At 33.5% G+C, this 72089-nt stretch overlaps 2 protein-coding genes across 2 annotated transcripts in view; both read right to left on the bottom strand.

Annotated features, from left to right (window-relative positions):
* Positions 1-11727: 11727 nt before the first annotated feature.
* On the bottom strand, positions 11728-47317 carry LOC129222583 (E3 ubiquitin-protein ligase RNF8-like). Its single transcript, XM_054857098.1, has 10 exons — positions 47149-47317; positions 46721-46879; positions 40088-40201; positions 39769-39930; positions 33684-34031; positions 27945-28220; positions 23280-23405; positions 20542-20773; positions 15249-15537; positions 11728-11792 (listed from the first exon to the last, which is right to left on the bottom strand). Exons 2-9 carry the CDS (start codon positions 46811-46813, stop codon positions 15254-15256), a joined length of 1635 nt encoding a protein of 544 aa, XP_054713073.1. The 5' UTR covers positions 46814-46879; positions 47149-47317; the 3' UTR covers positions 11728-11792; positions 15249-15253.
* Positions 47318-63090: 15773 nt separating this feature from the next.
* Positions 63091-72089, bottom strand: part of LOC129223380 (uncharacterized) — a 12060-nt gene continuing 3061 nt past the window's right edge. Inside the window, exon 4 of the mRNA XM_054857960.1 lies at positions 63091-63307. Coding sequence (XP_054713935.1) covers positions 63197-63307 — 111 coding nt within the window. The 3' untranslated portion in view covers positions 63091-63196. The remainder of the gene's footprint in view (positions 63308-72089) is intronic.

Below are 72089 nucleotides of genomic sequence, written 5' to 3'. Positions count from 1 at the left end.
TGATACATAATTGTTCGTTTTGTTCGAATATATCGCAATAAAAAGTCAAAGTTTAAATTTCCGGGAATAAAGTGTAAATATATACTTAAAAATGCAAAATCGTGCAAATGGATTGAGCAATGAACAACAATATCAGAAATATCAGTTTTGAAAAAGGTAGTCGTCAAGTTTCTTAATTATCTTCTCTTCATCTAATTTTCGCTCCCGAACCGAACCCAGTGAAATTTTAAGCACTTCAAGCGATTTTTGTCTCATGCTATATTAGGAATATACAGTCTGATCACCGGTGAGATGGAAAGGCAAACATCCGGTTTACAGGTGGAAATGGATAGATCTATTAGTTTTCAGAGAAGCCAGCTTTTGCAGATGTGTGTTAGCCTTTAAATTAAGCAAAATCACATAAAACGGACGAAGAAAGCGAATAAGATTTTTATTTTTCCTCCCTCATTAAGATAGACTTAACTGAACATCTGCCCACGCTAAGACTTCTATATATACGAGCCGACGTATCAGCTTAAGATTAGCCATTTTGGATCGGAACGCTTGTTTGAGTGGTTGTCTTTTCTGGCGAGTTATTGAGTTTGGTGATAGTTCACTGTGATCCATTATTAGCGGCACGTGAATTTTTTATTAAATAAAATATTATTTTCGGCAAATTTGGCGAAATCCGAAACTTTGCTGTGGTAACCCTAGCACGCGCAACAATGAAAAATCCGATCCAAAATGACTAAACTTAAGCTGATGCGTCGGCCTATCTATATAGTGGCTCTAGCCCACGCCATATTCGCAGCTCCAATGAACTATAGGGGGCGCTGCAGCCACTGTCTAATGGCGGATAAAAAAGGTAAAACAAACAAATGCCGTAACTTATAACTTGATTTGACGCTTTGTGAATGACTAATTTTTTATTGTGTTTGAGGGAAGCTTTCTTTTCTATTCTTCTGAAATTACATTACACCAAAATCTTTCCGAAGCCTGTAATTTACCCCTAAGAAAACAATAGAAATGGACTGTTTTACCTTTTTCAGTTGTATTGTTAAATACCGCAAGGTAGCGTATTCGAGCTCTGGAGTTGCGAATCGTTTGTGGCCAGGCTGTAATAATTTTTAATATTTTTTATATACTGCAATTACGGGCGAAATTGACTGTTTTAACTTTAAATAAAAAGACTGGGTGATGAAAAAACAATGATGGAATTTAGGTTAACATGATAGTTATATCTCTGTTACAACTCACCGTTACTGATTCGAGATATCTACCCAATGTCTTTTAGACTTTTGTTTCCGCGAACTAAAAAACTTAAGACCCAAATACTAGAAATGAACAGTTTTAAAAACAAGAACAAAATTCAATTCAAATATACTGAAACTTCCGCCGTAACAAGTTACATGCACTGCGAGCACACGAGCGAACATGCGAGCAGCCACACCTCCGGCAGTTTTATACATTGAGAATGGAACTGAAAGTTCACATTGAAATTAGTTGAAATACATGAACATGAGTAAACTAAGCAAAAACACAGATTTTACAACAGATGTACCGCTATGGACTTGACCCTTAGAGCAGGGATTAGTAAATGAAGGGGGGTAATCCAAACATTGGCCAAGCAAAATATTTGGCAAAGAGCTCAAGTCACGTGACCTAACAACGACGAATGGTTGACGCGTTTTGCGTGAAACTAGCGAAGAAACCTGATTTCTTCCAATGCTTTTCTTTTCAGGCTATCACGTGACATGGGGTCTTTCCTTCACGAATGAAAGTCCTCACTCCACCCATTTTATCTCTTCTCAATGATTTTACCGGGCACCTGCCGGCGGCCGCTGCGATGCAACGAAACCACCAGCTGTAAAATATTTTTAAGAACTAAATCATTTTTTAGATATTGTTCCAATAATCTTTATGAATAGTAGAACACTACATCACTTTGATTGTTCTTGCATCGAAAGTTCTCGGACATATTTCTATCATGAACTATATTTGGTCAATCGGGCATTGCCTGTTCAAATCAAGTCTGTTCCAAGGTTTGGTTGTTCTTGCATTGAAAGTTCTCGGACATATTTCTATCATGAACTAAATTTGGTCAATCGGCCATTGGTTGTTCAAATCAAGTCTGTTCCAAGGTTTGGTTGTTCTTGCATCGAAAGTTCTCGGACTATTTCTATCATGAACTAAATTTGTTCAATCGGCCATTGGTTGTTCAAATCAAGTCTGTTCCAAGGTACAGACTCATGAATGCTTCCTGGAGTACCGCCATCTATGTTGATGCCTTAAGTGAGAAGAGCCTACCGAAAAAAAAATTCACCTAATATTCAGGGAAAGAAGGACAATAAAAAAGGTGGTTACTCTGCAAATGAAATTCACACCAAATTACAATTTTACTGGATAGTTTTCCCCAAGCGCTATTTAAATTAGGACTTATGGGTTTTCACTTCACTCTTCACAGCCAGAATCAGTTGCCAATTACTGCAATTACTGTTGAATCATTTTATTTTCGTTTTCAAGATGTTCCGAGAGTCTATCGAATATTAACGATTAATACCTACCTGTTTCAAAAAAATATTTGAAGAAGCAAAATCATGAAAATTTGAACTCGGAAACAGTGGCAAATTATTTTACCATAGTAAATTTTTATTCCTTAAGGGCAAAATAACGGAAAGAATGAAAAGAACGAATGTAGTCAAGATACAGCTGTAACAGCAGTCATGCTCTAGCATGCTTTATTTGAAAATTTACTTTTTCTCACGTAGTTTTTTTAGCAATTTTTCATCAGGTCTGAAAAAATAAATGTTTTTATCTGCTGTGTCTTCTTTATCTAATTTGGTCAACCAATACACTAGTTTTTTTCTAATTTTCACGAAAATGTCTATTTGTTTTGAGAAATGTACCACCAAAAGGGGTCAACAAATAATGTCCCGCTTTGAGGGGGGGGGGGGGGTTCGTCAAATGTGTGAGTTTGTGAGACGAGAGGATGTGATAACAAGATGAGAAGTATGTCATCACAAATTCATATGTGTGTTTTGTACGCATGGCAATACGTTTATGTAATCCTGCAGGACTTGTGACAAGCAATTTATAATAAAAATTGATTGCTTTCGTTCTTGAAAACCAAAAACAGGATGCATTTTTCAGTACTATTTACAACACTTAGTTTTTTCGGTTTTTTTTTTTTTTTCAAAAAAGGCATCAATTTTCAAGTTTTAACACCAAAATAATACGACTACAATAAACTTTGTGTACGCATTTACTGGAGAAACCAACAAGAAGTTCCGTCTAGAACTAGACGAGCCTACTTTCCCGTATACCCATACTACTTTCTAGTACCTGATCAATATTCTCAAAAATAGCTAAAATCGCAAATTTTTTCAAACATATTTTTTTAATATTTTAAGCTGATTTCTAGGAATAAAATATTCCTTACTTTTCTTCAAAAAAACGAACAAATAAAATAGCAGCACCTTTTAAACAAAGCAGCTAATACACTTCTTTCCATTAAAAAATTTTTTTAACAGCTTTCAAAACGAAAAAATAATAATAAGTTCATTAAAATAAATACATCATATAAAAAAAATCGTTTCTTTTTCCCCTGTTGCCGAAAATAATTTTTTAAACGAATTAATGCACTTACCAAAATAAAAAAAAACAATAAAATGTCAACTTAAAGAAATAATTTTCATTGTCAAAAAAAAAAAAATCGTCTGCGCATATTTTTCGAGTTTATTCACCGAAAACTAAATACCTAAATTAAAACTTTAGCGTGAAAATAAAAACAAATCATATCAACAATAATTATTTCACAGTTAAAACCACAGCAGCGGAGTCGGAGTCGGAGTCAATCTCATTTTGGGATAAAAGAGTCGGAGTCGAATATCCAAGAATCGGAGTCAGTCATTTGTCCTCCGTGTATAAATGTTTGCCAAAGCTACGAAGTCAGAGTCGAAGTCGGGGAGTCGGAGTCCGATTAATTGTCGGGAACAGGAGTCAGAGTCGGTGTCAGGTCCCCCTAAATTCTCGGAGTCGGAGTCGGGAGTAGGTCGTCAAGAGCTATTTCCAACAAAGTTTGTTTGAAGTAAATCCGCCTTCAAGTACGGAATCTACATTGACTTTCAGTTTCCCCGTAGGCGCTAATGTTAAGGGATTTGAACTGTTCAAAATTGAACGGAAAATTGTTCAAATCAAAAAGATATCTTATATACAAGTTTTTTATCAAAAGCTTTTTCCTACAAAGTTTGTTTGAAGCAAATTCGCCTCACAGTTCGGAATTGCTTTGAATTTCCCCGTAGGCGCTAATGTTAAGTTTTTTTGAACTGTTCAAAATTGAACAAAAAATAGTTCAAATCAAAAAGTGAAATATGGGAATGAGGTGTCCTCGCCGAGATCTTTCGAACAAAAAAAAGTTTGTTCGAATCGGACTATTCATTCAAAAGTTATTAGGGGGGGGGGGGGGACAGACCGACAGACATTTTTCCCCATCTCAATATCCTACTTTCCAATTTTTAATTTTTCAATATTTATTTAATTATTTTATTTATTTTTGACTTTTTTTTGTTTTTCACGATATTTTTAAGATGCATTAAGCCTTCTTTCATGCTTTTTTCTTCTTTTTCTGACTTTTACTGGGAAAGTAGGCTAAAAAGGGACTTAAAAATGAAATTAAAATGTCAAATTAAAATATCATAACAATTTTCTTTTATTCGAAAATCAAAACATGTATAAAAACCTTACTTGGGATCCTGTCTCAAACAGAGCCGACGCGAAGGCGAAAAAACTGGTGTGTGTGTAAGGATGGGGGGGGAGGGGGGGGGGCATGGCTCTGATGCCCCTTAGTTTTTTTTTAAAGCAAAAATTAATATATAAAGATAATGAGTTCAACTTCTGGAGAAAAGAGTCACTACATGACCTAGTCGCAAGTAAAATATTCACATAGAAATAGGAGTCTGGGGCTTTCTCCCTTGGAAAAATTTCGAGACTGCAGTTTTAAAAACAAACAGTTTTAAACGATGTTTGGTTTCGTTGGGTGCTGAGAAAGTAGAGGTTTGGGGACCCTCCCGGACAATTTTTGTTTTAGACGGTATTTTGTAACGTTAGAGGAAGGGTGGAAAGCCCCTCTTTTTGGAAACTTGGCGAAATTGAAGCTGTGCAAATAGCATTACTGAAGAAAAAAATGGTACACGTTTTTAAGAGTCAATGAAAAAAAAACTTCTCTTTGTGTGGAAAGATAGGAGAATTTTCATATTATTATTTTTTTTTTTTTTTTAAAAAGTAATTTCTAAAGTCATCAAAATATGTGGCTCAAACTGGGTGTGAGAAAAGCATGTAATTAGATTATTCCGCAATTTCTTTACTAAAAACGCGTTGTTAAATTAATTTTTATCACTCGAATTAATTGCATCAGTATGTAATCCAGTAGTCGAAACAGTATGTTATTTGCGACGACAATTTAACAGTTTATTATATAAAAAAATATCATTTTTTACCGCAAAGCTCATAACGCACAGTTTAAAATCGCTTCTAGCTTCCGTTCTATGAGCTTTCATCTCTACATAGTATAAAATGAAGTCTCCAAAAAGCGTCTGCATGTTTGAACTCGCATAACTCGAGAACTACAGATTTTGCTGAAAATTTCAGTTTGTTCCTTTAAGTTCTGAGAAGGTTTGCAGAGCAGTTCGAAAACAATTCGATGAATAGTTCTTTTTTTATTCCAATTTAGGCCCAATTTTCACATAAATTCCCGAATATGGGGGTGACAAATTACTCGCAAATAGTAATATTATATATAGTTGGAAAGGGAAGAATTTTCCGCGTTCTAAGCAATTTGTTCCAATGCTCTAACTTAATTGCGGCGGGAATTTTTTACGTTTTTAGCTCGAATTGTTTCAAGCTTAACTGAAATTTAGGCACTATTTTCTTCATTAAATCCATCAATAAAAAGTGAAGGAATTGTCCCACAGTTTCCTTTTTGACAGCATTGGAAAGAGCTGCTTTTTTTACTCCAGATCTAACTCGACCTAAGGTCGAAAGTTTAACCCTCTATCTTCATTAGAAAAAAAGTTACAAACGAATTAAATGAAGTTCAAAAATTTGTTCTCTAATTCAAGTTTTTAACCATTTTATTTTGCGTTTCCACGGTAACGCTTTTTGAATCCATTGTTTATTTCCGTCTTTCTCATTTTCAATTCCTAAACTTATTTTATTTTGTATTTCCATGGTTACGCCTTTTAAATCCATCTTTCTCATTTTATTTAAATTTCTTGAAAGTATTTTAGTATCTGTTGTCATTGTTTGGCGAGAAAATGTTGCATGATTTTTTTCTTTCATTTAATACATTGGTTATTGAAGATACTTCACTTAACGCAATGTTTTTTTTTTTTTTTTTTTCCAAGGTAGATCGAGCAAAGCCGGGCAACGCAGCTAGTTTTTGAATTATTTTCAATGTGGTTTGCAGATAATCGAAACCAATATGATTCAAATGAGCATCAATTAACCTTTTTGAACACGCACACACACACACACACTTAAATATTTTTAAATTTTGCTCCTAGCTTCCGTCCACGTCCTTCATTTGTAAAGAGTATTTCAAACTAGCAAACATTTCAGAGAAGTCTTCTAATAATATGCTTTTAGTGGACATCTACAACAGAAACTACTAAAATCAGCGAGTTATTAAATATAATTAGACGAACTGGCAAGATAAAGAAGAAAATTTCAATAAAACTCGACTGAAGTTGATTTCACAAAATTTCAGCAATAAAATACGCTGTTTCCAGCCCTTGAAGAAATAAAGAACAGTCCCCAGAACACATTATTCGCGCCACTCTTAGTTTAAAATCATTTATGAATCTTGGGAAACAGCCAAGCTCCATATTTAAGAAGTAGATCATCAACCTAAGTTGATAAGGGTCATAAAGATATCCCGAAAATATATTTTGGCTTGGCAATGGAATTTTCAAATCTAAGGCCGTAAATCAGGCAGTCGGAAATGAAGAACATATATGGAAAACCGGAAGGAAGCAACCATACCTTTTTTTTTCAAAGCAAAGTTTAAAGCCTATGAATAAAAGTAGGCTTTTTGATGCAGTCGTAAAACAAGAAATGCTTAAAGTTGTCACATATACATTAAGTCCACAATTTTGTTTTATAATGATAGCGTTATACATACGTACAGTTATATTTCAGAATTTAAAATTTATTATTCTTTTTCCGTAGCAGTATGCAACTTCCCTTTAGAAGTGATTGAAAAGTTCGAATCTTTGACAATCACCATAAAAGGTCAGTCTCATGCCCCCCTCTCCCTCTTCAAATGGTTCACACCCCCCTTTGTTAATATTACAGAGCACCCCCCCCCCGAAAAAAAAAACCAAGAGTCCCTACTTAAGATACTAAACTACTTTTAAAATAAGTTTCCTGATAATTTCAATGGCGTAGTCAACTTCAAGAACTTCCTCCCCCCGAATGGGTACCCTGCTCTAGGCATTATTACTCGTCTAAATTGCTATAACATTTGCTTATCAAGATGTTCGATGACTTTTCTGTATTGCAGATCTTATAATGTATGTGATGTAGCTGGGATGCCAATCTCCCTCCCCAAGTGCGGTGGCTTCCTCAATTTTATCATCCCCCCCCCCAAGCAAAAGAGAAACGCCACCATCTTTTTAATGGATTAAAATCCTTCTGTAAAAAATTTAATGGCATTGTCTGCTTCATGACCTCCCCCCCCCCCCTGCAAGGGCTATTATTATTCGCATAAGTCCACCTCCCCCCTCAAATTAATCGTGCATCCTCCAAAACGCGACCTTTCATTGCAGAGACTAAACTCCTTTTAAAAGTTCTTCTCTGATAATTTCAATTGTACTATACCCAGCCAGTGGCGTAGCTAGGGAGAGGCGGAGGAGGCGGTCCGCACTTTTTATAGGGCGGCAATTTCACACTTTTGATGCGAAAAAAATTTAACGCACTTTCCCAAAAAGGAAATCATGATTTTGATCTATTACTGGAGGCAAAAAAAGAAAGGTCTTCGTATTGTAAGATTTCGGTACGACTATGATAATTAAATTACTGTAATACAAAACTCGTGTTTTTCTTGTGGACATCTCAGCACTATTGTTTGTTTTTCTCTTCCTTCGTCTGTAGCTACAAACTGAGACAGGTGGTATAAAGTCAAGGGTCCATGTTCTTTTCTTTTTCTTTTTACTGTTAAGGCTAACTGTTGCGGAGGTTACAATAAATTTCATAACCTTTCGTTAAATGATGAAGCTACCACTTGATTTTAAGAAAATATCTTGGAAATCACCTTATAAAAAAATAATAATAAAACTTTTTAAAAAGGAAAGTGACGTTTGGAAACTTTTGCCATCAAAGATAGCCTACAATTGCATTTTTAAAACTTCGGTATCTTAAAATTTCCACAGAGCTCCCGAACGTTTCCTATTCTCTGTAACCTCTTTAACGTCATCAAATATAGACTAAATTTGATTTCAAGTTTGAAAATATTTCGGAAGGAAAATGAAGTCTCTGTTGGAGTTAGGAGAGGAGGTCCTTACACTACTAGATACAGCCTGCATTTACGTATTTTTCAGTTTTCTTAAAAAGATTTCCGGACAGCGCCCCCGAACCTTCCCCAATATCTTCACGTATCCAAAGGTAGCCTAGTATTGCTTTTTTAACGCTTCAATTTCGGAAAATTTCCTTGAGAAATCTCGACCCCCTAACGTCACCAAAGAAAGCATAAAACTGAATTTAATTTTGAAAAAAAAAAAAAAAATCTGGAGGGAGTTCCAAGCCTTTTTTCTATTAGCGTTACTGAAAACTGCTTAAAATTCCGAATTTTGACATAAATTTTTCGGTAGGGCTTTGAATTCTTTTTTTTTCTTCTGCAAGAAAAATAAGAAGGAAAAAAAATATATTTATTTTCTTTTATTTACTAAAATTTTATTAAAGTACTTTTGACTCTTTAATGTGTTAACTATTTCCCATCCAGAGGGCGGCGAATTGAGGAACCGCCCTGGGCGGCAGAAAGTGTTGTTACGCCACTGTACCCAGCATCAAGACCCCCCCCCCCCCCAATGGGTACGCCTGCTTTAGCTATTATTATTCGAATAAACCGATGTAATATTTTCTTTTCAAGATATTCAATGGCCTCCCTCCTCTCCTCAAGTTGAGCAGCCGTGATAGAAAATTATAGTAAGCTGAAAAACAATTGTATAAAGCAGCGTTTCTTAAATTGTTTTCCACGGAACCCCAGGGTTCCACGGAGCACTCTCATGGGTTCCATGTAGCGGCGGATCTAAGGAGTGGGCTAAGGGTACTATAGCCCCCCCCCCTTGAGGTCTGAACTTGCACTAGATAAAATGGAAGTTTCAGAGATTTTCAGCACTGCAATACTTTTGCAAATTTAAATATGCATTATCTTAAAAAATCAATGTCCTGAGATAACATATATATATATATATATATATATATATATATATATATATATATCAACGCACAGCCAATACCGCTGAAGCCTCAGACTTGAAATTTGGCAGGCATGTACACATGATTACGAAAGTATCCACTAAGAAAGGATTTTTCGAAATATCAATTAGTTCAGGAGAAATTAATTAAAACCCCTTAATTTCTGTGAAATTAAAACCTGTCATTGAAATTTAAATCCCTTATTTTTGGAGGCTTTCCTCCATTCAAATCATTATTCAGTACTTCTCAACTTTTGCTCGATAGCGAATTTTAAATTTGATATTGTTTTTGTTTCTCACGTGGTTCTCGAGACTTTTCTCAAATTAAATAATAATGTTTCTGTCTTTTGTTTTCATTTCTTCAAAACTAGAAACGAAGTTTTTAAGAACATCATCACAGGTGGACTATCCTTTTGAATTTATAAGAGTGCAGTTTCCTGCAAAAGTTTGCTTTGCAATAACCGAGGACAGTCGTTAAATGTAGCAGGGATCGATTTAAGAGAAGACTGTTTTTCACACGACCAATCTTATGTAGAGTCAGTTCATCAAGCAGCTTAATACTTTTAGTAGCAGAAAAAAAAATATTGTTTACAAAGAAATTCTTGCTTCAACATAACAATAGAATGGGTATAACAATAAAATGTGGATGGCCTGCGTTTGCAAAGAAAATCAATATTTAAAAAGGATCGGTTAAGGACAAGGGCATTATATATAAGGAGTCCAGGGACCCCGGGACCCTCCCAAAATTAGAAAAAAAATTATAGGTAATAAGTAATTATTATAGGGGATTTTCGTAACTAGGTACACCAAGCCAGTTATCCCCGGCTAATTCTATTACCCGAGCAATGCCGGGTACGGGAATGCTAGTATTTAAATAAATATATACACTAATGTACATACTGTAATGACCTATTAAAGAAAGGGGTGGGAGGGAGAGGGCTAGGGGACTGTAACCCCTTCTCCCATTTGTTTCAACTTAAAAGTAGATTAAATTGTGATCTGCAATGGTATGGAAAGGCTTCGAGGAAATGGTTTCGTTCTGCAATCAAGAATTTTTAATCTGAAAATTTATTACTGTCAAATTAATCCAGTCACATATATTTTTACTTCATTTTCAGGATAAGGGAGCTATAGCCCCCCACCCCATGAGGCCAAAACTTACTTTAGACAAGACAGAAATTTCGAAGATTTTTAATTCATTATGTTTAAATATGCATTATATTTAAATAAATATATAAACTATGGATGGTGGCATATTAATGGTGGGGGGAGGGGGGGCTTAAGGTAACTGTAGTCCCTTCACCCCATTTTGTCAAAATTTTACAACATATTACGATGTGCTTTGCAATGACATGAAAAGGCTTGGAGGAAATAGCTTCGTCCTGCAATCAAGGTTTTTTCATCTGAAGTTATTAATTTTAAAATTAAAACAGTCATATACTTTACTTTGTTTCCAGGTAAGGGGGGCTATAGCCCTCCCTCCTTGTAAAGTCGGAACTTGCACTAGCTAAAAACCGAATTCTGGAGATTTTAACTACTGGAATACTTTTACAAAGAGAGTCCCAAAACTTTTTAGGCCTCTAATTTAGGAAAATTTTCACGGGAGAGCTCGGCTTCCCCCTTAATGTCCTCAAAAATAAACTGAAAATTGTATTTTTAGTTCTCTAATTTCGATAATTTCTGGAGGAAATTCTCTAGCTTTGTTATTAATTTACTTAAACGCTCGCCTCTAACTTGGACAAGTTGAGAATAAAATGGTATTTTGGCGCCTCAATTTCAAACTTACTTCTGATGTGGAACTTCTTTCCCCTATCTATTTTTATCGTCGTTTAAGTGAGATTTAAAATATGTTTTTAGGGCAGGAAAAGAACTTCCGAATCTCTTGTTCATTCCCCTAACATCACCATAAAAACGTGTTTAATCTCGCTGCTCTAGCCTTAATGTCAACTTCTTCTGCACCTTTTATGCTTATAATAGCATTATATATAGCATCCAAGAGTGTAGTTTCCAAGCAAGCCCTATTGAGTTAAGATAAAAAAAAGGAAAATTCGTAGACAATCTTATAGTGCTGTGTGTCAGATTAGGCTAAGTAATGTTTTTGAAAGGAAGAAAATATTTTAAAATTACAAGTAAAAATTCAAAACTTGTAGTAAAATAGTTTATTTGAACACAAATATGAGTTTTATTTCAAAAATGTTTGAAAAATGAAATGTACAAGAGGTTAAAAAATAAATGAACTTTTTTTTTAACATTCTGTATAATTTTTACATTGTATAATGGTGAGATGCTTGGGCATGGGATTTTAAAACTCAGGGCAACCATTTGCCCAATGTCCTCTCCTTCCTAAAACAAAAAAGTATAGTATTAACTTTTTAACAATGAATATACAAAAACCAATATATTAAAGAGAAACAGAGCTCATTTCAACAAAATGCAACTTAATGTCAAATTTACATCACAAATAAAACACCAGTGTTCAACGAGGTTTCCAGTTAAATAACTAAGACTAGTTGTAACTAGTAGTTAACTAGTGACTAACTATTTTTTGGTTTAGCTAGTTCAACTATTAATTAAACTACTTTTTTCTTAAACTACTAATTAAAATTACTTTCAAGTTCACCACTACTGCACAAAATTTTAGGTCAATCAGTTTAATTAAAAAGAAGTTTATTTTTCTTCCTTAACCCATTCGAGATACCAGCCTGCAGAAGACAGCGCTCCCCCAGGACAGCAGCTGTTACACACGAAACTGTGTGTACAGGCTGGGGCAATTTCTCCCGTTAAGCCTAATAAGCAATTTTGGAAAGTACGCATTACATAATCTATGTTTAAATAAAACAAAGAATATGTGGATATAAATGTCTATGTTTGTATGTTCCTGATACAAATTTTCTTGACACAGTTTTTGTTGGATCTGGACAAATTTGGCAGGGAGTTACTTGGGCACCCGAGAAAAAATGTAGGACGGTTTTCAAACGCCAAAAAAGAATCGAACCGTTGGAATTTTAACTTTCGAGTCCAAAAGTGGCATTAAATGGCTCTTTCTACCCGAAATAATTATCCCACCAGTTCAATTTAGGCGCCATTCAAAAACTTTCGAAAAATACTCCATAGAGTTCATTTGATTCCTTCGAATTTGAACAAAAAAAAAACGCTGTAACGTCACCGGGAAAGAATTCAAAAGCACTGTTAATCCTAATGGAACTCGATTTTCAAATCAGAAATTTGTTTGTGCGATCTCATTTCAAATTAGCGTGAATAAAACCAATCAGAAGATGGCTACTCTTTTTTCTGGACAATGACTAAATAAAATTTTGTTATTATGTTTCAAGGTAAAAACTTCTCATTTTCATTTTTCGCAATTTATCTTCTTTCGTGTTTTTTTTTTTTTTTTGGGGGGGGGGGGGATTTTAGTCATATTCATAGAGGATTGCGTTTAGTTTATTCAGGAACTTTTGATTTGACATTTTCTTTATTTGAAGATAATTATTTTGAGGGGAAATTTTACAGATTTTTTTTTTTCTCATTGAAGCCTGATGTTACACATGCGTCACTTGACACAACTTTTATTTTCGAGGTAGACCATGCAAAGTCAGGCAGTGCAGCTAGTCATGGATAAAATGTACTTTACATAGGAATGAAACAATTTAATATATGAGGTAGTGAGAAGCAAAGGGATGCAAGTGTCAAAATTAAAAATTTGGAGATAACCAGTACAAATGGTAGGTGAACCTCTCCTCTGTCTTGGGGCAAGAGATTGTACTAGTAGCCCTGGTAGGTGCTGCTATACAGCATGATTCAGAAAAAAATTTCAATGAAAGCCTACCTAGGATCTGATCTTTAAACGCGATTTACTCGAAACTTAAAATAGTCCACTTGCATCCCTTTGCTTCTCACTGCCTCATATGATAAAATATATCATATTTTCAATCATAACAAAAAAATTGATGAATATAATTTATATTTAACAATAAAAATAAAAAATATATTGTTTATTACTATAAACTAAAAGTACCAAAATTAAACTATCTTTTGTACAAAAGAGGAAAAATATTTGCGCTTAATATTAGGAAATACTTTATAGAATATTGTTACAATTAATATTTCAAAGCCAGATGAAAAATCTCAAAGCACGGAGTAATGCGCAATTGAGCATTTTACACTCATAGGTAGTGTTACGCCTTCTATTCTGCTTTGAGCAAACTACACATCTCCATCTAAGTTCTTGGCCTTTTTTTTCAGCGTGTGATTATGGAAAGTAACGACAATATGAAGAACTCCAGTAATTTATAGTTGTTTCACTGTGGCCCAAAATATTCATAGATGGATTAGTCATAAATTTAAATATTTCTTCCTCGGAAAGATGACGTGTTCACCATGGCTACAGAAATGAATCTAAAAGTAAAACCCCTTGCTAGAATACCTCCCATGAAATCCCATTTTAAAATGTAATTGAAAGTACTAACAACTGCTTCAAAATGAGTATGCATTTCCCTTTTCACTTGCTAGCACATGTTTATATTTTCTTTCACGAATTCAAAATAAATCACAGACACTTGATGGGCCCCATTCTGATGCCAGAGAAATAGTAATGTTCAAGACCAATCATCTGGACGCAACAGGGATAAGTAACGCCATCTGATAGTAAACATTTCGTTCTGAAACCAAGCCGCACATGAGCGCCGTTCGGATTCTTGAGTAGCATACGCCGTAAGAGAAATAAGTGTGATTCGGATTGAACGAGTAGCCCCCGCCTGACGCAAACTTGCGTCATTCCTCCCGAACAGGTTAAAACTTTTAATTCACTAATTGTTTAAAAATTAAAAGGTCATTTGGTTCGCCTGTGTATTTACACATAATGGATGGATGGTGAATTTCTCGCCAATTTGCTCTCCCGATGTTACTGTTCCACGACATAATTTGGTAATTTAATCGTCCATGTTATGATAATTTGCTTGGTAAAAATGTTCTTAAAATTGGTATAGAAAAAGAACAAAAATTGAATTTTTGAATAATCACTGCGAAGTGCACCCCCCCCCCCCCCATGCTAGAAACTAATTTTGTGCCAAATTTCATAAAAAGCAGCCGAACGGTCTAGGTGCTATGCGCGTCACAGAGATCCAAGACAGAGAGACTTTCAGTTTAATTATTAGTAAAGATTATTTTTAAACATGTAATTAGTCTATAAGGACAGGGTTTCCAACATTAAGCTTTGTTTTTCTGAAAAATATGAAAGAAACTCATGGAAAGAGAAAGACAGCCTCCAGCTTTGTGAAATTGCTCTAATATGATTTGAGAGCATACTCCTTAAAACTCTTGATTTTCTTAATTGAGTTTTTTTGAAATTTAATCAACTTCATAGGTGTTGTGTACATAACCACACCATTTGCCTCAGAGCAACATTAAGATATCTAAGCCTCAGAAGTATCAATATAATATCTCACTGATGTGCTGAGGCAACAATATACGACGTAACAGAGAATTTGATTGCAACTGGAAGCATTATTGAGTTTTTTGTAAACAAATCTCTGCCTTTGTACTGTCTCTTGGTCACATAACATTTTACATGACACCGCATTTTCCTAGGAGCCTATTTGCAGAGTTATAGGAACATTACCTGCAATAGTAAATGATTTAAAAAAAAATAGAAGCATTAGTTTCGACAAGAATTTCCAAATAGTTTCGTTTATTTGAAAATATAATGGCGTTTCATTCAATAACTCAATGAAGTTTCAGCATGATTATATTTTGTAACATACTCTTGGAGAATAATCATAGTTCGAAAGAGAAAATACTCACCACAGTTAAAACATCTTCCATAACCACCATAGTAGCCATAAGCCATCCATAGATTCATCATCACTATCACTTTGATTACTGAAATCACTCAGAGTCATCACTTCTGGTATTTCGGCCAAAGGGGAATCTGAAAGTGTGTTCCTGAGAAGATTATCAACTCTCTCTTCAAGCAACGATAAGGCATTCATATCGGAATTGGAAGCACCACTTGTACTCGTGCTCCTGCTCGCTGTTGTTGAATTTGCACTTCGCAATCTCCTAGCATTTAAACTTGATCTGCTATTCTTCTCTAAAATCAAAAGGAGCTAATTTAAGTAACAAGGTTAACATTGGGTTTTCATTTTTTTTCTCCTGTACATTCGGGTGGAGTGAAAAAAAAATCAAATTCTGATAAAGGTTAAGTAATAGTGCGGAAAAGTTGCCTTTTGTAGAGATATTTACAGGGTATCTGCTACATTTCAAGTTTTTTGAAATCCATGACTTTCCTTGACTTCTGCTCGTAACTTTCCATGACTCACTAAATGCAATTTTTCCAGAAAAAACATTAATTTTTCATAAGAATATCTAAACATATGTTTTGTGAAAATTAAATTCAAACCATCTGATCTATGCTTTGGACATATGTTTATAAAAATTCAAATTGAAATGAAATGTAACTAGCTCAGCTACTATTAGAACTAAAAAACAATTCATTCAACAATGAATAGCGATACACATGAAATAATCAAGAGTTTCAACTTGATTATTTTGCTACCAAGGACATACATTTATAAATTAAAATTTCTGGAAATATTTTTTAGATTTCAATAAATCATACAAAATTTTTATACAGGTAAGAACTTACATGATCACAAATTTATAATTCTTTCTCAGAAAAATCTGATGTGATACACAATGGTTTTTAATCACTAAAAATACTGAAAAAAGGTTTTAGTTGCAAAACAATTTTTCAAAATAAAAGAAGCATCAAACATGCAGCAATAATGATGTAAAACTACTGGTGAACAGCAAAACATTTAAGCTTGATTTTTGTTCTCTTTGCATTTTTTAAAAATAAATATTTCATTTTATAAACAAATAATGAATCTAAAACTTATAAATGTTTTAAAAGCTAGTATAATTTTTAAAAAAATCTGTGACAAGCAATAATTTTGTAAACACTAAAATTTTGTTTACAATAAATAAAATATACAATCAGAAAAAAATTAAAGTAATTAATAATTAATTTACCAGGCATTGCCAGATATACTTGATTTCTGTATTTCATTGATGTCCTAAATGTCCTTAATTGATTCTTCAGACCAATTTTATTCTCTAAGATCTTCATTAACTTAAAACACTGCTGAAAATTACTGATGATTTTTATGCGTCTGTTAAATAGACAAAGATTACTTAAAACTTTCACGTAGAACGAGATCGGCAAAAATTAGAAGCCTGAAAGACCTCAACTACATAATTAGACTTATAAGGAGGATTAAAAATACTGCTTAATACAAGATTATAAACCTCTAAACGGTAGAATGACATCGTTAAGAAAAACGAGCGAGTGTTATGGAAGTAGACGCAATCAGATTTTGAAATGTGTGAAAAATCTGGACTGGCAGGTAAAAACGTAAGAAACAGCTAGGATGCATAAATTTTACTCTTAATTCGAAGAATTCGATAAATATGCATGTGCTTGAACCCAAAATCTATGACTAGATGTTAGTTTCCATGACTTTGGATCATTTTTTGCTGAAAACCATGATTTTCCATAACCATTTTCGATCAGTCAAAATCCATGACTTTCTCCCCAACTTCCCATATGTGCCGACACCCTGTATTTAGAAATACAAGAGGATTTCGACAAAAAAAATCTTGAGGGGTTCCCCACACTTTGAAATTGACCATTATTGCATAAAACTGGAAAAAGTTACAATAATTTCATCAAAAATAAATTTGATGTAATATCACTTAAGAGCAGGTTTTTTGTGTAGATTACACACTATATGTGATCATTTTAATAATGAACTATATTTTTAAGTTCCACACATGCTTTGAATTTGACCAATATAGCCTCGAAACTGGCCAACATTGTAAGGCTCCGTACTTTGACAAAAAGTATCAAAGTAATTATTTATAAATATGTGCTCTGATATTAATTAATCCTTACATAGATACAAAAAGGTAATAAAAGCATTTCTTACATACAGAAAGAAAAAATTGATTTTTCCCTTAACGCATAACAAAATAGAAAATTTAAGTGTGATAAAGAACGTAAGTGCATAACTTTGGTGCAAAATGTAAAATTTATATGCGATAAAGAACGTAGATTAAGTATAAAAGTTTGAAAATAACTGTAGCTTGCAACGTCACAAAAGTCACACCTTTAAGCAAAAGAAGCTACTAAATAATCTTTAATGGTTTTTGAGCTCTCAAACCGTGACCACATTTCACACAATAAAGCATCGTTCGGCTGGCGAGTCGGACTTATTATCTTGACTCCTAACAATGTTTGGCCTTAGTGATGCATTGTCGGGCAATATTTCTGGATTCTAATCCGACTAAGAAATTCATCTCTCTTGGTTAGACAACAAACTGTGGTGGACGCTTCTTTGTCTAATTTTACGTATTGTCTCAGAAAACTCTTCATTGTTTAGAAAACGCAAGGTTTTCTAAATCATACAATTCAGTAGGTACGCCATCAAGTTCCATTTCTTTCAAAGTTTTATCTGAAATTCCTGTTTTAGGTAGAGGATCTGAATTTTCCTACTCCCACCAATCAATGAGCTCAAGGTAGTCTCTCAGCATCAAAATTACAATCTGGAACTGTAAATTTTTGTTGTCCAATCGAATTCTTCAACTTTTCCATCGTACTCCGATGGAAACCATGTTCTCAGAATGACGTTTCGATCATCAACAATAATGTAGTTCTGGTCACTGGTTACTTTGAGAATTTAAAAAATATAACACTGGAGAACGCAGATGATTGTCATCAGAAAACTTGGTTTGCATGGGATTACACATGACAAATTCGAAGAATTTCGACTGGGCATCGAAAATTTGCAACTTCAGATTTCAATTTTGAAACTGAGAGACTACCACGAAATCATTGATAAGCAGAAGTGGGATAGAGTACCTACTGAATTTTATGATTTTCAAAACCTCACGTCACACTAAAGCAGAGAGACAATAGGTAAAATTAAATAAAGAAATGCTAGCTTTAGTTTGTTTTGTAACCAAAAGAGATGGCTTTATTCAAGTCAAATTAGAATTCAGAAATACACCACAATATAACATTAAGACCGAAAATTGGCAGGAGTAAAATATATAAGTTCAACTCGAACGCCAAACTTTATTTTATACTTATCAATGTGATTAGTTTGAGGGCTCAAAAATGTCGAAATTTATTCTGTAACTTCTCTTCTCTCTCTGCAACTCTTCTTTTGTTTTGAGGTGTGACTTATGTTGGTTATTTCAAGCAACGTTTAAATTTTCAAATTTTTACACTTAACCATTGGTAAATTTTACTTTTTGAGCTAAAATTATTGACTTAGTGGAGAATTATCTTTTTTTACTGGATAAGAAATGCTTTAATTATTTTTTTTTTCAATATCTATGTAAGGATTAATTAATACGAGAACACATTTTTACAAATAATGACTTCTGATATTTTTTCTCAAAGTACGAAGCCTTAAGATGTTGGTCAGTTTTGAGGCTATATTCGTCAAATTCAAAGCATGTGTGGAACTGCAAAATATAATTCAGTTTTAAATAATCAATGCTGTGTGTTATGTACACAAAAAGATGACTCTTAAGTGATATTACATCAAATTTATAAAAAAAATTTTTTTTTGATGAAATTCTTGTAACTTTTTCTAGTTTTTATGCAATAATGGTCATATTCAAGGCGGCGAGCGACCCTAAAGATATTTTTTCTGTCAAAATCCTTTTGCATGACAAATAGCTCTACAAAAAGCAACTTTTCCACACTACTACTTAACGTTTATCAAATTTTGATTTTTTTCACTCGACCCTACTGTACACGGATGAATGTGAGCTATAGAACGGCGTGGAACATTTCACTAGTAAAATATAGAGAAGAAACTGAATAATAAAATCCTAATCTAAACATGATTGAGAATTAACAATGAATCCATAAAATGAAAATGACAGTTTTGAATTTCATGCGCAATTTTTTGAGCCAGGTTGGCGGTAATAAGTCGCGGAAAATAAGATTCATTATAGAAAAAATGTCAATGGGTTAGTAACCCTCCTTTTAAAAACTTTATCAGAAATTGACATTTTAAAAAGAAACAGAAATGTATTATGCTAAAGCTTAAAAGAAACTTTTTTTCACCTCAAATACTTCTTAAATCAAAAGAGGGTTGAAAATAAAACACTTGACTTAAAACTGGATAAGGAGTTTTTTGATGTTAGAAGTGATTTCTTGTCTTTTCTCCTTGATGGGCATGTTAACAATAGGGGTGCAGGGGTACTAAAATGCTTAGGTAGGGCAGATACAGACTAGCTGCTTGGGGGGGAGGGGCAGACTGAAAAAGATAAAGGGTTTTAGCTAAAAAAAAAATTCTGGAATTGCAAGGATGCCAATAAAAGGAAGAGCACCAAATCCTTCAGGAATAATATGCGTAGCAGGAAATGGGGGGTGGATGTTAATTTTCTCAATTCAGCAAAAATTCTTAAAGCAGTGCTTACGACTAAACATTTACCTATATTTTAATTACCAATATACAGCTAAATATCCTTTCAGGAATCAGAATTAAAACTGTTACTAAAACTTGTAAGAGATAAATTAACAAAACACTTTAAAATGCGGGTGTAGTAATGTTGGGAAATTTTCCACTACATTGTTCTAGAAAATTTTCAGCACCAATTTAGTGGTTAATTTTTTGTGTGACATACGTTTTTTCTTCTATCCCTTCACTGATCACTTTCAACTTCATAATTGTTGAAAAAATAATTGCCCCACTAGACAATGTAAAAATATTACATGATTATTAATTCATGTGTGATCAATTGCACATCAGAAAAGCAAGTTACAAAATTAAAAGGATTACTTTAATGAAGTCTTACTGCTACAAATTCAATACTTGAATCATCAGATCGGAAATTATCAACTTTTTTTATTACAACAAACCCATTATCTCCCGTTCTTGGAACTAGATTCCTATTTTCACATTGTCTAGTGGGGCTAGCATTCAAGTGATCACTTAACAAACAAGAGAAAGTTTTGATGAAATAGCAGCTATTCTATGAAAGTTCTTCCAATCAAAAGCATTATTTAAGTTCTTACTTTTTCTCTTTCCAACTTCTTTTTTTACTGATCGTGCCTCCAATAACTCTTTTCTTTTTTCAGCCAAATCAGGAATATAAGAATCTGCTAGCTTATCAATAAGATTGTCAATAAGTAAAACATTATATTCAATGGTTATTGGTTTCCTACAGACTGGACACTGCCGTTTCTTTTTTTTCCACTCATGTATGCAGTATTCACAAAATGTATGAGAACAACCAAGGACAGTTGGCTGAAAATAAAAATTACATGTAATTTCAGAAAAAAAAAATACCATATGTATGAAATAAATTATAAGTATTAAAAGGCTCTAAATATCATTAGCTCAAACTAACGACTTTGTTCTATAATAACCAAGCAAAAAAATGGATAAATAAATAAATACTAAAGAAAAAACCTTAAACGAGTCAAATAGAAACCCACAACGAATCTGGGTTCTTTGGTCGAAATCAAGCTAAGATTCCAATTTAAATCTTGATTTAAGTTGGCTGTTATTAGAAAAATATATAGTGATCCCAGGTAAGAAGTTTTTCAGGGGACCAAGAGCAGAAATCTGCTTAAATGGGAAATTAATAACTGTCTGCGCCAATATGCAAATGCGCTGTCCGCAGAGGGCAGCACAGGTGACTGTAGACATAAAACGGCTAAGCTCCATGAGAAGCAAATTTTCCTACCTGATGTATCTTAACCACATTTGGACACTCGTCCATTACACTGCATGTTGCAGTACTTTCATAAAACCAAGAACGGTTTCAATTTTATTTATAATGTTATTTTATTTTAATTTACTGTACATACGCTAAGTTAAATATAATACTTTTAAGTAAATCCTAGTTTTCTTGACTACAATCATTACAAGAGCAAACAATAACAATGAAATTAAATAATTTAGCTCCCAGGTTTTAAACAAATGCTATACTTAACATTTAGGTAGAAATATATTTATAATTGTTAATACTTTTCCAAGTATTTAATATTTTTCAATTTTACTATTTAAAAATAAATACCAAGAACAAATACCATGTCCTTATTTCTTTCCCTCAGCTTAGTACAAGAATGCTAATTTTTCTTTGATATTAATCAGCCTTTAATATGTCTTCATAGAAAAGTGATTACGTTTTTTTTTTTTTTTTTTTTTTTTTTCAATTTTTAAAACTTCAAGGTTACTATGCATTTCTATGGAACCTAAACAGATTGAGATTCTCTAAAAATATTTTATATGTTTTTTAAATTGCACAGAAAGAGCAAAGATACAAAAATTTAATAAAAATCCGAACTTAGGTGTCCATTCACGTTTTTTGGTTTAATTTTGCATGGCATGAAGAAAGAATTAAAATAATGTTAATAAATAAATTACTAAAGTAATAGTTAAAATGAGTCGAGTTAGGGTAGCAAATAAAAAACACTTCAAAATTTTCTAAATAATTGAAACATTTTCAGGATGCAAAAGAATTGAGATCTCAAACAAGACACGTAATTTTCATCGATGGACGTGTTTCAACATTTGCATGTTTCCAAAACATGTTTATGGAGGATATTGCAGTGGATGAAAGTCAATTTTGAAAAATAAAAAAGGGGAACCAAAAAACGCTTGAAAAATCAAAATCTTTTCCGAGTCAGAAAATGAAATTTTTGCACAAAATCTGCAGAAACTGCCAATTTTCTACAAATATCTTCCAACTCAAGATAGAACTTTGCAAATTCTGCAGATTTCTTTAAGTTCAAAGTAAATCTAAAGTTCCTGCACATGACTTATTGAATCCTAACTTTTTTTTTTTTTTTTTTGAGCTTTCCGCTGAATTATTGTAATTTCGGAGAATGCAAGATTTTCTTCTACTTTAAAGAAATCTGCAGAATTTGAGCAAAATTTTATCATAAGTTGGAAGATATTTGCAGAAAATCTGCACAATTTCTGTAGAAAATTTGTCTGGGTTTTCCTTTCACATTTGAACAGAATTGCTCTGGAGCTCGGGCATCTGTTCTGCGACGTGCGTCGCAAATTTAGAAGTGTTCTGCTTTGGAGGTGAATAGCAATAGTTTAGTAATTACTAAAATTTAAGTTCACAATATCAGTAAAAAATAAAATGTTAAAATAAGATACGTAAATTTTGCACCTAATCTGTAGAATTCAAAAAACGTTCAAGCTCTTGAACATCAAAGTCCATGACCAGTTGTAAATTTATATGTTTTTTGAGCATTTTTTGCTGAAAATGACTTTCTGTGACTATTTTCGATCATAGTCAAATTCCCTGACTTTTCCAGACTTTTTAAATGCGTGGATACCCTGTACATACTAGGGACAAAATCAAAATTGAGGAAGAAAAGTTGTACTTATGAGGAGGCAGTAAAATTTAGGAATTTTAAAAGTATTCATACGGCCCAAGTTAGTTTAAACAGCATTTTAAGGTGGCTTTTAGCTTAAGGTTATGATTGGCACAATAAGTAAATTGCATAAAAAGATGAAGAATCAACTGGTCCACTGCAGGCAGCTAGTATTAACAAACAATTAAGATGCTCCTTAAAATTTTCTAAAAAATCTAATACTAAAACGTTTCCTAATTTGTGAAAATGATCCATAAACATTTGATATATTTCAAACCGAATCAGTGCACCAATTAAAACTTAAGTTTTAAAAATCAATTTTGAAAGGCTAAAAGACATTTTTTATTCACAATTATAAAAATTATCGTTTTGTATAAACATAAAATTTAAGTTGAAAAATAATTAGTGGGACTTACTTTTAGAAGAAACTCGGTACAAATAGTACATTGTAATTCTTCAAGTAATTTTGCTCTGGAAACCTTAATCACATCCTCTTTGGCAGATCGCAGCTTACTTTCAAACTCATTTTTAAGTTCTTCCTCCTAAAACGAAATTTTCACAGTACAAACTTTTACCTACATAAACACCAAAACATACAAATATACAATTTGAACATACACGACATAATTATGCATTCACATTTGTTTTACAGACACAAATCAGGATTGGCAAGGTTTTGGACACTACGATAAAAAACACTGTAAAAACCCTTGTTTTTCCGTGCTGTCCAAAACTGTCCAAAACTATATTTTTAGCGAAATTGAATTCTGTGAGAAAACATAACAGAATTAAATGTATCAAATTAATGTTTTATATTGAGCATTTATTCAATGTGGTTATTCAACTTATTTATGCAGCTAATTTTAATCTAGTTACATAGAAGTTGAATTCTTGATTAAAATTTCAACTTGTATGCATGAGTTTATTTAGGTTTTTTTTATATATATTAGTTACCAAATTTCCCAATGTTTATGCATGTGTGCAAATGAAAGCAGGATTGGCAAGGTTTTTACCATCCTGTTCAAAACTCTTGTGTCCAAAACTAGTTTTTGAGAAACTATATTTTATGAGAAAATATCAAAAACAGAACAAAGTGTGTCAAAACTATTTTTTTGACTATTTAATATATTTATTCAATGTGAACATTCAAGTTTAAATATATATGTAACTTATTTATGCAGCTGATTTTAATCTAGTTACATAGAACATAAATTATTCATTAAAAATTTCAATTTGTGTGCAAGTTTTTTTTTCCATAAACCAAATTTTTCGACATTTATGCATGTGTGCAAAAGAAAGTGTTCAAAATATAAGTGTTCAAAATACAATTTTTTATAGCTACAGAATGTATTATATTAAAAACATGAACTAAAAATAGAATATCACAAATTTTTAAACATAAGGGTTTAATCATCAATTTTTTGTTCTTTAATCTATGATTTAAAAAAACATTTACGAGAAAACATATTTGCAAAATATGTTAAAAGTTTTTTTTTTTGTTTTGTTTTTTTACACCTAAATATTGCACATTCAATAACATTCTGTTGAGTTATAAATGGAACTGAAATTAGTTGTTTTGGTAGTGTTGTGAATTTCCTTTCATAACTCTATCAACTGTTATATAAGAAAGTTTTTATGTAATAGTTTTTGCCAATTTTTTTAAGTAAAATATTTTTTAAATTAACATTTTGGAGAAAAATATTATCAAATACTCATTAATTAAACATCATTAATATCTATATTTATGCATTAGAAATACTGCAGTAAATACGAATTGATTAGATTACTTCTTTTTAGCTTTAGCATAGTTTTGGACAGTTTAAGACAGTTTCGGACACTTTTGGAGTTTTGGACGGTAAAAACCACCTGTCCTGTCCTAAACCAGTTATGGACAGTCCAAAACCCATCGCTGACACAAATCCTTAAGGTATTCAAACCCATAAATCTTTTCAAAGTTATGCTAATATTATTTTATTAAGGTGAAAAGATAAACTTCAGCAGAAAAAAAAAATTGTACTTTTGTAAAAACCACGAAAGCTAATAAAGGCTCGTATAATGCTGATAAAAAATGGTGGCACCTTTCCCTTATAGGTATACTTATATATAAGTAAGATTAATAGTTACACTAAAAATTAACTACGTTGCCATCACGAAACTTTCTTCTAAATCTTTCTTATAATTCTGATCCCTCCCCATGCTTGTCGAGGAAGCAATATTCCCAACAAAAACAAAATTAAACACTTCAAAACTTGACGACCATTTCTATTCCCCATTCATCTCAAAAGCAAAGCAAAGAATGAAAATTGAAAATTATTTTAAAAGCCTTGCTTAAAATAATTATTACAAACATTTATTTGTTAACAAACACAAGATGGCAACAGTTAAAAATTTTAAATCATCACGATTTTCTGGTTATTTTACAACAGTTAAAATCACACGAAATACGCAGACAACAGTCTATTACAATTTATCTTTCTTATTGTTGCATTTATAAAGCTATTTTTATTCACACACAAAAAAAAAAAAAAAAATCAGCCCCTCATGGAACGATTGGCGCGAATATTAAACCAAAGAATTATTTACAAATGGATTCACATTTATTCTAAATTTCATCCAGAACGTAGTATTATTTCTTGAGATATGGCATTCACAATGAAAAAAAAACGTTTGATTGCGCCACCCCTTTTTCAGCTATTAGCACCAAAATAGAATCGGCTCTTATACCCTCTAGGGGCTACTTGTCGATAAATTTTTGTTTGATTCCGTTCATTATTTCTTGAGATACAGCAGTCACAATTGACAACAAAAAATGTTCTATAGCTCAACCCCTGTTTGAGCTATTGACACCAAAATTGAATCAACACCTGTACCTGTTAGGGGCAACATAAGGAACAAATTTTGTTTGATTCCGCCAGTTATTTGCTGGGAAATAGCAGGTACTTATAACTCAAAAAACGTCCCATTGTTCCACCCCTCTTACCCCCCTTGGAAGAATTCGCGCCAAAAACCAATGGGCACAAGTTCACATAGTGGCATATATGTTTACCAAATTTCGTTTGATTTCATGCGGTAGTTTTTGCTGTAGAGCGGCCACAAAAAACTGGTCACACAGACGTGACACACACACACACACAGACAGACATTTTCCAAAAATAGTTGAAATGGACTTAGCACACCTCAAAACGTTCGAATCCGTCAAAATTCGAAATTCGAAAATTTGCACGAATCCAATACTTTGTTCTATATATTAGATATAGAAGAAAGTAAAAAACAAATGAACTAAGCCAAAACTAAGTCTCTAGTAAGGTTTTGACAAAACCTTTAAATATATAAACTTTGGATGTGTCAAAAGTTCTATGTAACTGTTTGGTGTGCTTTAGCCTTGAGAGAGATGAATCATTCTCTTTATTGTTACCTTCATTTTGATTTTTTTTTTTCTTTGAGTAACAGATCTTTAGTTTTGAAAATTCAGCTCCTTGCTACATTCTGCATCAAAAATGTAAAAAGTAAAAATCATGATTTTCACGTTTTTGTAACATATCACTTGAGATATTAAGTTTGTAACTCGCATGTTTCATATCTTGCTATTTACTTAATCCTGAATGCAGTATTTTACATTTTTTTTTTTTTTGTATTGCTTGCTCTTATCTTAATTGTACAGCATGTTGTTATTGGATTAGCACAAAATAATAAATATTACACTACCCCAATTCCTTTTTGGTTTCTGCACTACTTATAGTTGGAAAAAAATGTTGTAATGAGAAATCTACAGATTATTTTTTCTTTCAAACTTAAAATAGCTGTTTCTTACAAAGTTAGAACATTACTCTAAACCTGTACAATCTAGAACTAAATTTCAGAGACTGGAAAGTGCAAATGAAGTGCCTTAAATAATTTCAATTGTTCTAGAGTCCTTGAAAAGAGTTAGATAAGTCTTTGAAACTCCTTAGTAAATTGTGCTTCAATTTTGATGGGTTGGAGGCGTGATCAAAAACTACTTGTTCCGACAGCCGATGTAAGTAAGTAACAATGCAATATCTTTTCTTCTCCAGCGCGCTTTCACTTTGAGGATTGCTATCATGGATTTGTTATACCCAAAACAATTTTTGCTGTCATTATCTTAATTTGCAAGAGCACATAACTTTTAAAAAGTTTTATTTGTCTATTTTTTCCTGAAGTATTTGTCAATTCAATTACCCCTTATAAGCAAGGTTCACACTCTTCCAGACAAAATGAATTTTAGGAGTTTTCAGGAGTCAAAAGCAAAATTTTCAGGAGTAATAACACAAGCGGTTTTTACAAAAAAAAATACAGAAAAAATTATCATTCTAATGTTCTATAAGAATGCAATTTTTATATTATTACAGAACCAAGGTTCGAAATTATCATGATATTTTGATATATATCTGATATTTTGATGTATATCCGATATTTTCAACCGGCACAAATTAACGTCTTCAAAATAGTAAATGCATCCTCAAATCACTCTTTCTTTTCCTACATTACTACAATATGTAGACTTAAATCTAAGGTTTCTCTTATTATTTCTATCTAATATTTCATTTTACATTTTTGTCAATTTTAATGAAGTTTAGCTGTTTTACTCATTTTTCTTGTGAGCTACTTTTACGGTTATGTGATTCAGAAATAAAAAATGCATAATCTGGTGCACAGTCATAAGATATTTTCTATTTTTTCAGACCAATGTTTTAATACTTTAGTAGGCATTTTTAATATGCTTTAAAATTGTTACATTACTAATAATAAAAATAAACATAAAATAAAAAAGAACTATTATATTACTTTGTGGTATTTATGATGTATTAATACATCATAAAAACATAGTGCATAACTTTTTGTTTATCTCTAATAATAAATGAACTACATTACTGTGATTAATGTTATTTATTTTTGAAAATACGGTAGTTAAAAAAATAAATATCAAAAAATTTCAAAATAAATATTGGATATATATTGTGATATATATATATCATGATATATATCGGCGAACCCTGTACAGAACATAGGACTGCCCCACCCCCTCCCTCACATACACACACAAAAATAAATAAATATAGTACCGATTCTGCTTGCGCTTTCAATAATTTATTTTTTTCAAGAAGTTCTCTCTTAACATTTTCTAGCTCTGCTTCCAAACATGAAACCTTATCTTGAAGTATTTGCACTTTTGGCACGTCTTGTGACAAATCTGAACTATGCTCTTCTTGTTTGACTTCAGGAGCATAATTTATTTCATCCAAGTAGACGTCCTCAGAGGGGCTATATGAATAATCCATATCTGTTACTTCACATTCAGCCCCAATTAAACTTACGGAGCTGTCAATCATTTCCTCTGGCTGAAAAAAGAACATAATATATTAAAATTTCTAGTCAATGTGCATACACACATACAGTAAAATTTTAGTGACTGCATTTAAAGTGACAACTTTGTTGTGACAATATGGTTGCCATGAACATCAAACGTTTGACTGCTTGTAACAAAGATCAGGGTTGCCACAGAAGTTCAAGAATAAAATCCCCAGACATTTCCAGGTTTTCTACTCGATTTTAGAAAAACTCCAGGATAATTGAATGTCAACTTACGTTATCTGATATCGGTACAATATAATTTTTAGTGTAAATAAACCTACTTTATTAACCAAATAATGCTTTAAAACATTTTCAATAATTGTTATCAAAATTTGGGTTAGGTTAAGACAAACTTAAAATTTAATACTTTTTTTTTTAATTCTTTTTCTTACTTTGTAATGTTTTCCTATTGCAAGATGATATGTGCTAGGGATCATTCTAGTATAACTGAGCATATTGTAAGAAATCTCATTTAAGTCTTCCTCCCTCCTTGCAGCACGAATAACAGCATTCCATCAGTCCATAATGTTACAAGACTTTTCTTTCAAATTTTTTATCAACAAGCAGTTGTTGATACTAAACTCTCAACAAGTGGTGTAACATCTTTTTAAAAAACATTGATGTTAAAAAAAAATGTTCAAAATTAAAACATCAATGTTTTAACAAAAACCACAATAGATGTTTCCAAAACATCTACATTGCCACTATTCTCAACTGTTACATAAACATGTGAAAAAATAATCACATCTTGATAAAGGGATAAAATCATAACATCTTTCTTTGACAAGCAAGAATCCATAAAAATCACAGTTCATTCTGTTTCAAAAATAAAAATTCATGCTAAATATTCCCTGCATTGATGATTCAATTTGATATTTATATTTTTAATACATAAGAATATAGAAAATTATTACACTATTTGTCTAAAATGGACTTCAATTTTTATTTAAAAAAGATTTTTTAGAAATCCTTAGCTTTAAAAGCAAATGGAAAACTAAAAAATTAAATGCTTTTTTTTTTTACAATTTAGTATTTTTACAAAAATTATGTAATTGCTATTACTCAATAACAGTTAAAGTTTGCAAAATTAAATAAATGAATAAAATCATTCCAATCTAGAATTAATTAAAAAAACTTCCAAGCATTGAAATAATGGAAAAGTTTGAAGGATGCATAAGGAGTGAAATCTCAAACATACTATACAATTTTCGGCTTGGATTTTCTTCCTCTCTACTACCAGAAACATTCGCTTATCTGGAATGCAACATTTACTGCACTTTCACATTTTTACGCAACAGTTTCACCCATCAGATGCAAAAATTGGAAAGGAATTCAATGAAATTTCCAGGTTTTCCATATTTTCCAAGTGCGTGGCAACCCTGAAAGATGCTCCACATACTTTTGCTTTGGTCGCACAGACAACTTAAGGTTGCACATGAAAATGCATTTCTTTGATAAGGTCACTGAATACATCCAATACAGGCCCTTTTAGGGACAAACTGAACTGCTGTTGCTTATGCAAAGAAGAGTGCTTTTGAAGGATGTACTTGCGCAAAAAAGTTTTTTGGCTGGCTATGACTTAAAAAGTTTTTGACAAGCCTGTACTGGGCACTCACTAAGGTTGAACAGGTGCTACATGCAGACCGGCTGACATGCCTCAGGTTGAGTATCTCTTTTTCATAACATTGATTGTTGTGTAATTTATATTTTTGGTTGCTATTGATTTATGTTAAAAAAGGAAAAATGCATGTATATATTAGGGTGGGTTGGCTTTTTTTCCCTTGCTAAAGATCAAGACACCCTATCCCCCTTTTTTTTTACATTACCCATAAGATCATTCTCCTAAAAATTCTGCATTCTACTCTTAATCGAAGGGGTTCATCAAACTCCCTACATTTTTAGGTTTTCTTTGTAGTTGAGCAAAATAAAAGTAACAGACATACCATTTGTAAAAAAATACAATTATTCATGATGTTTTGTAGCTCATTTATTGATTTGCTAGTTAAAATTTCGGCATGTTCAGATCAAACCTAAGTAACATTATCTTTCACCTTGAACAAGTTTTCCTTCTCATACATGAAATAAATCTGAGAACTATAAATTTTTGTGGATGGTAACGGACATACCACTTTTTTTTTTAAAGCCTTTCAAGAAAAGGCTAGTATTGATCAAAATTCTTTGATTTACTAGCTCTCAGTTTAAAAAATGTTTTACTTACTTAAGTGTACTACAATCCAAACATAATCAAAACGTTTGAGGTTTTTTTTTTTTTTTTGAATATTACAATAAAAAAACTTTGTGTTAGTAACGGACGTACCAACAGCTGTAATGGATGTACCTTTTCCACAAGATTAACAATAAGAATGAAAATAACTGACAAAAAGGTATGTATGATTAAATTGAAAGAAATTATAATACAAGATATTTAAAATGATGTTGACCACAGTTGTCAACAATTGTAACATTAAACATCCATGATGCAGTCAAAATAAAGCAGTAATATTATGCTGTGATAATGCTCAGGTCCATTGCTTATAAATATCTTACTATTTTCACTTTTCTCTAAATATTGCACCTTAAATTCAACATCTCCTCAGACTAGTATGCTCAACTATAAAAAATAGTTCTTTGCATTTAGTCAAAATTCTAACAATGACAAATGATTCTATTATTTTTTAAATCAGGATCATTTTCATCCTTTTCAGGCTGTTCTGTTTAATTTTCCACTCTTTCATTTTACCTGTTCCTGAAGACTCATCAGGTACCAGGATTCGATAGTTTTTATAGGATTTATATAACGTAGTCTTTGGTAATTAGTACACTAGTGCTGGACGATATATCGATACACCCATGATATATCACAGCCGGCGGTATATCGTAAACAAAACCGATGTCTTCGAATTTCGAATTCACCGGCGCTGGAATCGGCTGCACGAAACCGGTTGAACTGCGATCTCTCCGACGGACGTTCGACTTACCTGAAGATCGGTGATTCCCCTCGGAGACCTGCTGATTCGAAGACTACGCTCCCCCCCTCCACCGCTTCCCGTCGCGTAGCGCGAACGGAGGAGTGTTACGTCATCGGTGCATCTGGCATGGACCACGCTTGCGCTGCTTCAAGGGTGGATGGAGGGTGGGAGGGGACACGCCTAACGATACCGGTGTTTGGTAGCAAGCTTCGTCGTTTCGAATTTCGGAGGATATTCGAATTTCGAACTTGTTGAAGCTGCTGAAACCGGTTTTTTCACCTTTGCGAGCTTCACTGAATTTATCACTAAGCTTTTATTTGGAACCGTTCATTTGGTTTTCTGGCGCTTTATTAATTTTCTTTTCTCTGTTCTCCTTACTTCGTTATTATTGTTATTGATACATATTTTAAAATAATTATCATTGTTTATTGTTCCTATTGTTCTTTTTTTAACTTTCCTCTTAGTTTATGCTTTTAGACCGTTTGATGCAATTTACATCACTATAAGTTATATAGAGTTAAAACTTATTCTGAGAGGGGTACTCACAGGGAGGGGAGGAGGGGGTATAGCATGACTTGCGCCATCAAAAAAAAATTTTTGGACGGGAGGGAGGGGGATAATTTTTTTTATTTATTTAATTTTTTGATTTATTTTTAATCAAAAAATTATTTTGTTCTGTTTATATTTTATTTCATTTATTTATTTAGTTTGTGGGTGTGTGTCATTGGCATAGCACACAGAACATTTCTAATAAAATAATAATAATAAACCAATAATGTATATAAAAATATTTTAAAAAATAAATGAAATAAAAAGGAGATCTAAAAAATAAAATAGGGAGAGGGTTGAGAAAAAGGGAGGGGGGCGATTGGCACCCCTGTATTCTGATGTGATTGGCTGATTGGTATCTGAATAGTATTTTAAAAATTTTAGAAATTGTCTATATAATGCCAAAATCTTTGATGCAAATGATCCCAAGGTGTGTGTTGTAACGCTCCTGTACTGTACCTATAAAGGTTCCGAAATTCTTCAAAACTCTCGTTTCGAATTGAAAAACGTAATTATTAGTATGATCCTGTAAAAAATGAGAGCCTAATTTTTTTATAAAGGTGTGGAGATGGGATGCCATGATAAGTCCCCCTCTATATGTATACAGTTGATTATACCGATATATCGATACATCATGTTTACTTTCTGATATATCGCGATATGCAAATCCAGATATCGTCCAGCCCTATAGTACACCTTTTGTTTTGCACACAATCTATTATCAAGCCTTGTGAAATTTTTATCAATGTCTGAAGGAATGGCAAAATATCAAATATGTTTTTTTGGATTCTCTTCCATTGCAAGTGAAACGAACTCTGAAACAGAATTAACTATTTTTTCACACTGATATAGACCAGTGGTCTCAGTGCTCGTGCTCAGCTGAAGTGCCCCCATTTTCACTTCATATTTCATTTCACACTGATGCCTTGATGGTTCCTCAATGCCATCAAACTTCCTTCCTCAAAGAAAAATTACAAAATAGTTTCAAATGATCTTGGGCTCTTTCTTTTCTGTTAATCTCTGCATATCTAGTGTACAAAGTAGCTCGAGAATTAGCCCAGTGAGCATTTTGAATTTTCTTTTGACTTTTAAAATAAAACTTAAGAAATCCAATGTGAAATAACTTTGTTCACATGCACTTATCTTATCAAATTTTCCAAAATTATTTAACCATATTTACCCAACATATTAATCATTAAGAATGGCTTTAGTTGCTTTTTCAGCAATTTCAATTCATTTAATAATCATAATGAAAGAGAACAAACCCCTGTACAGCAATTTACAGCTCAGCACTCTTTTGTACAGCAAGGTATGAATAAAAGCTGTACTTTCTGCTAAAACTCCTGGGAATAACCTGAGCTTAGAAAAAACCTTAAAAGAAATGAACGGACAGAACAGAATGATAGTTTAAGAAAAATCACTTGTGAACGAAGTTTCTGAAGAATTGATTAGTTTGCCTTTGTTTTCAGACACTTCTAGCTGTAGAAAAACTATTAATTGAAGGGATAAAGATGCAAAATACATGAGATCTAACGTAATTAAAATAATCATCAAAAAAAGATGATTGTCTTGTAGATTTTGTATAAAACAGTGCTCTTTTTTTGGATGAATGTAAGGGATCTTTTTATAATGTTTCACACCAACAAATGCAAATATAATATCAACTACAAAATAATAAACAGCTTAAATGGCAAAAATCAAGTATTAACCAAACCAATGAGTAAAACAAAAGCCTGCATCAGAAGAACAAAAAGGAAAGCCGAGATATGAAATGTGGAAATACGACAACTATGTCAATTTTATAGAATGTAAAGAAATAATTATTCCAAAATATTCATGTTTGAGAAGTTTTAGATCCAGAAACAAAAACTCTCATTGAAAATAAAACACTGCTTTTTAAACGATAACACTAAAATTAAACATTTAACAAACCATTTCAACATTTTCTCTTTTTATAGGACTTTTGGCTTTTATTTCATTAAGGAACTCCAGAAATTTGTGAGTCGATGCTTTATTCTTCTGATTGTGCACTCCGTTAACTAATGCACTTTTATGGGGAGACTTCTTGGTGGGAGAAAGAAGAGATGCTGCATAAGTACTGGGCAAATTTGTATCATTAACATTAACTTGAGCTGCACCAGTGCAGTGCTTCTTATTCTGTTGCAGCTGATTCTCATCTGATTGTCTTTTCAAGTCATTTTTGAGAGGTGCATTAAGATCATTATCGTTTTTTGACTCCTGGTCCATCTCTTCAGTTTTATCAGGAGAACGTGCTGCAATCTGAAGAAGAAAATGTTTGAGTATGATTTGAACGTTTTGAAACACATGTTTTAAAAAAATTCAGTAGCATGTTTAAAAAAGTACAATAAAGTAGAGAAAGCCTTAGTGCAAAAAATTAGTTATTTAAAAGCCAGACATTTTCTGAGAATGGTAATCCGATTTTTTGCACAAAATTGAAATATTTTCTCGTTAATGAGGCGATAATTTTTTAAGCATGGCATCCCTGGTGAAACTAACCTGTGTTTGGCAACCCAAAGGCAATCTTAAATCTGTTCAAACTTGTTTACTTGTTAGCAGTTCCAGGCTGGGTAGATTCTTGCTTTTTCGTGCAATATACCTTATAGGAAAGCTTATTTTTTAACCGACTTCAAAAAGGAGGCGGTTATCAGTTCCAGGGTTCATACTCAATTATGATGAAAAAAATCCATGACTTTTCCAAGACTTTTTCATGACTTCATAAAAAATTTCATGACCTTGTTACACAAAGAGAATAGTACTATTTAATATCAAACTTGCCAATTTTTGGAAATGTGAATAAGCAAAACTTCTACGTGAGTGCAACTACCTCATTGAAACACTTCTTTGGTTGAAAAAACATTAGTGCACACTGCAAAAACTAATTTCTTCTTTTTTGTCTTCTTTATGTAAATTTAAATGAAGTAAAAATACAGTAAGTGCAATATAATTATGATTAAATGTCTTAATTTTTTCTTTGTAAAAGGGCAGAATGATAAAGAATGGGACAAATGTTGAATGAGTCATTCCTAAGTATCAATAAATTTGCTTTAAAAGTTGCCTTTTTAGTGTCAATAATGCATCTTATCATCCATGTAACATGACAGTATTTTGGTTCTTTAAAGTAAAGTCATTCTTTTGTATATTCATGTTTCTAATAGATATTTATAAAAAAAATTATTCAGTAGCAAATAAATCTTCTGACTCAAATGTACTTGTTTATTAATTTAAACATTTTCTAACACATATAAATTAATAGGTTTAGAAATTCCAGAACATAGAGTTTGATTCCCCTGAAGTTGAACCTAACAGTGGGTTCATGGATCGATTTCGCGGGCCGTATATTGGGCACTACTGTTTTATAATATTAGAATTCCCCTATTTCTATTGTCACATTAAAGATCTTTATTTCCTAAAACCTTTAAAAAACCAAGAAAACCCAGTGGTGCCCACCTATTGGGGGGGGGGGGGGGGGGGTCATGGGGCAAACTGAAATTTTTAGGGGGGTTTGAGGGATATTTTTCTCATTTGAGGGGGCTCTTGATTTGGGAGGGGTTTCTGCGATATTGAGGGGGGGGGTTGCGGCTTGCCCTTAGGAGGAGTGGGCAACCCTGGATAACCTCTGATAAATTTACTATGGTTTTCATGAATGATTGAAACGAATTCGGAAGCAATTAAATTGCATTTTGAGTGGGCGTGGCAAAAATCAAGAAAATGTAAGTTCCCTACGATAGAATATAAAATGTAAGAGGTGAAAATGATGATAAATTCAAAACTAGTGGTGTCCAAGCAGTAAAATAACATTGCAAAAAAAGAATTGCAATTGCTACAGAAGTGGATGCAATGGGATTTCAAAATTCAGACTTGTTATGGGGATCGTTCAGTTTTCCAGATTTAATAGGGTTTACATGCAATACTGTTAAATCATTCAAGATTTCTAATGCTCTTTCAGCGATTGTTACTTTCTCTCTGCCTAGGAAAATTTTCCATGACTTAAAAATAAATTTCCATGACTTTTAACGAAAATATTAATTTTCCACGACTTTTATGGGTCTGAAATTTATTTATTTTTTTTCCATGACTTTCCAGGATTTCCATGACCCGTACGAACCCTGCAGTTCATACCCCTTTTTTTTGAGTCCACTCACTGCATCTTACATTTCCTGCATTTTTTATTTTTTTTTGTTTATTTTGTTTGTCCACTCACAACGTTTTACTGAGTGAACTGATTTTGATGATTCTTTTTTTAATGGATAGGGGATAGTTCAACTTAGGTCCCATTACTTTGTTTGACGATATTTGTTCATTAGAAAAAAGCGTGGGTAAAAAAACTGTCAATTTCATCCAATTTCCCTATTTGGATCTAGACTATGGATTTGGGAGGGAAACCATTTTAGAAATTATGTTCATTGAGGGTACATGAAATGTATTATGTTTTTGAAATTACATTAGAATCTATTTTATCCAGCCCTCATTCAACCGGAACAAATTTTCTGAAAAAACATTTTTATTGTTATATAAATAACAATTTTAAATCACGCTAGCAGTAACATAGCAAGGGTCTGTCCAGGATTTTTCACAAGGTCCGTTTTTTGTAAAAAATCAAATAATTTTTTGAAAAATGAATTAATTTTATGAAAAATCAAATAATATTGCAAAAAGAAAAAATTGTTAAAACAAAATTTTAGAATTTAGAGATGGCACAAACTGAATCATTTAAACTTAAGTGTTTCCCTCTTCTATGTTGAGAATATCGTTCTGGGGAGTTTTTCTATTATTTGGAGAGGGAGGGGGCGGCATCGCTCTCTCAAGTATCAATATTTATCTACCATTCTACATTATTTTAAATTATACTAGAAATATTTCTGTACAGTATTTAAAACAATTTTAACAAAAAAAAAATTTAAACAAGGGTTCAGCATTTTATGTTTTGACCCAAGACACTCTTAAAAAGCACAGAATTTCGTTTAAAACTTACAAATTCCATGATTTTAACAAAATTAAAAAGAGATTTTATTTGTTTACATCTCAACAAAGCGTACTAAACATCAAAAATTCAAAAAATCAGATTCTCATAACGATTCAAAGAGATTGCAATTCTCAAATGAAGGCATCAAAAGTATAAAAACTGTTCGCAAAAGAAATATTTTTGATAAAATTACTTTAAAATTGCATTTTAGAGTCCTATGATAAACACATCATTAATAGCTGTGGACGCAGTTGAAGCAAAAAAAATAAATAAATAAACCATCGACTTATTTTAATTTGACTCATACAAGAAAATGGAATTTCGCTTTAAAAACTTGAAATGAGCGTTCTAACAAAAATAAAGACACTTTTCATTTATTTGCATCCTAATAAAGCGAAGTTATCTTGAAAAAAGAACAAAATAGGAGGGGAGAAAAGTGCTCACCAACTCCTTTTCAGAAAAGTTTACAACAATGCTGCTGTTAATTAGCTGTGATAAAATAAACAAACAAAATTATTTAAAACCAAACTTATTTTCAGCTGTTAATTTCTTTCCAAGATACAAACAAGCATTATATTTATTTGGCAGTAGCAATTATTTATTGCTTGCAAGAGCAGCATCACAAGAGTGCTGATTTTTTTTTTTCTTTGCAAAATTAGCAGATTTTGTATAAGTTGATCCCTCCAATTTGACTTTTAAAAAGGTTCCAAAAGTTTTTGGTTTTATACACATACTTTGAAGCGTATATTCGAGATGTTTTTTCACGGTTCATACTCTACTTTGAAAATTAAAAGTAAGGAGTGTTTCAGGAGTTCATCTTACTTTTTAAGGACTACTTTCTTGTTTAAAGATGCATTTTTTAAAACGTATTTCAGAAGAAATGTGTACAATGCTAATATTATTTATTTTTGCTTTCATGCAATATATTGAATGCACAAACATACTAAATTTATAGTAAAATATGCATTTACTGCTTCTTAGACGTTAGCCGTCTCTAAATCATATTTTCTGGAAGGGTGGGGGGGGGGGGGGGGGGGTAACCATTGAAATATGTTTTATTTTAAAAATTGATAAAAATAGAGTGATATTGATTGAAAATTAATATTTTCTCAAAAACGAAACAGGTACTAACAATTTCCTAACCAAAAGAATTTGAAAAATAAAATAAATACTAAAATAAGAACTATAATAAGCCGACTGAAGTAGTAAAAGCCAAAATAACTACCAACTATTAAAATAATTGAAATATTCATAGGATACAAAAGGACTAATTTCAAACACAACAATTTTCCGCACTGCTTGTGTTTGGTTTTGGCATAGAAACATAAGGTTACTCATGCGAGATTGAAATATAGAAAATTCAATTTAAATATTATGGATCCTTTTCAAATAATTATTCAAATTGTTTTAATCTTCAAAATAGATCAAAATTTTATAGGCCATTTCAAAACTTTTGTGTGACTCTACGCTGATAAACATTTAAAATTTGTCAGTTTTTTGAGTTTTTCTTCTAAAAAGTATAAAAATTATAATTCTAGGAAATAGTGATACCACTGTTTAGCTATTAAGTTGTTCTTTCATCTATTGTATTAAATAAGTTATGTTTATTCATGTTAAGCAATAATTTTTACAAGTTTTTAAAATAAAAAAACCATTTAAATAAAAAATTATCATATAAGCTATGTGTTATAGGTGAAAAAACAACGTAAATACAACAGATGTATGTATTATAACACTTTAAAAAGTTGAAACAATAATAAAATTCAGCCAGCTATTCCGTACTTAACTTTCTGACATTCACTCTTAAAGAGCATGAATTTCGTCAAAAACTTTTCAATTTAATGATTTTAAAAAAATACAAATGAAATTAATTTCTTTGTCTCTTCACAAGGCATAGTAAGCATCATAAATGGAAAATATTGTACACCCGTGGCGGATGCAAAGAGATTGCGATTTTCAAAGTGAAGATAATAAAAATATAAAGAACAGCACATAAAAGAATTTATTTGAGTAAATTATTTTAGAACTCTACAATAAACGTATTATTAATAACAATCGACGTAATTGAAGCAAAAATCAAATTAAACTAGCTATTTAGATTTTAACTTTTAGACTCTCAAAAAGGATACAGAATTTGGCTTGAAAATTTAACTTTGTGATTTTTATAGGAATAAAAAGGAATTTCATTCATTTGACTTCCAAAAAAGCATAAACAGCATCAAAAATATAAAAAAATCGATTCTCATATCGGATGCAAAGAGATTGCATCAGCCAAAATGAAAGCATCAAAAGTCTATAAACAGTAAATAAAAAAATTTATTAAAGCAAAAAAATTTAGAATGGTACTTTAACAAGTCTACAAGGTGTTATAATGTTAATAATTATTGGCATAATCGTCAGAAAATTGGGAAAAAAAATCGGATGTGGAAAAGAATCAGATTTCTGGGATTAACAGACAAAAAATAGCAGAATTACGGTAAAATTCGGTATAATGTAATCACTCATATCGGATTGGCGATAGAAGAAAATCTCTAAGGTCAAGTAGAATAAAGAAATAAGGAGTTTGTAAGGAGATAATAGCAAAATTCAGGAGTTTTAAGGGCCATTATTTTCTTTTCTTAAAAGCAAGAGTTTATAAGGAGATTGTAAGGAGCTTACAAACTCTTTTTGTTGTGGTTTTATGTTGTTTTTATACATATTATGTTCTGAAGTGCTTTGATCATGTTTTTTTACCTGAATATTTCCTGTTGGTGCTAAAAAAGCATCGTTAAGAACAATGTATGACATATGCCTTCATACATCGTATTCTTGGCGACACTTTCTTGACGCCAACAGGAAAAAGTTGCCAAGGGTGGGGTATATGACATTAGCTCTAATACTTTCATATTTTCTAAAATACTAGGGCTATTAAATACATTTTAATTTGTAAAAAAGCAATTTATTCAATTTTTAAGAACAAAAAGGTTTTTTTTCACCATCTCAATTTTTTTTTTTTTTAGAATTTTACATATTTAAGCCAGACAATAAGGTTACCTGTTGCTGTTCAGGAAAATTTTCACATTCAAGTTTCTGGAACCGTAAAGCCAAACACTCTGGTACTATTGGATTGCCTAAATATATGCAATCACCATCTTTGATAGGATGAAATTCTTCTGCTCCGATCTTAATTTCATTGACATATGTTCCGTTCTGACTCTGACGAAAAAAAACAAATTAACAACCTGGAGAAATGATCAACTCCAAAATAAATATTCATGAATAGTTTGGGTGTCACCAAAACAATGTTTTTTTTTCTTCATACTTTTCTTGTATTATTTTCATTCTAATTTGAATTTTAAATTAAGGTACTTACTTTATTATCTCTTACACTCCACCCTTCATTTGTGTATTTAAAAAAGCAGTGATTACGTGAAACACTACGATGAGAAAGACAAATGGGTGCAGTAGTATTTCGCCCAAGTAGCATCTATAAAGAAAACATTTTTATTACCAATTGTAATCATTAATTAAGTTTTGTTTTGATTTTTACATGTTATAATGAATCAAAATTAAGATTTTTTACAGTTTTTTTTTTCTAAATCCCATTCCTGAATGAAAATACATTTTACTTCCACTTACAGAGGTGCTGACAGTGGCATGAGATACTCGGGAGATACCAAAAAAAAATTTTTTTTTAATGATGTTAAACAAAAATTTCATTTTACATTAAAATTTAGTCTTAGTGTTAGCCACTGCTAAAAGTAAAGGCCAGGGAAAAATTTTCGAAATGATGGGCCTGGCCCCACCCACCTGCACTTAATTACGAAAAATTTATATAGGTTATTGAAATATTGGATATTTTATCAAATGACTTCATTAAAAATTTTAAATATTTTTGAAACATTGTATTGGGTTATTAAATAACTTCATGAAAAAAAAATAACCTTATTAAAACACAAAACTGCAAAAATATTGCATAGACATGATTCAGAGTAAAAAGGTAATCATTTTTCAGTGAAAAAAATGTTTTGAAGCAAAGCAGCCTTTCTTATGACTGCTACTTAGCCATCAGAGGCTCAAAACTTTCGTACTCAATTTCAGAAATGAAATAAATGAAGAAGTTTTGGAAGAGTTTTGAAGGAGTAAAATGAGATTTTGAAGGAATACTAATGGGCTGTCATTAATGATGTTGCACTTTTTTCCATATATTTGGCCCCCTTCCCCCCTTTGCAATAAAATGTCACACTTCACCAACTCCTCTTCTTGTCACATGTTATATTTTTTATAAACATATTGTTACAATAACTGTGTAATGTCCCTCTTTGTCACCCTCTCTCTTCCCCTTGTTATAATTTCATGAACCTGTCTTCCCCTCATAGCATGACATCACTTGTGGATGACCCTTTCTACAATATCATAACTGCGATTTACTAAACAATTGAATTTTTAACATAATCACTTAATATAGTACATCTGCTTATGTATTTTCAAATATTAAAATAATAACAATAGTCAACACTAAAAATGCATTCAGCTCAAAAATAGCAATATTTCCAAAGTATTTCGCCTCACTAAACATGAAAATCATCATTAAAAGTTTTAATTAGCTCTAGTTTTCAAGCTACCAAGCCAATTAGGATAATGAGTTCTCACTAATGCTCTTTTTCCTGATAGAAACACCCCTATGGGACCGACTGTCTGCTAAAATTCGATCCCAGGTTGGGATAGAAAATCTCACTACATAAAACCAAAATGTACTTCAAGAAATTTAAACTTTGGGAAGAGAAATGCCCAAAATCAGACTTTAGTAGATACACCCACTTCTGCTTTCACCCATGCTCATTTGGCTGGGACTGGGAATAATGATGAACTTTGTGAAAGCTGTGAACAAAGACAATTTTCCAATACTTAAAGAGGAAAATTTCCAAGATATATTAAAGCTAAAGTTAAGGAGAGAATTTTTAACGACCCTTCAAATACGTACAATTATGAAAATAACAGTTTTTGAGAAAAAATTGCGAGGGGAGAAAAAAACACCCAAGAAGCCTTTAAGGGTGTATTACAAGTATTTCTAAGCAGCAGAAAAGATGAGAACCAAAAATAATTGGTCAAACAATCCCAAGTGAAGTTCTGTGACCATTGATGAATGACTTGTCTCTAAAACTCTATTTTGTTCACTTCTTCCAGGATATTTTGTTTAAAAACTAAAGCTATGAGCAGTGAGCATGAGGAAAGGTTACACAAAGATATCTTTACAATGGAGCACAGATATCAGGGTCATTGGGCTGAGTTAATGCTCACAAAGTGCTGCTGAACTATCACAGAAATGGTCCCTATTTGACGCACAAAAAGCAATCGAAAATGGAGCGTTTACCGCAATAAGCCAAAAGCAACTACTGCTTTCCAAAAAAAATAAGCATTTTCAAAATGGAGCAGGACCTATTTAATAACATTTATTACACAGGATCTTTTTTTTCTTTTCAACATTACATTTAAATCAATGTGTGGTTGCTGTGCATCTTTCTCCAGTGGGTTTTTATGTATCTTGAAAACAGGAGCTAATAAAAAAAATCCACTAGCATATTCGTTTTTCTCGACCCAAATTTAGTAGTAGGAAATAACTATTTATGACTAGGATGCAGACAAAAAGTTACTTTTTGTTGACTAGCAAATTGGACAGCCTGACTTTTTCTGCTGAGAGTGTGTGGAGGGCAAAACTAATCATCATAAAAATCAAAAAAATAGCCAAGCACCATTTAAGCACGTTTTACTTCACTGGTGAAATGTCGTAGTCATCTCATAATATTTTCCCCTTCAACTTTTATGACTTCTATGATCAATTTGCAAATCGCATCTTTATTTAAAAAAAGTAAATAAATATACAAATTTACAGTAAAATCGCAAATTGTGACGAAGTTAAGTTGTCAATCGAAGTATTTTAAGATACTGTCATAGAGGAAGATCATGCAGTTTTGAACTAAAAAAGAAGGAGTCATGTCATGGGTGCAAGTTTGGTGATGTGTTCAAGACGGAAAATATTTTGAGAACCTCAAACATGCGTGCTTAAGGAAAAATTTATGAGCATAAATGTTGTAGATTTTGACTATGACAGTTTTGGAATTTGTGAATTTTTAGTTTTTGACTTTTTTAACAATATGGACCTAGTAATTCTAATGTTTAACCATTTTGATATCGTAGTTCCAACCCCCCCCCCCCCCCCCAAAAAAAAAAACACCAACAACGGGGGTCTGAGGGCTCTCCCCCAGAAATTTTATTTAATTGAAGTCCAAAAAAACGCAATGATACGCCATTTTGGTAAAGTTCAGGGACTCTCTTACATCAATTTTTTCAACCTGATAGTCCGAAAATATTGGACGATCTTCAAAAATATTACAGAAAGGGGGGGGGGGGACGCTGGCTCTCCCGGAAATTAAAGCTTTGAAGATTTTAAAATTGAAGCTTTAAAAACGAAATTGTACTCCATCTTTCATAACATTTATATGCATTTTGAATGCATTATCGAAGGGATAGAGTTCAAGAACTCTCCTTCGGCAATATTTCGAAATTGAAGTTCCAAAAACGCAATTTTAGACGATGTTGGATGATGTTAGGGGTGAAAGCGTTCGGGGATCCAAGCCATTAGTTTTTTATCGATCGTAAACTTTTTTATTACAGCAATAAAGTCGCTTGGGATATAAGATTCACTTTTGGCAACATAAATCAGTTCTGATCGGAAAGTCTACCCAATATAACGCGAATAAACCAGAAAAGAAAGAAAGGTGGGGGAAGGGTATGGGAGATTAATGAATTGGCACCATCCCCCCCCCCCCAGTCTTCATTTGTAAAAGAATTATTTTATATGATAGCAGGATGTAAAATCAGCAATAAAAAAACAGCTTAGGTGAAGTAGATACCTTTTTTAAGGAGGAACACTATGCAATATTCATTAAATTAAAAAAAAATAGGTTAATTGAATCCTCACCTAAGGGAGGCCCCCGAATCATGTCCCTCAAAAGGCACTCAAATACAGCCTAAAGTAGCGTTTTAAATATTTCAGCATCGAAAAATTTTCGGAAGAGAACTCCCGAACCCCTTCCTCTCTCTAAGTTCATCACAAATTTCCTTAATTTCAGTTTTTAAGGCTTCAGGCTCTTAATTTTTTTTCAATTGACAGTACCCCCCTTTACCTATATACATGACTTATGACCGCCTAAAAGTTTTAATTCTTTAATTTTGGAAAAGCTTTGACAGAAGTTTCCGACACCCTTCCCACTAAAGTCATCCAAAAATAGCCCAAAACAGAGTTCTTAAAACTTCAGAAACGAAAATTTTTCAGGCTGGGCGGCGGAATACCCCCTTCTTGTGAAGCAGGCACACTAAACGCAGTTTAAGTTTGTTTAAGATTTATTTTTCTATTGAAAGAGCAACTCCCCTCCCCACATCGCCAAAAACAACCAAAAGTTTTAAGACTTCAGTTTCGAAAATGTTTCGAGAAAGACCCCTCCTAAACCCTAAGAACTCTCTAACCCTTAACTCACTCAAAAATAGCCAAAATAGCATTTCAATACTTCAGCATAGAGAAATTTTCGGGGGAGAGAGACACCCCCCCCCCACCCTGAACTCTTTCCCCTAAGTTCACAAAATTTGACTTAAATTTGTGGCGCCCCCTTTTCATCACCGAAGTTTTTAAAGAAAATTAGAAGAATTTGATTTCTAAAATTTATCGAGAGGAAGCCTTCGAATTCCCTCTTCTGAAGTCCCCCAAAGATTACCTACTGCAGAGTTCTGAATACTTCAGCTTTGAAGGGGGAGGGGGACCCTGAACCCCACCCTCAATGTTCATTAAAGATGGTCTAAAGTTGCGCTTTTAAGACTCCAGTTTCGGAATTTCGCCTAAAGAGAGTCCCCTCCCCTCTTGACATTGCCAAAGACAGCCTAAAAGTTTTATGACTTCAATTACAAGCATTTTTCGGGAGAGGGTCCCAAATACCCTTTTTCTTAAGTCATTTTAGTATAGCCTCAAATAGTTATTATTGCATCAGCTGCAAAACATTTTTAGGTTAGAACACCGAAACCATCTCTCATAAATTCACCAAAGATTGCATAGATTAGTGTTTTTAAGACTCCAGTTTTCAAATTTTTTTAAAGCCTCACTCTAACCACTTTTACATCATTAAAAACAGCCTGAACATTTTTGACTTTTTTTTTTTTTTTTTTTGAGTTTGCAAAGGAGAAGTCCCAAACTACTTCTAGCTTCAAAAATAAAGTTTTTCGATTTTTTTTATTCTGGAGCCCTTGAGTAGACCCCTCCCCCCTTAGATTCTCCAAAATATAAATGTGTTAAGACTTCAGTATGATGGGTTAATTTGCGAACTTTTCCTTTTGGCAAGAGCAGCGTTTTTTTCGTAAACTCGTGCTGCCATTATTTTTCTTGTTTCCTTTCTCCCCCCCCCCCCCCATTTCTTTTCTAGCGAGTGTTAGACTGAAAGTCATTGGAATTTAGCGATTCTTCAAGTCTTAGAATATTTTACCAGAAACATATCGGAGATGCAGGAACAGTTGCCCATCGGTGTTTCAAACCAGCTTGAAATTTACCGCCGATTCTTTCCAGGATTCCTATTCTCATTAAAATCATCAAAATACATGATAGTTTCAGTTTTACCTGGTATGTAGACGCCCTTTGATGTGAGGTAAACATTTAATCCCGTCAGCAATCACACTCAACCGGTGATTCAGATTCAACTCTAAGACAATTTAAGAGCGCACATAATTTTCATTTATACGTGTAAAGTTTGCAAAAAAAAAACCCCGCAAATGAGGGGAAAAAAAACGAAAGGATGATCGAAAATAGCAAGTGAAAAATAAAGACGAAAGGCGATCAGCTCGAAAAATTAGCGAGCAACTCCGCGGTCTGCAATGCAGTGAGTTAGAAATAACAGAGCTACCTAAAAAAAGTCAAACGACGTGAGTTTAAAAGGCACTTCTTCCAAAAGCACGTAATGTCGATGTAAATTCGTGGTTGAGGAAAGGTCCAGAAATTAAAGCATATTTTTCAAACACTAAATTTTTCTTTTTAATAAAAACTGAAGGAAAGTCATCAAATTTCTTTCTGTCCCGGAAATTTTGTCCAAGACGGAAATCCGTCCTGAGACGGAAGGTCTTGCACCCATGGAAGGAGTTAAAACCAAAATGAAGGAGTTTGAAGGGCCCTTCAAAAAATTTCCTAAATGAAAGAGTATTGGAGGAGTTTTGAAGGAGCGTACAAACATTGTAACATGCAATTAAAAAGCTTTTTTTTTTTGTAATTTTGTGCTTTAATAACTTTGAATTTTATCACTTAATTTTATACTTTAAAGTAAACATGGTTTTCAACAGTAATATTTTCATAAATTGTTATACAAAAAACTAATATGATCAAAACACACTCCTAAACTACAATCCTTAAACAAAAAAACTAACTCAATGATGCCAAAACCAGTATTTACTTTTTTTAAAAAATCCCTTCCTATTAAAAGATAGACTTTTAAAATTAACTTAAAATACTTACGGTCTATGTAACTAACATTTTTCTATGATAAAAATTTATTTTTTAAATAAAAATATCCTTAATGCAGAATTTTAATCAGTCATTAGTTGGAGAAAACCTAACCTGACAGTACTGTGAAGGCTAATCTGGCCCTAATCACAGCATTATGATGCTGTCAGGTTAGGCAGGGGCCAATCTTGGGGGGGGGGGAGGGGGTTCATGGTGCAGACTGGGGTGGGAGAACTGTTTTGAGGGATATTTTCCTTTTTGGGATGGGGGCTCTTGCTTTTTTGGGAGGGGAATCTTTGCAACATTTGAGAGGGCTGCACCCTTGCTCTTTGAGCGGCGGGGGCACCCCTGGGTTACCTTTGCCTCAACTATTGGCAATTGTATAATGAATGTCACAATCGACTAAAACTTCTTTAAAAAAACATAAAACACATAAATAAGGATAAAATTTAACATGGAACCACAACTCACCTCTGAACCACACATTTCAAAAGATAACCCCTCATTGGGCCCGGAAATCAGCTTCAAAGATCCGGTAACAACTTTTTCTTCAATAGCACTCATTTCTGCCACTCGTTAAAACGCTTCACCCCAATTCACCACATTCGCCACAATTACGTGTGGCAATCACTATAGAACATTAATGTTCAATTATTATCAAAGAAAAACAAGCAAGAACATAAAAATGTGAAAAATCTAAAAGCATTGAAAAAAGTAAACAAATAAACAAACACATAAGAAACACATTTATCGTAACTTGTATGTCGTAAAATCTGGTTAAGACTAAGGACAAACAGCTGCAATTCAAATAAGGGATTACACTTCGAATTATAGTAATAACATAACTTATTTTTAAATAGCTAATGACAAAAAAAGTTTTTCTAAAACCTTCTCTTTACCTGTTACAAATTCATAATAAAATGACGAGTAGTACAGGATGTATATGTAGTTTCATTTTGAAAAAGGAAAGAAAACAGAACTTATTTCGCCGAATCATTGGAGAAGTATACACAAAAAAATACTGCGTGAACAATTTTTTTTTAAATACAAAGTCAAAATCTACAGCCAAATCCCAAATTGAAATTGAATATTGAAATTGCCAACGTTGCCACTAAAAGTATTTGAAATGAATGAAGCAACAACTGAAGTGGCACTGATCCGCCAAAAGCATGGAGGAAATATCAAAAATAATGAGAATTTTCCAGAAACATTTAAAGATTGCAAAAATAATTTTAATTTAGATACCTTGCATTCAAGTTATGTTTTTTGCAATAACGAATGGCGATAGAACGCTACTCGTTGAGTTTCTTGTTTCTACAAAGGAAATCGACCTTTTTTGTACCCCACCCCCTCTCGACTTTCAACAATCCTTTTTTATATAAAAACAGCGTCCAGCATACAACAAACTTCCGTGAACATTTCCTTCTAGGCGGTGATATACGTGTGCTTTTATCTTCCAGCACAGCAAAAAAATTTGCCATTTGATACTAGCCGACCCAACTTTGATCCAATATTGCATTGGTCAAAAAAGGATCCAGTATTAGCCAACATCAGCCAATGTTTGATGCGAGTGCAGCTCAATCTTAATATATAAAAATCAATGTCCTGAGATAATATATATACATATATATATACATATATATATATATCAACGCACAGCCGAAACCGCTGAAGCTTCAGACTTGAAATTTGGCAGGCATGTCCGCATGATTACGAAAGTAACCACTAAGAAAGGATTTTTCGAAATCTCAATTAGTTCGGGAGAAATTAATTAAAACCTGAGAAATTAAAACCTGTCATTGAATTCAAATCCCTTATTTTCGAAGGCTTTCCTCCATTCAAATCATTATTCAGTACTTCATCTCAACTTTTGGTCGATAGCGAACTATAAATTTGATATTGTTTTTGTTTCTCACGTGGTTCTTCGAGGCTTTTCTCAAGTCAAATCATAATGTTTCTGTCTATTGCTTTCATTTCTTCAAAACTAGAAACGAAGTTTTTAAGAACATCATCACAGGCGAACTATCCTTTTGAATTTAGAAGAGTACAGTTTCCTGTTAAAGTTTGCTTTGCAATAACCATTAATAAATCACAAGGACAGACATTAAAAGTAGCAGGGACCAATTTAAGAGAAGACTTTTTTTCACATGGCCAATGTTATGTAGCTTTCTCCAAAGTCAGTTCATCAAGCAGCTTAATAATTTTAGCACCAGAAAAAAAAAAAAAAAAACTAAAAATGTTGTATACAAAGAAGTTCTTGCTTAAACATAGGTATATCAATAAAATGTGGATGGCCTGTGTTTGCAAAGATAATCAATACTTTAAAAGGATCGTTAATAACAGTTAAAGATCGGTTAAGGACAAAGGCATATATGTAAGGAGTTCAGGGGCCACGGGATCCTCCCCAAATTAGAAAAAGTTATAGGTAATAAGTAATTATTATAGGGGATTTTCGAAACTAGGTGCACCAAGCACTGTTAACCCCTGCTAATTCCATTACCCGAGCAATGCCGGGTACGGGAATGCTAGTATTGCATAAGAGGTAACCGTTCAATACTGGCCAACCTTACTTTATTTGATATTGGCCAATCTTCAAATGTTTCGTTTTCAACATTAGCTAATACTGTTGGGCCGTGGTAGCCCGATCGGTAGAGTGTCGGATTCGGGGCCGGAGGGTCCAGTGTTCGAACCTCGATGATCCACCGTCGTCATTAAAGGGGACTGGGCGACGTTAAATATGCTCGTGGTCTCAATGTCCTCCAAGTGAAACGATACCTCTGGGGGTGCTAGCACCAGGTCGCTATTAGCTCCTGTACTAGTTCTAAATTCTAATTAACTATTCGATCCGGTGATGGCGCTGCCATCAATCGGTATAAAAAAATAATGGAGGCAAGGCACTTAGTATGCAGTCTTCACATAAATACAGTTGTAGTCAGTTGTGACTGTTGTGCTGCTTGGGTAGGGACGGTATAGTTTCATTTTTTTCTCCGGTTTTGAAAAAGATCCGGCCTCATTTTTAACGATCTGTCTCCTTGTTTTAAAACAGCAAGCGAGACCACGTGTTTCGAAATGGGAAGATTGGGCGCCGTCGATTGGGTGCCGGGAACGGGCGCCGAGCATTTTGGGCCCGGGGACATTGCTCAGCGCCCAAAGTTCCCAGTGCCTAAAGTGCTAGGCGCCCAAAGTGATCGGCGCCCAATCTTCCTAGACCGCATATTTTTGAATTTTGTCTGCATTTGTTCCCGTTTTTTCAAAGTGGGAAAGATATGCAAGATATTTTGCTTACTGGGCACGCTCCAAACTTTAATTTCTCAAAGCTAGGAAAAAATTGTATCCTTTTGATCCCCCCCCCCCATCCACCAAAAGAAAAAAAAAGCGGGAGGAAAGTTTAGGAAAATTATTAAAAGTAACCCTTTAAATGAACATTTTGACACTACTCTTGAGAAAAAAAACAACTTGTGTGTATTACTAAATTCGGGATGATTTTAATTGAAATTCCACTTTACAACTAAAACTGCAAAACATCAAGTTTGAAAATTCAACTTCCATGATGAAAAAAAAAATGTGTGGGTTTTCTGGAGAATTTCCCCCATGTACAGGTGCGGCTCCAGGGCCGTGCAGTCTGTGCGACCGCATAGGGCCCCTCGGCTAGAGGGCCCCATGCTGACTTGTATTCAAAAACCTTTTTTGCCGATTTTTTAGAACAAGTTTGACCTAGTTTAAAGCTTTGTTGATAGTGGGCAAAGGCGACGACTGGCAGCTTATTATTAGTGGTGGAGGGGGGAGGCAAAAAAAAAAAAGCCATAGTACTTTTAGCGACAGCACAAAATTGAAAAAGATAAGCACAAAATTTTGTTAGAGCTGGTTTTGAGAGCAGATAAGTGGTACAATACCCGCCACTAATAAAATCACTGGATTATAAAATCAGTCGCTTTTTAAAACCTAATTTGGAAGAACCTAATCATTGCTACACTAAACCATGCTAAATTATCCTTTAATAAAATCACTATCGCTGTTTTATAAAATCAAAATTTTGGACATCATACGTAAAAAATCCCAAGAAGTGAAGGAATTGGTCTCAGACATTGAGGAAATCTCATCGTCAAATTTGCCTCTTAATGGATGTCAAAAAAGAGCTTGATGTACCATGCACTTTAGAGCAAAGAAGGAATTATAATATTGAACGTTTCAAATCATTTAGTAAACTCTCAAACGATATTGAATCTTTACTCGCCAATTCTGTAACCGAAACTGCAATATGCCAAACTTTTACGACTTTTGTGTAAAAAAACAACCTTTAATGTTTAGTTAAAATGACAATTGTAGTTTGAAATACACTCTGTCGCAAAAAATATAAGCACCCAGAAGAAATTGAACTACTCACGAAACTTGGCAGGCATGTAGTGTATAAGCGGATAAGAATATGATTAAAAATTCAGAATAAAAGATAATTTTGCAGTTACAGAATGCAAAAGGTTACAAATCAGTAAGTAGTAAAGCTGCCCCTGGCAGCTATACAAGCCGACACACGACATGGCATCGAATCAATTAGGTTACTTATAACCCCCTGCGGAAGAGCATGCTATTATAATCTTTGCAACTGCGTCGTTAATTCTCCTGTATCCCGGTATGGTTGCAGTTGCCTTCCAAGCACGTCCCAGAAATGCTCTATTGGCAAAAAGTTTGGTGACCTGGCAGGCCATGGGAGTACGTCATATCCCTAAAGACAATGTTAAGAGAGTCGCACAGTATGTGGACGAGCATTGTCTTGCTGATAAATGATCGTGTGTCCCAAGAGATTGCTTCCCACACTGTCACACCTTGTGAAATGACTGTATGCCACTCGAAAACATATGTCGGATCGGAGCGCTGGCCGGTACGCCTCCACCACGTGTACGACGATCATCGGTACTGAGATTGAATTGGGACTCATCGCTGAAGATCACACGCCTTTAGTTTGTTACACTCCAAGCTGCCCAAGGTCGGCAAAAATCCAGTCGACACTGCCTGTGATGTGGGGTCAGTGGCAAGCATCTTAATGGACATTGGCTCCTTAAGCCAACCTCTGCTAGCCGTCTCCTAATGGTTTCCCTTGATACCGCCGGATGCCTGGAAGGAGGTAATTGGCATTGAATCGATACTAGCGACGTTTTTGGTGCCGATGTGGCCGCTCTTCTGATTGTGCGATCCTCTCGTTCATTTGTGCTCCTGGGATGCCCTGAACCTCCGCGACGGTAGACTCTCCCTTCCGTGATCCACTGCTGCCAACACCAAGCAACTACCATATCACTCCGACCGAGGTGGCGGCCGATATTCCGGTGTGACCAACCTGCTTCACTGAGGCCTATTATACGGCCCCTATCAAACTCCGTCAGGTGTTCGTACTGCCGCAGGTTAAGTCTTAGAAGCATCATAAGTCACAATACAATCTACCGAAGTCAACAGATTCGATTGAATAGCCCTACGGCAGAAGTACTCATACTTTTAAACTCTCCCACCTGTGCAACTCACATGCTCATAAAGCGCTTAGCTTTGTTTCATTGGCGCTGAAATTTTAATCATTTGCATATCGGCTACCAAACTGCATTTGTGCTGAGTTTCCAGATTGTGGCTCTAATTCTTCTAGGTGCATATATTTTTTTGTGACAGAGTGTTTTAAAAACAAAAATAAATGACGTAATTCATTTCGTTCTTTAAAATATTTAAACTTCAAAACCTTTAATTTTTTTAAATGTAGGTATGCCAATTTATGAAATCAGCCGCATTGTAAAATCAAATGTCCTTAGAACGAATGTGATTTTAATAAGTGGCGGTCACTGGAGTTGAAGTTGCAAATCTAAGAACTTAACTCACGTTTTTCTTAGGATTTTGATGAATTATGTACACAATAACTTTCCCCAAAGAAACACATAAGACATGAATTAAACTTACATTATTTACCCCAAAGTATTTTAAAATGTCAAATACTTGGTACTAATTTCATTGAACAAGTTTGGTCAGTTTAAGTAAAAAAATGATTTACTAATATCTAAACAATGAATCTTAAACTAAAAGTTACTGCTTGTGCTAAATAATGTTTCATAAGCAGATATACAAAGTAAAACAAATAATTATGTTCTGAACACTTTGGCATTTCTGCTTTTTTTTTTATAATTTCTTCTTTTGGTGCCTATTGGAAAATAAAATTAATTAATTAATCATAAAAAGTGGGGACCCGAATCACCGCCACTGACCCTAAGGCCCCATTATAAGTGCGAAACAAAGACAAACAGACTCTGTCGAGAGCCGGCAAGCCCCCTTCACCCATGCACTATAGTCTGTTCCAATCTAACTTGGCACTGAAGGCTACTCTGCGTTGAGAAGTACAGTGAAACCTCCGAATAGCGGACAGTCAAGGGACCAGAAGTTTTGTCCGTTATTGGGAGGTGTCCGCTATTAGGAGGAACTACTTAATTTACCTTTTTCAAAATGGGCTGCTGTTCCCTTTGTAGAACACAATCGAAACAATTGTGAAAGGTTTACTACATTTTACGTCAAGTGTAATTAATCTGTTTTTTCTTAATAAAGGTATACTGACAGCACACACTTGTCTTAAAAAGCATTTAACCAATTAAAGTAACCAGTTAAAGCAAGATAAAATAAATAAATACCTTTGTGCTGAACAGTAAAGTAAGACAAAACAACGGTAGAAGAAGCACAAATTTACAGTTAAAACAGTTTGACATCTCTTTTTTGCATTACCAACGGCGGCGATTCGATGGATCAACCCCCCTCCCCCCCACACACTTTTTATGGTTAATTTATTTATTTTATCTCGAGTATCACTATTGCATTATTGACAGTTGGCAATATGACATCGAATATAGGCAAATCTTTTCCATATCTAAAAATTAAACAACCCAACGAAACTACGGCGCCATAAAGCCGACTACTACCGGCGCCGGTCTGCAAAATTGCATCTCCCGAGAGCCCCAATTAGAAAAAGCGCCCAGTTTCCTCTTCTTTATCTTAACTTTTGAATAGTTATTGTGTACGAAATTCATTAAAATCTTAAGAAAAACGTACGTTAATTGTTAGACTGACATCAGTTTTCACTTATCTGCTTCAGTACTCTCAAAACTAGCCGTTACAAAATTATGACTTTTTTTTTCCTTTTTCATTTTTTGCTGACCGCAAAAAGGACCATGCCTTTTAGTTCTTTTTTTTTTTCCCCCAACTTTTAAGCCCCAATCGCTGCCTCTGCCCATTACCACCCTTTTAATTCCAAGAAACAGTGATAAGGAAATGACGGGGAAGGGGGGGGAATATATCAGCTGTGGAGGATGAAAAGCTTTGTAAGTAAGGCAAGCAGTTACTAAGATATTCTGTGAAAAGAAAAAAACCGGAAGTGCTACGATCGCAAGGGAAATTTTTTGTGAAATAACTGTCCGTTATTCAGAGTGAATTACATGGAATGGACTATATTGAGGGACTGGGACTTGCAAAAATGTCCGTTAATTAGAGTTGTCCGTTATTCGGGAGTGTCCGTTAAGGGAGGTTTCACTGTAGTTATAGTAAATTTGGAGGTTTAAAAGGGTGTAAATTGACAAATGATGTGAAAAAAATTGAGAATGTGTGTGGTTGAGACATATAGTTTAATCTGCTATGTGTTAAATATACTTAATTTGTAAGTATTTGATTATGAAAGGAAAATCAAAGCGCGGTAACTTGACTTCTGTCTGGGAGAAGACATGAGTTTTCAATGTTAACCTTGGCGTGCTTCCTGTGAACCAGCAAACCCCCAGAACTCGCTTCTTCCCACGTATTACCGCCCGGGGAAAAACACGTAATTGTTATTATGACTCTTATATATGAGCATTTCCACATTGTGGTCAAAGCATTTCCGCCTGATCTGTTGTCATTTATGCTTTCCATCGTTATTTCCAAGCAATTGAATATATTTTTAAAAACAGTTTTCGGGTGTAAAAAAAAAAGTAAAGGAGAATATCGGTTTTCAATTATTTACTTGCTGCAATTACAAATACAATAACCCCTCGTTATATCGTGGTTTTTGGGGGACAAAGAAAAAGAGCGATATATCCGAAAGCGCGATATAAAGGAGGGCATTAAAAATAGTTATGTCTAATACACAAGTAAATTGGCATTCGTTCTTTTTGACATTAGTTTCTAATGGTTTCGATGTGGGTACTATCACACCTATTGAAATTTAAACAAGATTGAAATTTAAGTAAATTTTCACCGTCAGAAAGTTAAAATCATCAAATGGCAAATGAAGACGATCTTTCTGAGCTACCGCGAGATAAGAATGAGCATTCCAATACCCTCTTATTCCGAGTAGGTTTTCTAATCCGCTTTACTTGCTGTAAAAAGGATGTGAAAAGTAAAAGAAACCAGATTGTTTCCAGGAAACTATTTCGCCCGTCCGGATCATTATTCCCTTCTTTGATGCAAATCCTGGTTTGTGCAACCAAGTACAAATCTTTTCTGTACTAAAAGAAGGGTGTATGTTCTCTTCTACATGGGCTACTATGACACTTGCTTGATGTCTCTCACTCCTTGTAAAGGCAATGTATCAATACAAAAGAAGATGTCAAGTACTTTACAGACCATCTTTAACTGAAATATACTGTTCGGGTATGTACATTTGGATGACAGGAATTACTGCTGCTTTTCCAGCGAATTCAGAAGAATTGCTTCCTTTTGTTCATTGACAAAATAGAGAAGAAAGAGACCTTCTCTGTGCAATACCATATGTTTTCAGAAATGGTTTCAAACTTAAAGCAAAGTTTTTTTCTTATTTTAGGCTTTAATATTTCGGGAGACAGAAGAAAAGAGCGATATATCCGAATGAGCGATATAACGAGGGGCTACTGTACATCAGGATTTTTTTTCTCTTTCAATTTGAGATTTATCTCTTGGTAGTTTTAAATAGCTTTCGTTTTTTACATAATAAGCCTGAACTTCAAGAAAATTATTGTGATAAAATAGAGGAAACCCGAATTTTGTATGAATGTAACAAATACTTGTTGCGTGAAAGGGTACATTACAAATCCTTGCTACAGCAAAAGTCGTTTTTTTTTTTTGGATCGTTTGAAAAGTTTTTAAAGGAAAAAAAAAATAAATAAAAAAAAATAATGCTCTCATGTATGTACAGATATATGTACAGATATATATATATATATATATATATATATATATATATATATATATATATATATATATATATATATATCACAAACTTACACCGATGAACTGCTGGATGAAGAAGTTTTACTTTTTCATTTTATTTTTTGAAACATACACATCTTCCTCAAAATACGAAATTCTCGCCCCCCCCCCCTCCAGGTTTAGAACCCCTGCCTTAAATTAAATTTTTATAGGAAGTAAATTTACTCACTCTCAAAGTATACATATAAAGTAGGCTACATTAACTACGCTAAAGTAAAATTATTTTTAATAAATTGACTTTTGGCATTAATCATTTACTTTCACAGTCATGCAAAATTGGGAGCCATAACTTTTCTATTTGCACAAACCTCGATGTATTTTCATTTATTATTTTTAACTCCTTTCATAAATAAGTGGAGCTTAAAATCAAATCGATTTTCAAAAATTCAAAATTAATATCTTCTCTAAGCTCCGGAATGCAGTAATAGCTAATTGTTTTCATGAAGTTTCTAAGTTTTTTATTTGAATTTTTTAGAAAGGGCAATCTTCTTTTTCTTTTTTCCAAAATTGGAGATTTAATCTTTGATCTTTGCCATTATTACTAGAGTGTATAAAAGGAAAACGCCTATACAGGGTTAAAGTATATTATTTTAGATAAAAGAACAACGTTGAGTCGCACAAGTTTGCCGAGAATTGCAGACACGTTTTTCGGGGTTTCAAGGAACACCCATTTTTAATGCAGAAAAGTGAGCACAATCTTTTTTTTTGGGATGAAAAAGGGGCCCCTTGAAACCTCAAAACAGGTGTCTGTAGTTCTTTAAATTTGTGTGATTTAACGTTGTTACATTTTCTATTACTTTTCTGCACAAAGGTACTTCTTTGATTTATACATATATGTATAAAAAGACACAATGGCAGCTTTTCCAAATTCCGAAGTAATGGTTGACACATTTGGATTTTTAAATCAGCGGGATAATGGAAAATAATCTATAAATATTAAGGGTTCCTTTTTTTATTCCAAAGATTTAAACGAACTTATGATGCATTTCTCAGCTCCAGAGAGCAAATCGAGCACATGTGAAAAAATAAAGAGAAGTTATTCAAAATAGAAGTAAAGGATGTGGGGGGTAACAAAGGTAAGCTTTCTATGTCAGAGGCAGGGTAAAAGATCCACTTCTTAACAAACTAATAAAGTTGCAGGCAAGGATTGAAAATTTACATTTCTTTTTTCGTTAAAGGTTTCTTGGTGAACTTTAATCTGCAGTAGAAAAACGAAGATGCGCTTTGGAGACATGCCTCTGATAGTTTTTCATTTGTTATACTTCTGAAAGAACAGGCAGGGCCCGATCAAGCCAAACTGGTGCCCAGGTCCTGAGTAGATGTTGGTGCCCCCCCCCCCCCATGAGAAAATCCGCACAATTTTAGTCAATGTTTCATACTAGAAACCTAATATACTAGAAACTACATTTTAAAGGAACATTACTACACTTGAAAGGAAACCTGGGATTTGAATACCAAACACTTGATAGTCACCATACTAATCACGATTAAAATTGCCTTACCTTAAGACAAAAAAAAGTTAAAAAACAATTTAAAACAGGAAAAAAAAAAAACTTACTAATTCTGACGTCATTTTTTAAAACGGCTTCTTTCTGGCTTTAACAGAGGCAAATATGTCGATCAAATAATCGAAATCTATGTTTGATGTCACAGAATTTTCAATGGTCAATAAGGAAAAGGCCTGTAAATTATCATGAGAAACGCAGCTTCTCAAATGATTTTCGATTCTTTTAAAAAATGAAAAGGAACGTTCACTGGAACAGCTGCTGATAGGCAAGGTAAGAAGAAGCTGCAGGGCTGAATTCACATTCGGAAATGTATGTGTAATGTTTAGTGATTTTATCCTTTTTAAACACTCTCCAGGAGAAGGGTTACCTTTTGCAAAAATTTGAAAATGTGTTAATTCTTCTGGAAAATGATCATCTATGTCATCCGAGTAATTATTTTAAAATTCCAGAGCAAAGAGACAATGACTTCTTTACGCGAAATGTTTTTAACTTGATGAGGTTTTGAGCAGATTTTTAAAAAATTTTGGGCCTCCTCTCCCTTAAAGATGAGAAAACGAAAAATGAGCTTAAAAAGAAGAAAAAAAAAGAAGTAAGTAAGTGAATTTAGTTACCAATATTTTGGTGCCCCTAAATTTGTGGTGCCCAGGTTCGCGGACCCGCTGGACCGTGCGTTAATCAGGCCCTGAGAATAGGGTTCTTTTCTATGCCTTTGGTACCCATTATTACCATGGCACATGTTTGCAGCTATTGTACTAACGTTCTCCATAGCTATATCAACTTGCGTCGTCTTATCTTTTCTTTTGAAATAGATGATATATATACTGGATGGTCAATATTTTGACGAGTGGGCACATGCTTTTTATCAGTGAATAAAGAAATCACCAGAGACATAGTATGAGAGTCTGTCAGAGCATGTTCTCTTTACTATTTATTAGTTTTCCTGCTAATTTGTTAATCATTTAAAATTATTTATTAATTACTTTGGTGCACCATTGCAAAATGAAACTCCATTCCTAGCCTTGTATTTGTGATAAAAATATGATTAAATATACTTCAGACAAAGCTAATTTCTTTGAAAAATTCAAGGATAGTTGTTTCGTTCTTGATATTTTAAATTATCCCCTCACCAAATTCGGCAAGTCGCACCGCTGACTGGCACACCGCCCTACGCAGAGTAACTTCGTTTCCTTGACAACGGCTGCAATTCAGCTCTCCTAGCTTTCCCTTCAGTGCCAAGTTAGAGTGAAACAAAGTATAATACTGCTCCAATGTGTTCCCCCCTCCCAAGGTCAGGCCCCAAGTTTCTGACTATAGTCTAACACGGCCTCTCATTGGCTCTGAAGATTAATCCCAGTTGTTGTTTTGGGAGAGGTGGGGGGGGGGGGGGGATTTTTGTTTTTGTCTTGAAATTTGATAGTTAGATGTCTTCTAAAACAGGACTTCTTAACTTCTGCTCCAAAGGATGGGCAACGGTCTACAAGAAATGCGACTGCGTTTGGGAGGACATAGCATGGCCGCATTAAACACATTTCCTTATAAGATATAGTTATAGTAATATTTTATATGATGTTTTTACGTTAATTTAGTGAGTATTTTTTATAATTTACAGTTTTTTTCCCTCTCAAAGGTTTATTCACTTACGTATTAATAATTACAGTAATTATGGGAGAGTCGGGAAGGGAGGAGTGAGAGAGACAGTGGCATTTATAAGGCGAAATAAAGCATGAAAAATTATTTCTAGATGTTGCAGATGCAGATTAGAGTCAAGCAAGAGTCTAAAGCTGTACAACTACCAGACTAACTAGAAATTAATTTTTCTCATTTTACTTCGGCTTACTAACGCAGCTGTCTCATTCCTCCTGACTCCTCTCCCCCCAACACCGCACTTGTCTCTAAATTAACTTATTGTTGTTAGCAGACCTGGATTTACATATAAGCTAAGCAAGTTATAGCTTAGAGACCCAACTTTGTTGGGGGGCCTCCAATTCCCGAAAAACTGCATGATTCGTTCCTAAAAAAAAAGTTCGGAAAAGAACCGTTCATTTTCAAATGCTCGAAAACCTTGAAAATTTAAAAAATGTAGTCACAAACCTTGAATTTAAAAATTTCGAACGAATGTGAGAGGAAGGAAGACCAAACTGTTCGAAATTCAGCTCCTTGCTACTTGAGGTAAAAAAAAATGTATATCATGGTTCTTATGTTTCTGTTACATATAGCTTGAGCTATTTTTTTGTGATTCACATGTTTCATATCCTGTTAATTATTTGATTCCAAATTCAGTGTTTTAAAAGTTCTTCTGTTATAGCATGCTTTTACATTACTTCTACTGCATACTATTAATCTGTTTAGCACAAGAAAAAAAAATATACTGCTCTACCCTCTTTTCTTTTTCTTTTTCCACACTACTTGTATTCGAAAAAATATTGCTGTAAGGAAAAATCTACAGTATTAAAAAAAAAAAAACTTAGAACAGAAGTATCTTACAAGTTTAGAAACTTTCGGTAAAACGATACCAATCAAGTATTAAAATGATGGAGACTCAACTTTACATCTTATCTATTGTAAACTCTAAATTATTTGAATGACTAAGATGCTTCTTTCTCGTTACCTATCTTCTAAATCTCTACACCGTTTCTTTTGAGAGCTCATTTTGTTTGTCTTTGGGTTTGGGGATCAAAAACCAATGTTACTAAAAGTTGATGACTGAAGATGCATGCTTTTTCTCATCTCTCTGTCAATCAATGTCGACTATTTGTCGAACCAAAAAAAGTTCTTATTTTGCATTTTTAAAAGTAAAACTTTTAAAAGTTATGGTTTGTCTATTTTTTCCTGATATTTTGTATCTTGAACTATGCTTTTAAGGTCTCAAAATGCAGAATTTTATATATTTGTTTTGCGAATTTTTTCCCGGGGTAGAAACCTTCAGACCCACTCAAACTAAGGATATTCTATATCGCACTTAAGACGGTCCTTGAATCACTCTCCAGATACTCCCCCTCCTTCCAAGGTTAATGATATGAATACATATAATGAAATGTATACATGTGGGGATTATATCGAGAAAATAATGTTTAATTTTAATCAGGAATGAATTAGGATTAAATAATATCAATATGCATTCGTTTTACTTATAAATTAACAGGGGTGAACACCAGGTGGAAGGCATGGCTGAAACTAAGGCATTGAAATCTTTTTAGACTGTTTCTAGGGAGATGTTTTTTTCACTTTTTTGAGGGGTCTCATTCCTAGTGGGGGAGGGAGGGTGACATTATTCTTGCTTCGGACAATTAATACAATACTTAATATTTTTTAATTGGGGGCCCCGCAAAAGGTCTTCGCACAGGGACCCGCAAAACCTAAGGCTGCCACTGCCGATGTCTCTAAACTATGGAAGTTTTAAATATATAAAGATTTAGTGTTATGTACAGGTTCTTTCACAGTCAAACACTGTTGAATGACGCATAAGGTGAATTTCTAAATACTGACAAATTCTTTATGTGCAAATTATTTTTTAGAAGAAAAAATAAGAACCAAAAATTACAAGTCCTAAAAATGCAATTTTAGATGTGTTTAATGACGTCTGAGGCAAGGCGGAAGTATGGAGATCGGGGGATAGATGCTGAAATTTTTCGAAATTGAAGAATAACAGGAACACAATTTTTTGTTATCTTTGGAGGTTTTCTCTGTGTCGAGAGGGTGGGGGGGGGGGGGGGGGGGGTGATTCAGGGTCCTTCCCTCATAAGTTTTCACTATTGAGGTATAATAAGAATAACATTAAGGAAAAATAATGAAATTAATTACAATAATGAATTTCTTAATTCCATTTAAGGAAGTTGACAGTTTACATCTTCAAAGTTTTTCAATTAACTGATGCATTATGTATTTCTTAACGGTTTAATTGCAAAACATGTTCAAAATAGTCCATCACAGAATTAAAAAAAGTTGGTCTAGCTTTATAAAACTGGCGTTTGCATTATTTTTTTTCCTTCAGCATGAAAGCATGTTTTTATTGTATTACAATATAACTTGTTAATTTTTTGCATCAAAAAAAAATGGTAATTAAATCAATTTTTCAATGTTTCTAAACTTCCTATTCGAACAAAAAAATCCAAAAATGATTCCTGATCATCTCCTTGCCTGTCTAGGACACGAGAGAGAAGATCTGAGAATATTTCCCCTTCTTGCCTAGGACCAGTGTTGCCAGATGGTCAAATCCAGATTTCCCCAATTCCCTTCCAACTTTTCCCCTAAAAGCGATGTTTTCTACAAAAATTCCCCAAATTCAATAATTATTTTTCGACTAATATTTTCATAAAATGAATCGACTTCCTCTAATATTTTTGTTTTTAGAAAATTTTTTCCCCCCAAATAGCCAAATTTTCTTAAAAAATTCCCCAACTTTTTTTTTCCCATTTTCACGTTTTTTTTTTTTTTTTTGTCTGCTTTATCCTTCTTTATCTTTACTAATAATAAAGCTGAAAGTCTCTCTGTCTGTCAGGATCTCGGTGACGCGCATAGCGCCTAGGCCGTTCGGCCAATTTTCTTGAAATTTGGCAAATTAGTTTGTAGCATCAGGGTGTGCACCTTTAAGCAATTTTTCGAAAATATGATTTTGTTCTTTTTCTATTCCAATTTTAAGAACATTTTCCGGAGCAAAATTATCATAAGATGGATGAGTAAACTACCAAGCTATCATAACGTAGAACCGTAACGTGAGAATGCCAATTGGTGAGAAATTCATGATGCATTATTTGTAAACATACAGGGGAACCAAAAGACCTTTTAATTTTCTACTACGGGCAAAGCCGTGTGGGTGCCACTAGTAATAAATACAAGCGCCTGACAGAGAGATAAGAAATAGCCAAATATTTTTTTTTCTACTTGCATTTACTACTCTGCTTCTGTATGTACGTTTAGACTATGAATTTTGTATATAGTTATCCAAGAACATTCTTTATCACACTCGCTTATTTTTAAACGTTTCACGTATCAACTAGTTATACGTGATGCATATACGTTATATACCAGTGATACGATATACGTTATACTCACGCAGAACATTAATGCTAATTTCGTAGTATAATATTTCACATAATGCGAATTCCATAAAGATTAGCAAAGCTAAACCAAAGCTGTTTGATACAAACAATGTAACTACTACTTCTTGATGCGAATCTAAATACGAAAAAAATTCTTTTTTCCTGCCGAGGTCTTTTTTTCCCCCAGGTTTTCCCCAAGAAAATTTTTTTCCCCAAAGAATTCCCCTCAAAACTTATTTCCCCAAAATTTCCCCAGAGAGCACCAGATTTCCCCAAAATGGGGAAATTTCCCCCAATCTGGCAACACTGCCTAGGACTTCCTTAACATCTTTGGACTCATGGAGCTGGCTTAGTCAATTGGCTAGACTGGTGAGGATAAGTCAACAACAAAAGAATCAGTTTCTCACTTTTTTCCTGTGTATTTTCAAAAAAAAAAGAAAAAAAGGTCTTCAGTTTTTTATTGCATAGATACGAGATTTTATTTTGTTATATAAACCACACTACACACAGGCAAAAAGGAGAATCTACCTTCAACCCCTCATTGATGATTGATCATTGAAGGAAGGATGGATATAAATCCTTCCTTCATTTGAAGTCTTCAGCCCAAGTTGGTGCATAAATGTGACATCAATGGTAAAAGTGGGTTGAATCCCGCTTCATAAACATGATAAAAGACACTATTAAATATCACCTCTTTCAAGACTAGAATATATTTAAGTTTGGTACATACAAGTTTCTTGCATATACAAAATATCTACATGTTCTGCAACACAATTGAGACTAGCAAAAAAAATAATCAGGGCAGTAACAAAAAACAATTCAACTTGAAGAAGAATAGGAAAAGGATTTTAAAACAAAAATTTGCCAACAAAGTCTTAAAAAAAAACACACACAGAAGCAAACTGGATACATAAAATATATAAAAGGGTTTCAATTATTTCCATTTTTCTTTTGATTTAAAAGATTCTTGGCAGTAAAATGGAACAATTGTCTAAAAATATAAACAGGATTTTTTCCATTTTTTTTCTTTTAAAACAATTTATTTTTCATTTATATTTACATAAAAACAATGTTTTTATAAATATGTCGACTCAGAAACAATAACAAATGCTGTAAGCTCAGAGAACAACATTTTTGCTTAAAAGATTATGTACAGCCTAAATAATATTTAATTACTTGTTTTTACGTTTCTTCTTCTTGGGCTCTTCTGGAAATAAAATAGATTCTGATTCAGGTTCATTTTCATCAGAATCTTTGGGCTTCTTAGAATAGAATTCTAATATCTAAAACAAAATATAAAAATTAAGGAACTTGGCAGGATATTTCTTTTATCATTCAGAACAATATTTAAACAGCAACAAAAGAAGAAAATAAAAGAGAGAACATCTTTTAAAAAAACAATATACATTCCTTCTTTGTGAGCTTGTTACCGTTACTTCAGTCATTCTAACTTTGAAGGTTTTACAAGAAAAAATGAGTAATGCAATAAAAATAATGAAAATTTAATGAAATTTGGATTTTAAACTAACTTAATACATATATTTCTTCTGTGCATGTGCTTGTAATCATAAGGCTTTTAAACGGCTGGACCAATTTTGATCAAAATTTTAAAGAGTAATTAAGTTGATCTGAGAATAGTTCAGAATTGCGATAGATGGAATTGGAAATGGTTTTGTTAGATAATTTATTTAAACAATGGATGGTAATATCTCCCAAATGATAAATACAGTCAATTCGTGATAACTCGAATATTACTATAACTCGAAGTTTTTATCAAGTCCCGACCCCTTTGTTTTTCATTCCACGCTAATTATCCTGAATATCTTAAAGTTAATTTCCTTTAACTCGAAGGTTTTTCCAAGATGACTCGCAATTTATTTAGAAAGAACGAAAAAAAGAAGAAAGAAACAACTGACTATGAGAGAAAAATTCATTAACCTTCACTTGCAATTCCTGTGCAATAGACCTCTGAAGCAAGAGCACCTGTTGAGTCAATGTGCGATAAAGGAGCTACACATGCGGAAATGAGTTAGCTTGCTTTCTTTTGTTGTACTGTACTGTTTTCACTTTGATATGTTGCTGGACTACAAATTTGCTTTTAAGCTGTCAAGTTGCCAAGTCAACTTATTGTAACTTTATTCAAAGGCTGACCTAAGTTAAGATGCGTTCCTCTTCATTCTTTAGTTTGATATTTTGCTGATAACTTCCAGAGAGACAGAGTGAGTTTTCTTTACTATTAAAGATGTCTAAGCGAGTACTCTGTCAATATTAAAAGAAAAATAGAAACTTCTAAAGTTTTAGGATCCATGAATCCGAATTTGAATTAAAAGAAAATGTGCACCTTTCCTGAAGTAGAATCAGCTCTATTCAAGTGGTTTCTGCAGTATCAAATCAAAACCATGCTTTTGATTTTTTTTCTTTCAATATTTTTGATTAAACTGTGCAAATTGTGCTTAAAAACTTTTAAGTTCTGTAATTTTGTCTGTTATTTGTACATATTAGTTAAAATATTTGATGGTTTTTAATATTATAATGTAGAAAACCGAAACTAGTAGGTAAGTCCAACTTCCGATAATTCGAACTTTCAATAAGTTGAAGTTTTTCGTAGGTTCCTTTAGATTCAAGTTATTGCGAATTGACTGCATTTATTTTAACCTATTGCTGAGCGAGAACTGAAATAAATATTTAATCCGTTGCCAAAGGAAAATAAGAAATCCAGCTCTGTTTTTTGTAATGAAAATTTCTTACTGTGATCTGTCAATTGAGAATAGATAAAACATAAAGAGGGAGAGTGTAAAGCCTTCATTTCCTGAAAGTAACGAACATAGGTCCTGTGATATATTTTAAAATAAAGTACTGGAAGAAATCGTTTCTTTCACTAGGTTCACACAAAACATGTCTTCTGTCGTTGTAGTCAGTAGCGATTTTTAGGGGGGGGGCAGGGGGCCTGCCCCCAAAGGAAAAATTAATATAACTATTTCGTTTCTTTTTTTTCATTCACTTTTTTATATAACATGAAGAAATCTTTCAGGTAGTTTTTAAAAGAAGAGAAAAAACACAAATTTTATTTGAATAAAAGCATTTTCGTTTGCTAAAGAAGTAATATTGGAGTCAGAGACCAGAGCAGAAATTTAACTCACTGGTTTGGAACTCAAAGGAACGTAATAGCGTCGAACGTAATGAGCAAATGAACCATCAAAAATTTTTTTTTTTTAAATTATTTCCATATTTTTAAAAAAATTAAGGGTATGAATTTCAAACTGAATAATTTTTTGATAATATTTTCAACAAATTACCAAAGTAAAGACGTATTATTTATTTTGTAAACGATTTTAGAACAAAAGGAAGTTGGAAGTTTGATGTATATCCAAAAGTTACGATCTGAACCATGCTATCATTTGAGAACTAAATATATGATTTACATGTTTTAAAGGTCTTTTTCGATCCTCATAATCAATTTTTAATTATTTTAAAGTGTTTTCAGATATTTTTAAAAAGTATCTTTGAAGCAAAATCATTTTTCTTAACATAGACATGAGATGTTCAAATTGCGTTATGATCTAGCTGCCGACAATTCTGTCCATTTATTCAATATTATAAATGATCTTCTGTCTTATAAACTAAATAAAAAAGGGATTATAATGTTAATTTTTTTTTAATCCATTGGTATTTTGCACAATTAATACGTTATACATTGAACATTACGTAAATAACAGTAGAAACACAAGTTTCGATTGTAACGGATGCATTTAAGTAAATAAAATGGTGGCAAAAATCACCAAGCAAACCCCGATTGGCGACAACTCACAACATACGATTAACAAAGTGTTACCAGCGGGAAGTTCGGTTTTGGCCAACCGCATCAGTTTTGGTTACTTTATCACCTGCATTGGCAAAATGGATGGTTCTTTTTTTTTTTTTTGGATTCTACAAAACCATAACAAAATTTTGTTATTAAAAGACCAGTATATAAAGTCATTCATTCACTTCATAAATCCTCTATTTTTCATTGCAGAATTTAAAAATAGATCAAATTTTCATTGGAAAAGTTAAAAAACTGAAACTTTCATTATGATGATCTCCAAAATCTGTTACCTACTGGACAACTGTATGTCCAAAATCTGTTACCTACAGACTAATCATTAAATTTGCTATTTATTAATTTTAATAAATACCTGTTGTCTTTTTATGTCTGTATATGATGTTCTGGGTGCATTGGCGTCGTCAGCTGAAATTTATTGGGGGGGACCATTCTATCATTTTCAAGTTGCATTAAGAAAAACTCGTATATATATATATATATATATATATATATATATATATATATATATATATATATATATATAATGGGTTTACATTTAATACAATATAGTACAGTAAAATTAGGCCAAAAAATGGCCAAACCCAAACATCCAAAAAAAAAAAGATGAAACCTGTTGCAAATTACTTCTTACCCTTCCAGCAAGAAGGGGTAAAAAGTCCCAGCACTTTGCGCGTCGGGTTTTGGGGGGAAGGGGGGGACGAAATAATCCTCTATTTAAATAAAAATAACATTTTTATTACTTAAAAAAAATTCTCAAACCTCGCAGAAACCTCTCTATAATAGTAAAACAATAAACTCTCACAGAAAAAAATTCTAATTAACAGGGGTGCACAGGCGGGGGGGGGGGGGGGGGGGGGGAGAATGGGGGGCGGGGTCCATGGAGCAGCTTTGCCTCTTTGGAATTTTTAAGGCAGTTTTTTCAAGGGGTATTTCTTTCTTTTTTAAGGACTTTTATTCTGGATGGGTACTCTGTCACCCTTAAGGGGCGTGCCATCGCTTTGAGGGGGGGGTAACCCTGAATTTACATTCTAAAATCAACTTTTGCAGTAAAGTTTACAAAAAAATTTCCCTGACTTAAACTTTTCCGAAGTACAAAGTGCCTCACAATGATATGGTAATGTCAGAATAATAATTCTAAAAGATCTAAGCGAGCTCAGTAACCAAATTATTTGTGACTAGAGTAATTAAACTTTTTAGAGCGCTGGAAAACAAAATTCCTGTGCAGCATAAAAAAAAGTCAAAATTGACCAGTTTCCCTACTTCTTCTTGATTAACTTACTTCAACTTTTCTACAATCTTTTGCCATCACCGTAAGGGTGGGACAAACCGGAATTGCCAATAGTGAGACGGGCAATGCTGCAATTCTGCACCTTCTAAGTCGGTGGGGGTTCTTATTTGCAAACACCAAGCTGCCTCTCTTTTACGCAGCAGGTTATGTGAATTATGCTAAATATGCGCACATGTACTTGCAGCACTATCTGAAACTTTAGAGTACAGTATGCGATAAAAAAAATTTGATCACATCAAACATCAGCTTAAACATCAGCTATCCAACGATCTAACGCAGTGACAAATTCAGGTGGTCTAGAACCTGTAATGATTCAATGATAGAATAAGTCTTGATGAGAGCAATAAGCAATACAACAATAGAATGCTAAATATTTACACCTTTTTGTCTCCCAGTTTGGAAATCACAATCCGTTTCTAAAGCCCCCAGAAGTTTCTTCCCTCTCAAGTTGGTAGTGGTATTGCTCGCTGATGATAAGGTGAGTTGCGATGAGACCTTTAACGTTCGGGTAGTAACATCAAAGGAAATTGAAGGCAAACAATTTTAGCTACTGTTACGAGAGTAGTTACTATCTGTAAAGATGTGTAAGCCCAAACCATCTTTTACACCGAATGGTATGAACACAGTGAAGATGGAATGACAAACTGCTAAAAACTTCTGGTTCGAGCTATGCGCTGATCTTCCATCAGTATTCGATGAATCTGTTTCAGAAGGAAAGAAATCCTGTATCGTTAAAGTGCTATTATCTGCAGCAAAAGGTTCATCCAACATCATAGAACGAACAGCTGGTGTCATATATGAAGCAGTGAGAAGCAAAGGGATGTAAGTGGACATTTTCAAGTTTTGAATAAAACGCGTTTAAAGATAAGATCCTAGGTAGGCTTTCATTGATTTTCTTTTCTAAATCATGCTGTATAGAAGCAACTACCAGGTCTACTAGTACCATTTCTTGCCCCAAGATAGAGGAGAGGTTCACCAACCATTTGTACTGGTTATCTCCAAATTTTTAATTTTGCCACTTACATCCCTTTGCTTCTCACTGCTTCATATGTAATAGATGGAAGATACATGCTTGATCATATTTTTGGTACTGATATGTAATTTTCGAGGAAATATGCCAGCAATGCAGTGTATAGGTCACTTGTAAGTATGGGAAAGCTAGTGTCATTTTTGATGGGTGCAAAGAAAGCACCACAGAAATATAATCTGTGTCCTGTTACAACAGCCAAGCCTTCTGCTCTAAAAGACTTTCTGCGTCTCAAATCTTGTGCTTGCTCTGAGGGGTTTATTGGATAAAGTGAATGTTTGAAAAGTCTGAAAGTGGACTGAAGTGCTAAATTATATGCACAAACTGTGTTAGACATAGCTGCAACAATAACGATTTTGCTGAGGATCTAGATTCCAAAAAACATCTTGATAACGAAGACTTTTTGTTACAAGCTTAGGAGAAATCATGTGAAAGCAAAAGACAGTTCAGCGTACTTTTTCTGGCCATTTAATCAAATGTGCCCCATCAGAGGGGGGGGGGAGGATAATATTTCAGTATATAATTTCGTTTAGGGACCTGAGATACTGTTCTTATGGGGTGGACAGTCCTGATTTAATGCTAGATTTGCACGAAATAATACTTTTACTTGAAATAAAAGGTGGGGTGGGGGGGGGGGGGGTGAGGATTTATTTTATTTGGCAGAGGGGAGGGTGCTGTAGCTTAGAGAGGAGGTGCACCATCGCTCTTGGAGGATGGACACACTTGATTTCTAACTTTAACTTAGCTTAAAATAATGTTTCCATATGAAATGTATGGAGGGGGTTCGGGGGTGCTGCTTCGTTTTAAGGGGATAGGGGGGGCTCTGTAGCATTGGTGGGTTATGTCATCCCTCTCGGGGGTCAAAAACCTTTAATTTCATGCTTTTAAATTTAGTATAACATAATATTCTCACTTCAAATTTACTCTAAAAATTATGAAAAAATACCCAAAATAGCAATTTTTAGATGCCCCCCATTCCAGAACCCGACGCACAATGGGGTGGGACTTTTTACCTGTTCTTATTGGGAGGGTAATAAACAATTTGCACCCGGTTTAGCTTTTTTTTTTTGGATGTTTGGGTCCGACCCCTATTTTTACTGTACTAATATTTTAAACGGGTACATCTTGATTAATATAATTACACAATAAGAAAAAAAAATAAATACCAACAAATACATTTTTTTCTAGACTGCACACGGATACGAATATCCGTGCTATTTTTTTGTGATCAATTTCGTCCAAGATGTTTTGGTGAATGTAGCATAAAGCAACATGATTCAACCGCTTTTGTGTCATAGTCGACCTTAGATACCATTTCAACTTTCTCAGCGCACTGAAGCTTCTTTCAACTTTACACGACGAAGGGCGGCACACCAAGAGTATCCGCACCAAATTTTCAACTTTTTGAAGCAGTAGACAATTGAATCAACCGTTCTTAATGAATGAAATCAGCAAAAACGAAATCCAGCTCTATTGAATCAGCCGCTTTATGGAATCAAAGCTGTTCAGAACAAAATGTGACTCATATAAGCCGTGACAACTGTATAATTAAATTTTTATATTACATAGTGATAAACCCTGCAGCTCTAAGTTCTTGGCACAAGTTGGATTCGAAGGAGTTTAATTTGATGTTTTTTAATTAAAAAATTAAAGTATATAATTCACCTTTATGACATTCACGAACCTACGAAAAACACAACTACAAAAATAAAATAAGACCCAAATAATTAAGCTCTCAGAATATCATATTTTAATAATGCTACCTTTTAAAGTATTTTCTTAATTTTTTCAGGATTTTTGTAACAAATGCACCAGAATTTTGCTTTTTTGTTGAATCCTCCATACATTCAATGCATATGAAACCAAAAAACAACAAAAACCATGCCCATGTTATTTCATTAATTTCTAATTTCTCAAAGTCAGCAGGGAAAGTGTCCCTCCTGATCCTCTTTAAGTGACAGGCCTGCCTTGAGAGGCACACCTCACAGATTGAAAAGTACTGGCCTACACAGAGAACACAAAGCATTTGGTGTATAATTGAATTCTGATCAGCGGATGATGAGGAAGAGATAGAGAAATGAACTGCTTTTTTCTGACACGTGACAATAAGTTTTAAAATGGTTATTTCAATAAAATTTGTTCAGTAAAGCAGGATTATTAATGGATAATTTTCTGTTAAGCTTTAATAACTAAAAGGAGTATTATTTATTCCATTAAAATTTATAAAAGTTGAAACATTTCAAAAAAAAGAGAAAGTTGAACGCATTAGATCCCATAGGACTCATAATGTCAAAGTATTGACTGTAAAGCATACCTGATTAGCAGGCATTCAGGGGCTACTCGATAAGAGGTCGCTGTGAACTTTCATAAACTTTCCTTTCCTAGAAAAGTTTTTCTGACGCATCTTCAAATTTCGAGTAGTTTTTTGCGAAATATTGCATTAAAAAGACATTCTCATTTGATGTAGTGATGTGGGTAATTAGGAATTTCATTCGGAAAATCGAGAAGTAACCCCACCTGAATAGTATAAAATCGGGGAGCCCCTGCATGTATTACACTCAACAGAATGGTACTTACCTATCACGATCTTTTGATTTTTTGAAGATGGTTCCATGGATGTTCATGATGATTCAGTTGCTAAAAATTGCTGTAGAAGGTTTGCTACATTTTCCCATTTCAAGCCACCTCTCCATATTCGTAATCGAATATGTAAAAAAAAAGCATTTTTACCAAAATAGGAGCGCTCTTCAGGTCACCTACTCTCAAGGAGACCAAAAGACCACATGAAATTATCTTTATTTTTGTCGGAACATCCTTTTATTTCTGTCTTTTTTTTTTCTGGTCATCTTGCGCTTCTTTTTTCGTTGGTCTATCGGAAGTGACATCACAGTATCCATCGTTATGCTGGCTTACAATTTGCTTTTGAAATTGCACGTTAATTTTTAGACTCCTCCTCTTTTTTTTCTGTAACGTAACGCTTTTTTGGTCAAATTTGAGATGCCGCAAACACATTTGAGAAACCGCGCTTCGGTAAGGTACTTTGAAGCCACGTGTTGAATAATGTCAAACAATGACACGTCTCCTTTCCCTTTCTACCCCAAACTTAACCTTTGACCAGCTAAGTGTTCTTCTAAATTTTTGTGCATCCTTTGGCCAGGGTGTTGTTGCCAGCTGCAAAAAACCGTCAAAGAAGTCTGGTGTCTCATTTTGTTTGGGAAACATCGGGGTCGCTATAAATTGAACCGAATCGGCGAAACAAACACTGCAAAACATGAAACAGAAACCTGGAAGCGCCGAGAAACGAGATAAGAAAGAAAGGGGCAGAAGCTCAGATCCCCGTCTGACGTCTGTTGACTTATTAGCAAGAGAGTCGTAAAAAAGGGGGGGGGGTGCATATACGTTGGAGACTCGACTATGGATGGTTGACATTGCACTCGGGAGAAGGTATCCCCTTTCTAGAATCCTTCACTAAAGCTAGTGTGCGTAGAGCAGAGCAATAATTTGTCAATGAAGTTCACTTTCCGACTTTCCGTTCACTATACACATCACATATTTAGTTTTTTTTAGTTCATTTTTTTTTCGATGTTCATTTCGTTTTATTTGATATGAACTAAACATGGTAAATTATATATTACGCAACTGTTTAAAGTCTTCAAAGCAAAAATAATTTCCCAAAAATAATGAATTTCATCTTGACAATTATCGAGGGGGTCCGATTTTCAAATATTGAGAGGGTCCGGTCCTCAAATATTGGGGGGGTCCGGACCCCTTGGACCCCCCCCGGCCGCGACGCCCATGTCTGGGTGTACATACTATGCAATGAAACCACAATTCATGTCAAATTTCAAAATTTTAAAAATTGCTCAGAATTAACTTTTTTGTTCCCACCTCTTGAGAACTATACCTAACTCAATTAGAATTTGAGAA

Source organism: Uloborus diversus, chromosome 5 (assembly GCF_026930045.1).
Source record: "Uloborus diversus isolate 005 chromosome 5, Udiv.v.3.1, whole genome shotgun sequence".
In the NCBI taxonomy this organism is placed as follows: domain Eukaryota; kingdom Metazoa; phylum Arthropoda; class Arachnida; order Araneae; family Uloboridae; genus Uloborus; species Uloborus diversus.
The sequence above is the reverse complement of the archived record's forward strand: the minus strand, read 5'-3'. Positions and strand labels throughout refer to the sequence as shown.

What these genes read in the sequence shown, in the direction of transcription:
- LOC129222583 (XM_054857098.1), bottom strand. Translation starts at nt 46,813, where the DNA reads ATGAGTGCTATTGAAGAAAAAGTTGTTACCGGATCTTTGAAGCTGATT. An exon ending in GGAGTGTAAGAGATAATAAA is followed by an intron (nt 39,931 to 40,087) that starts GTAAGTACCTTA and finishes TTTTTTCGTCAG; the next exon opens with AGTCAGAACGGAACATATGT. An exon ending in ATTTTCCTGAACAGCAACAG is followed by an intron (nt 34,032 to 39,768) that starts GTAACCTTATTG and finishes TTTCTTCTTCAG; the next exon opens with ATTGCAGCACGTTCTCCTGA.